Source organism: Lycium barbarum, chromosome 7 (genome assembly GCF_019175385.1).
Source record: "Lycium barbarum isolate Lr01 chromosome 7, ASM1917538v2, whole genome shotgun sequence".
In the NCBI taxonomy this organism is placed as follows: Eukaryota; Viridiplantae; Streptophyta; class Magnoliopsida; order Solanales; family Solanaceae; genus Lycium; species Lycium barbarum.
This window is the reverse complement of record NC_083343.1, coordinates 116,567,398-116,628,345: the sequence shown is the minus strand read 5'-3', so window position 1 is coordinate 116,628,345 and position 60,948 is coordinate 116,567,398. Positions and strand designations below refer to the sequence as shown.

The 60,948-nt window shown below is 35.8% G+C and overlaps 4 protein-coding genes across 5 annotated transcripts; 1 reads left to right on the top strand and 3 right to left on the bottom strand.

The window, feature by feature from the left end:
* The first annotated feature begins 3,371 nt into the window (after positions 1–3,371).
* Positions 3,372–4,281, top strand: LOC132603935 (21 kDa seed protein-like). Its single transcript, XM_060317238.1, has one exon. The coding sequence runs from the start codon at positions 3,445–3,447 to the stop codon at positions 4,090–4,092; it is 648 nt and encodes a 215-aa protein (XP_060173221.1). The 5' UTR covers positions 3,372–3,444; the 3' UTR covers positions 4,093–4,281.
* Positions 4,282–8,529: 4,248 nt separating this feature from the next.
* On the bottom strand, positions 8,530–8,919 carry LOC132601806 (uncharacterized). The gene has a single exon (XM_060314869.1). The coding sequence runs from the start codon at positions 8,917–8,919 to the stop codon at positions 8,530–8,532; it is 390 nt and encodes a 129-aa protein (XP_060170852.1).
* Positions 8,920–17,387: 8,468 nt separating this feature from the next.
* LOC132602474 (uncharacterized) lies at positions 17,388–30,281 on the bottom strand. 2 transcript variants are annotated; one of them, XM_060315314.1, is made up of 8 exons: positions 30,151–30,281; positions 29,967–30,067; positions 23,688–23,976; positions 21,689–21,933; positions 21,382–21,597; positions 20,986–21,290; positions 20,471–20,884; positions 17,388–17,664 (listed from the first exon to the last, which is right to left on the bottom strand). In XM_060315314.1, exons 6-8 carry the CDS (start codon positions 21,160–21,162, stop codon positions 17,647–17,649), a joined length of 609 nt encoding a protein of 202 aa, XP_060171297.1. In that variant the 5' UTR covers positions 21,163–21,290; positions 21,382–21,597; positions 21,689–21,933; positions 23,688–23,976; positions 29,967–30,067; positions 30,151–30,281; the 3' UTR covers positions 17,388–17,646. The 2 variants fall into 2 exon arrangements, with proteins under 2 accessions (XP_060171297.1, XP_060171298.1); XM_060315315.1 differs by having other exon boundaries at positions 17,388–17,661.
* Positions 24,354–27,944, bottom strand: LOC132601805 (uncharacterized). Its single transcript, XM_060314868.1, has 4 exons — positions 25,738–27,944; positions 25,391–25,654; positions 25,187–25,274; positions 24,354–25,097 (listed from the first exon to the last, which is right to left on the bottom strand). The coding sequence occupies exons 1-4, from the start codon at positions 27,942–27,944 to the stop codon at positions 24,354–24,356; spliced, it is 3,303 nt and encodes a 1,100-aa protein (XP_060170851.1).
* Positions 30,282–60,948: the final 30,667 nt, after the last annotated feature.

The window sequence follows — 60,948 nt, the reverse complement described above, 5'->3', positions numbered from 1 at the left end:
TCGGGGGAGAAGGGGGGTACACCAAATCGTCCACATGCAATTTGGCTTTTAACTTGTGCCTGGAGCGATTCGAGGTTCACTTTCATTGCCCTACTTTCCGCAACTCTTTCTGCCTCGGTCTGAGCTAATTTCTAATTAAGTTGTTCGATTTGTTGTGCCATAGTTGCGACATGAACACCATCAACTCCCTCAGCCTGTCGATAAGACCCTTCACTTCGCAATCGTGACTTAATGAGACTTAAGTTGTTCCTTAGGCCTTGACCATACACTCTACCCTTTTGTACTCCCCCAACTACTCTACACCAAAATCCTATCTCTAATACCGGTGGAGGACGGCTCGGCTAGCCTTCAGGCTAAGTTTGGCTGTACTGCTCCACTTGTTGCCTAAATTGATTATGTATATTTAAAAATGAAAGTTAGTATATAACGAATATATCATATTTAGACATATATAATTACTTAAATAGTAAAATTATCACTTACATAAGAATTCTCAGCCCTGTTCTCGGCCCATTTGATCAGATTCGATTTTGACTTCTTCTTTTCTATGTGGGTCCTTAGGAATAGCTCATCCTGAGTTGGCATTTGTCCAGTCGCCTTTTTCTACAAAAAAATAAATAAAATAAAGATAGAATTAATTACTCAATAATGACACAATCAAGATGGTGACCCTAGCTCTAACGACTTAAAGACTAAGACCATACTCCCGGTGATGACCTGATCTGTGCGGTGGTGACGTTCCCTTCATAGGTCACCCAGCACGAACCTAGGACCCTTGCGGGGGCAAGCTCGAAACTAGCTGGAAGGTTTGTGCCAGGTCATAGAAACCGCTGAAGAGTGAGGTGCTGTTATGAATGTATACTTCCATTTGATGTTTGGATCTCATTTAGCTGTTATAAATAAAAGAACGCAAAAACTTATTTTCTGTAAGTTTTATAACTAGTTGTACCGTACCGATAAAGAATTAAAATCTAAGGAACATATGCATTTAAAATTAATTAAAAATTTAAATATTTCAAGTTTGACGTAAGAATTCTACAATTATAGGTTGTTAAGTAAATTCTAGTCTCTTAGTGGTAATATAACACTTGAAGTAGATTTTTGTTCAAACTTTCAGCAAAAAGGAATTCAATAGTTTTTCCCTTGATGATTATCGTAAATATTTTCATATTTTATTTTTATACATAATATATTTCTTACAAAAATTATTGCACAATATTTGAGTATGACTGTTATAGAGATGTAATTAAAGAGTATACTACTATAATGAATGTCACTGTTGTTATAGGTATAATATTGTTATAAAGAAGTTAAATATAACATGAAAAATCAGTTCCGAAGAAAATCAGGTCGTTATACTGAAATGCTATTATAATGAATGACAATTATAGAGAGGTTTGATTGTACCATACAATTTAAAAGGAATCTTAGTAATAGTAGAGAGGAGTCTTAATAATTTTCAGATCCGCGTCATTTATCATCATTTTACGGTCCAAGTGAAGAAGTACTCATACTTGCGCGGAATTTTATATTATTGGATTTATATAGGTTTACTGTTTTATGTGAAAACCTGATGGTGCAAAATAATTGACTGTATCTGAGATTATTCATTGGAATTGGCATATAAATGTCATTGTTAATATAGAAATTGCATGGTTCAGTTTATTGTATTTTTCCTGGTAAAATCTCTTGTTTTTGTAATGTATCTATATTTCTCAACATCATCAAACCTGTTAACCACTAACTTGAGAGGAATTTAAACTTGAGAATGCCGCATATTCGTAGAAGAAAAAACGCATTAATATAATGTTCTAGTATCATCATTTACTCTATTTTATTTAAGGAGGCGCCGGCTTGATAGTTTAAAAAACAAAAAAAATTGCTTGATGTTGAGAAATTTTAGTCTTTTATTAATGACCGTGCATTTGGTTTGCCCAAATGTATCCGTGCTACCACCAAATATGTTACTCACCACCTTTATTGGATGCCAGCGGATTCGATGTTAATCTGATGGTTCATTGAGACCAAGAGATGATTTATGTTCAAGTGAAAATTACGTAATCAAACTCCTTCTCAACAATAGTCATTCTTCCCCCTTTCTCTTATGCAATGCCTATTTTACCCTTGACATTTTTACTCCTTCGTATATATATATATATATATATATATATATATATATATATATATATATATATATATATATATATATATATTATTTTTTTTCTTAAAAAAATTATTTTATGACATAGAAAGTAGGGGAAGGAGAAATGGGGGAGAGGATTACAATGTAGGGATTCGAACTCTCACCAAAAAGATGAAAGTTCAGGTAGCTAACCAATTGAGCTACTAGATCCCTACTAAAATTTAATATTTCAAACTACGTATGTATAGTTTTTTTTTTTTTTTTAATTGAAATTCATATTACAAGTAGAATAATCCTTTTATGAATTATCACAAAATCTAATGTTATTTTTTATGCTTGATGTTTTAATATTATATGGATTAAGTACATATTATGTATGTACATGCATGAGCCCGCACGCGCGCGCGCGCGCACACACACACACATATATATATATATATATATATATATATATATATATATATATATATATATATATATATATATAGATAGATATACTTAAGTTTCACTTCTCTGTTATTCTCTGTTGTCAATATGCAAATGAGTTTTCGTTGTCATTACTGGAATATTTAAATTTATAATTTAAAATTCATTTATAATATAAATAGATAATCTTTTAGGAATTGGTATAGAACATACCTCTATTTTTATTAATTATTTGTATTACCTGCATTGAAATATATTTATAAAGTTGTCATTACATGTTATTTATACTTGTATAAATAGATATCCGAATTTTGATTATGATTAATAAAAAAAAAATTATTATTCTTCTCATTTATTTCATTATAGAATGACATTAAATTATAGAGTTAACTAGTATTCCTCACTTTTTTTTTCTATCTCGAAAATAATATTTGATTTCTTAAAAGAAAATTTGTTACATAGACTAAAGAGATAAAAAAAAAATCATGATTTTAAAAAAGAAAAAGAAAGACAAGTTGATAATGTAAGGGTAGACTAGGAATTTAAGAAAGTCAATTAGGATAAAGGGAGAAGAATGACTATTATTCAAAATTGAGGGGGGAGTTTGATTTTTAAAGCAAAATTGGGGGCCATTTGTCTCTACGCATTTATTTCGTGCCACTATTTCGATTTAATAAATTTAGAACCGATAATCAAAGACGCTAACACATAAAATTAGGAAAAAGAAAATAATGTCATCAAAACGCGTTGTACACGTAGGAAGAGAAATCATTGGCAATCTTCTCTATAAATTCAAGGTTAGTAAGAAAGAATAAAGCATCCAAAACAATTTGAAGTTCGTATTTCAAACCCAATTAGAAACCAAAAAAACAACGATGAAGATCATGTTGCTCTTGTTTTCCCTAGCATTCCTTTTTAGCTTAACAACTTCCACAAATGATGCTCCTAACCAGCTATCGAGTGTTGTCCGCGATACAGATGGTCGTTCCCTCAAGAGCAATACTAGGTACTCCATTCATGCAGCTTGTTGGGGAGAAGGCGGCGGAGGTCTACTGCTTTTTAATCTTGGAGATCAAGAACAAGATCGTTGTCCCACATCGGTGGTGCAAACCCTTACTGACACCTACAATGGTCTTGGAGCTTACATCAAGCCTAAAGATAGCAAACAAGACAAGATTCAGGAATCCTCCCCGGTAAACATCAAGTTCAACCCTTTTGGTTCTTCATGTGCTGACTGGACTGTGTTGAAGGTCGACAGCTACCCTGAACCCGCGGATCACTACACCATAAGCACAGGTGCAAAGTTGGGAAGTCCCCTTGACGAGAACAGCTGGTTTCAGATTAAGTCTCTTGGTGGCTCGGCCTACAAGCTAGTCTTCTGTCCCCATGACGAGGAGAATTGCAAGGATGTTGGCCTCGTCGATCAACGTGGATATAGGCGTTTGGCTCTTACAGAGGATGCCTGGCCCTTTGTGTTCATAAAGGAGGCCAGTAAATATGGAAAGGCCCTTTCCGACGAATAACCACTTGGCATATGCTTTCTATAAAAACTAAATAGTGCAAAATATGTAATGCAAGGCCCGAGTCCCCTGCATGTCGTGTTTTTCGGGATGTAAGAATAAATAATGCAACTCAGGCCTAATAAGTACGTGCCCTATGTATGCTTATTAATTCCCTGGAATACTAATATTGCACTATTAATTTTATTATTATATCTTTGCTGTTTATTTTTTACGCTTCGATCTCCATAAACCCTACAAAATAAAAAGGAAAAACATTTATATAACTTTAACTTCAATATATGTACTGCGGTCGCACCTGATCTTAACGAAATTTTCAAGCTTTCCGAGATAGGAGTCGTAACAATGGTGCATGTAGTTGCCTCCTCGACTTAGACACACACATCAAGCTTTATAAGGCCTATTATTCCAACTTAGTTCTCCAACTTTAACCCATTTCAAACCAACCCACCAACACACTATTTCGATCGAGATGTCTTGAAGTTGGGCTATCAATAGTTCTTTAAAAGTCAATTGAACCAAACCGTATCAAATCGTTTTGAGTTTAACTAATATCCATCTACGGGCGTAATAATTTTTTTACACTAGGTAATTTGATCGGCAATAACCAGTTACCAATTTTTACCATTCTAATTTTCAGTTTTTCTATTATTTTCTTGTTTTTTATTTTTTAAACCGTACTCCTTCCGTAATCCTCTTTCTCTTCTATTCGTACTCTTCTGTATTTGCGTCTATCCTATCCCCTCTCTCCCAATTTTTCATCTATTACTTCATATCTAACCTGATAAAATATTCAAACTTAACCATTCCAATTAAAAGTATGTTCTTACAATAGCGACAAATTAGAATCTGTAGTTAAATGTTGTAAGTTTTAGCCACAAAGTTTTATATTTAATTGTGACTTTAGTTTTTGTCACTATAATATAAACAATGAGTGACAAATAATTTATTGTCTCTAATCAACATGCGACTTAGTGACAAAAAGTTTTGTCACAAAATATGCAATGTTTTAAATAGTGACGACTTCTAATTTGTTGTTGAATAAATTCCACTATTTGCGATGAAAAAAATTCATAGCTAAATAGAAATGATCTTTGGCTACGACTGTTTATGGCGTGACAAGTGACAAATACTTTTCCAAGTGCTCTTCATAGGAACCAGAAAGACGAAACCATAGAATAATGTGGTAACGACAGGGGCGGCTCAATAAAATTTGTGACCTAAAGACAAATCTTAATTAGAGACCTTAAACTTAATTTTTAACAAAATTCATATATACTTTTATTTGAATTTAGTCTTCTAATTTTTTAGATAGAAAGTCATTAATTATTTTAATCAAATAATTAATTAAAATCAATGACAGTATATTCAGTACACTTAATATATCTTTATTTGAGAAGTTTTTGATATTAGGTAAGACGTTATGCATTTTAATTTAAAATATTGGTTTCTATTAAGTTAACAATATACAAAATTGTACTATAAACAAATTGTGTAGATCAACAATTCGCTCATATTATACAAACAAATACTTTGATTCTATAATCTCAAAGGACTTACTCTCTGACTTATGAATAAATCAAATGTAACAAAGAAAAAATAATTGTTAAAAAAAAATTGAAACTAGAAATTGAACTCATTTTAAACAGGATAAATGAATTGATGTATGTGTAGGAGTGAAAAAAAAGAGAGAAGTAAATGCACTAATTAATAAAATATAAAAAATTATTTTAATTTTCTCACTTACTCAAAAAATTTATACCAAATGCAAAAAAAAAAAAAAAAAAAAAAAAAAAAAAAAAACTTAAAATTTAAAACCTTCTAATAATAATAAATAGATAAATATAAAATTTTGGGGGCTAAAGCTAAAGCTTTAGCGACTTTATGCTTTGGCTGACCCTGGGTAACGACATCTACATTCTATGATAAGGCAAGTGTTAATGCAAACATAAAGCATAATGTGAAGCGGGGTTGTGATTCCACGAAGAGAAATTATTTGAAGATAACATGGACTTGCAAGCCTATACTTGGTTAAGGTGTTTAATGTTTTATGTATCTTTAATTAAATATTTACCATGAATGTGAAAATCGAAATATATCAAAAAACGAAAGCACTGATGAAAGAAATTAACCAACTATGATTTCAAATAATTATGATAAAGGCACTATAGTAGTCAATAATTGTACACACCGAAGCGTGATTTTAATCTTTTCAGCGTCGGTGGATTCTCAAGATGTCACGCCCCAAACCCGACCCTGAATATAACAGGCATCCGATGCTGTGGATAACACCGGAAGTACCTTATGAATCAAAATGCATCATGTTCCTTTTTAATAATCCTTCGTCAATTACTTCAACAAGTTATCTATAGCATGTTAACTCATAATCCCCATTATAAATGACATCAGCAGAATTGTAATATAAATTCATCATCAAGAAACATAGCAATACTCAATGAGTCAACAATGACTTCAACGACTATCCACCATAATAACGTCTATCTATGAAGCTTCTAAGATAATGAAATAAATGTCTAACTCATCGTGATGCAACCCGGAAACTAAAATACGTAAGATAAAGATACAATGGTGCCCCACGAACAATCATGTGGGCCCACTGAATAGTCTCAAAAGCAGCAAGTTCTCATAAGTCGCACGTGTCTCGCGAACCTGCTCTTCTGTGTTACCTAACACACCATAAAAAACAATAATGGTATGCCTGAGTACCCAATGCCGAAGTACTGGATACTCAGGGAATGTCTAAGGGGAAATAGTTAATAAAACCAAAGTAAGGTAGTAAAAGCAATAAAACAATATCAAAAGAACAGTTTGAACTCCAAAGAATAAGTAAGCAATAAACTAGGGAAATCACCAATAAGAGTCAACATACAAGAAGATATCAAATTTCACAACACATTTGAAACTTCAGTCTTTTAGAGATAAGTTCAATCATCCCATAACGGGCAAAATGTGTTTATTGGAAGAGTTTAATTCATTTAAGGTTCGATGTGGGCTTGACCCTACACGCGCATGACCTTGTTCAATTGTCATCTTTTAGTTCGAAAACAAGTTCAACAAAGAACAATCACCAACCTAGGGTTTTAACTTACACAAACAATCAAGGAAGGATTCTCAAATACAAACATGCTTTCACAATATAAACGTACTTCAAAAGTAGACATACTTGAAAAGACGATTTTTTAAATATAGAAATACCTCAAATCCCACTCAAACTTAATTCCCAAGGTTTTACAATCACACTACAATGGTTTTAGATGAGAAAGATTAGAGCTTTAATCTAATTCTACCCATATACCCCCTTCATAAAAAAAAAAAAACTAGGGTTTTCATGTCTAGAACGTGTTCTTGAACACTTCATGAGTCATTCATGGATTCTAATCCCATAGGATAACTTACACTAGTCTAAACCATTTCAATAAAAAAGTCAAGTATTATACCTTTTTGAAGGAATCTCAAATGCCCCCAAGCATCCCTTCTTCTTCTCTTTCTTGGGTTTCAAGAATCTAGGGTTTTCTAAAGATGAATTAGTGCTAATTCTTGTTTCGTTGATATAGTTTAATCATAAGATGATTAGAAACTCACCTTGTAAGGTTTGGAGAAGTTATATGGTCTTTTATCGTCAAAAAGTCCACCAAGAGTGAAGTGGGTTTGGAAATTTCAAGAAAATCATGTTCTTATACAAAAACATTCTGGTTAAGTATGCGACAATGTGTATGCGGTCGCATCTCTAGTTTGCGGCCGCATGCAGGCCGCATTCTGAATGAAAATTCACTCTAGAAACTTTCAAAATTTGGCCAATATGCGACGGCGCATCCTGAATTTGCAGCATCGCATTCTGAGTTTGCGGTCGTATCTCAGCTGGAGTCCCAGACAGGCTTTAGTAAAACGGGTATAACTATTTGCTCACAACTGCATTTAAGCTCCACCTTATATCGTTGGAAAGGTATTTCAAAGATCTGAAACTTCTACCAAAGGAAGTATTCCTAAATGCTCAACGGAATTTCACAAAATTGGCCTACGAATCAGACCTACCAAAACTTAGATGAGTTTGAGAACTCTTACGAACTTTACTACTTGGTCTTGATTTTAAATCAACTATTTTCATCCAAACTTATCTTGATAGGACTTCATATGCCTAAAATGTCACATTACTTCTCATTTAATACATTCACACCTAACTAGGATTTACGGAGTGTTACATTATCCCCCCCTCAAGATCATTCGTCCCCGAATGAAAGTCATAGCTTAAGATATTCACTAAGCCTCAAGCTATATCAAACAAACTTAGTTAATACTCTAACAATAACCATATGGTCCTCACATGGAACTCCTTACAACTACTCCAAACAAGCCTATGCATGAAATATGGGATTTACACTTTTAGCCTCAACCATCACAAACATTTGACAATCAGAAGATTCAATACATACCTGGAATAGGAAACAAGTGAGGGTATCTCTTCTTCATGTCCTCATCCACTTCCCAAGTCGCTTCTTCGGTATTATGGTTTCGCCACAGGACTTTAACTGAAGCTATATCTTTTGTTCTCAACCTCCTAATTTGTCGATCCAAGATCTGTACCGGTTCTTCTTCATAAGACAACCCTTTATTGATTTCAATCTCTTCATGAGTCAAGACATGATAAGGATCAGGTTTATACAACCTCAACATCGAAATGTGAAACACAGGATGCACCATGGTCATCTCAGATGGTAACTTCAACTCATAAGCCACCTTCCCAATTCTCCTAACAATCTCATAAATTCCATCGAAACGAGGACTAAGCTTGCCTTTTCTACCAAATCGCATTAAGTCCCTTCATCAGCGACACTTTCAAGAATACCTTCTCACCAACAGAAAACTCTAGCTCACGACGCCTCATGTCCGTATAAGACTTCTGTAGACTCTAAGTTGTCTTGATTCAATGCACAATGAGGTTCACCTTCTCGATTGCTACGTGAACTGAGTCAAGACCCAACAACTCTAATTCGATGGGTTCAAACCACCTAATTGGAGATCTACAATGCCTCCTATATAGTGCTTCATACAGAGCTATCTGAATACTCGCTTGGTAACTATTATTGTAAGAAAACTCCACAAGAAGTAGATGTTCATCCTAATTACCTCCAAAATCAATTGCCCAAGCCCATAACATGTCTTTTAGAGTTTGTATAGTTCTCTTTGCATGTCCGTCTATCTAAGGATGAAAGGTAGTGCTCAAGTTCACTCGAGTTCCCAAAACCTTCTTGGAACGACTTCCAGAAATGTGCAGTGGATTGAGTATCTCTGTCAAATATTATAGATGTCGGAATCCCATGTAATCTAATGATCTCTTTCAAATACAACTTAGCGTAATGTGCCGCAATATCTGCTGTGTTCATAGGAAGGAAATGAGAAGATTTGGTGAGTCTATCCACGATCACCCAAATAGAATCGAACTTGGTCTTTGTGCGGGGTAAACCCACGACAAAATCCATATTAATTATCTCCCACTTCTATTGGGGAATCTCAATGTTTTGAGCCAATCCACCAGGCCTTTGGTGTTCGGCCTTCACCTGCTGACAGTTCAAACACTTAGTGACAAAGTTAGAGATATCTACCTTCATACTCTTCCACCAATAGTGATTTTTTTTTTTTATAAATCTTGGTGGATCCCGGATGCACAGAATAGTTGGAACGATGAGCTTCCACTATCAGTTCTTGTCGGAGGCCATCAAAATTAGGGATACATAAGTGTCCTTGCAATCACAGAACGTCGTTATCAGCACCAACGATGAATAAAGTGTACTCACCCTTTTCCACCCCGTCTGGTAGCTTCACCAAAAGTCCATCTTCATATTACTTGGACTTAATTCTCTCCACAATATCGGACCGCACTTGCATAATTCCCACTAACTCCCCATTTTCATTTTCATCAAGTCGAACCCCAAGACTAACAAGTCTTTGAATTTCCTTTCCCATCGGCATATCCTGAGCACACAAATATGCTAACATGCCTATAGATTTCGGCTCAAAGCATCAGTAACAACATTCACTTTACCAGGGTGATACAAGATGTTCAAGTCGTAATCTTCAAAAAATCTAACCATCTTCTTTATCTGAGATTCAATTCTCGCTGCTTGAAGATGTATTGCAAGCTCTTGTGATCAGTGAAGCACAGTGCTCACTACACAAGTAATGACGCCAAATCTTTACAGTAAAAATCATAGCAGCCAATTCTAAATCATGAGTTGGATAATTCTTTTCATGCTTCTTCAACTGTCGCGAAGCATAGGGGATCACCTTACCATTCTGCATCAACACAAAACCTAAACCAATCTTAGAATTATTACAATAAACTACATAGCCACCAGACCCTGAAGGTAAAGTCAAAACAGGAGTCGAAGTCAATCTCACCTTAAGCTCTTGAAAGCTCTTTTCACAGGCTTCAGACTACTGAAACTTAGCAGTCTTCAGAGTCAATTTCGTCAATAGTGAGGCTATCAATGAGAAACCTTCCACAAACTTCTGCTAGTAACTTGCCAAACCCAAAAAACTACGAATATTCATCGCACTCGTGGGTCTCGGCCAGTCTTTGATTGCCGAAATTTTATGAGGGTCAACCTTAATACCTTCGCTAGACACCACGTGGCCTAAGAAAGCCACAGAGTTAAGCCAAAACTCACACTTAGAAATTTTTGCATAAAGCTTATTCTCCTCAAACATGTTTAAGGTTATTCTCAAGTGATCTGCATGTTCCTCACAGCTCTTCGAATACACCAAAATATCATTAATAAATACAATAATGAAACGATCAAGAAAAGGTTTGAACACGCATTCATCAGATCCATAAATGCAGCAGGTGCATTAGTCAGACCAAAAGGCATCACCAAAAATTCAAAGTGTCCATAACGAGTACGAAAAGCTATTTTTGGAATATCCTGCTCTTTTATTTTCAGTTGATGATACCCAGGCCTCAAGTAAATCTTTGAAATGAATTTAACACCCTGAATTTGGTCGAACAGATCATCTATCCTAGGCAAAGGTTACTTATTCTTAATGGCCAGCTTATTAAGCTGACGATAATCAACACACATTCTAAGAGATCCATCTTTCTTTCAAACAAACAGGACCGGAGCACCCTAAGGTGAGGTACTTAGTCTAATCAAACCTTTATAGAACAAGTCCTTCAATTGATTTTTTAATTCTCGTAGCTCCACCGGAGCCATATGATATGGTGGAATAGAGATCGGTTGAGTATCGGGAATCACATCAATCCCAAAATCAATAACTCTATTCGGTGGGATACCCGGAAGATCTTCTGGAAACACTTCGGGATATTATTAACTATAGGGACAGATCTGAATTTGGATACTACGGCTTGAGTGTCGTTGACAATAACTAGATGATAAATACACCCTTTCGAGATCAGCTTATGAGCCTTAAGATAAGAAATAAACCAACCTCAAGGCTTAGCAATTTCACCTTTCCACACAATAACTGGTTCATTAGGAAATTCAAAACGAACTAACTTGTGCCGGCAATCCCCGCTTGCATAACACGCGGACAACCAATCCATACCAAAATCTACCATCTCTAGCCTAAATAAGTCAGTTATAGTCTCACGACCTTTAATTACAACTACACAGTTTCTATAAACTCTAGAAGTGATAACGGGAACACCAGCAGGGGTATCCACAGAGAAAGGTTCTAACAATAGTTTGGGCTCTACCCCAAAATCAAGAGAAAAACATGGTGTCACATAAGAGAGATTTGAGCTCGAATCAATTAATGAATACCCATCAAAAGAGCAAATAGTGAGAATACTTGTGACCACAACATCTAAGGCTTTAGCTACCTCTTTATGAGTCAAGCCATACAGTCGAGCTTGTCCCACATTAGCAGTGTTAGAAAAGGCTTTACCTTTTCCGTTACCACGAGCATTAGGAGCGTTATTAGCATTATCAACAGGTTGATTTTTAGCAGTAGCAGGAGCAAATGAATTATTTCTCTGGCTAAAAGAGTTCGCCATTTCACGAAGCCACTTCCTACAATCCTTCTTGATATGACCCTTTATTCCACAATTGTGACAAATACGATCCTTCCAACCGGATGAATGTTGGCTATTACACTGCTAGAATCTACTCTAATTATTTTTTCTCTAACCCTGTCTAGCAGACAGAACACTAGCACTGGAATAAGTACCAAACTGAGCAGGTGCAGATTCTTTGCCCTCTATTATACGAACCACTAAAACCACCATCAGATCGGGCCTTCTTATTTTGTTCCCTCTCTAACCTCTCTTTACCCTTCCAATTCTCTTGTTGTTTGGCGAACCCAACCAAGGATAAAAATGTACAAGTAGGAGACATAGCAGCACACGTAGACTTAATACGTTGCACCAAACCACGCACAAATCGGCTCAATTTGTGTTTTTCAGTTGGAATCACAAATATTGCATACCTTGCCAGACGAGTAAACTTCAAACTATAGTCACGAACAGACATAGTGCCCTACTCAAGCTTCTCAAATTTAGTAGCCATAGCAAACCACTTCTCGCTAGACAAGAATCTCTCCATAAATGCTTCCTCGAACTCAGCCCAAGTAGGAGCCGGAGCATTACTACACCGCTCTGCCTCCCATAATTCAAACCAAGCATGAGCAGCATCTTTTAGCTGGTAGGACGTGAATTCCACGGCTTTAGAACCATGGGCACTCATTGCTTACAGAGCCTTGAAAGTACCATCCATAAAGTATTGAGGATCATCATCTTCCCAGGAAACTAAAGCACTTGGGCAGATTCAGCCCCAAAAAATGCTTAAGTCTTCCTCCACCACCAAGTGTCGGATCCGCAGCCCTACGTTGTTGTTGGGCTGGGAGAAGGGTGGTAAGCATCTGGATAGCATTCTGCAACGATCCATTATCAGTTACGCCTATAGCCGAAGCAGGTGGTGCTGGCAGTAGTGCTTGGTTTCCATTGTTGTTCTCAACCTCAACATTGGCCTCAATAGTGGTGCGGTTAGTGACACTAGCGGCTCGCCCGCCAGATGTTGAATCAGAAGCACCATTTCTTCCTTGATTAGTAGCTCCAGCACGAGTTATAGCCATTTCTGCGAGGCACGAGTTAACGAACACGTCAGAATGATCCTAACGGAAGTTCAAGCTCTATAGCACAATCTGGAATAAAGAAGAATGAGAAACACTTGAAAATGCCCTGGAAGTCTTTCGATCATACAGGTGATTAGGCTCCACAAGGAAGACTCCACTAGACACAGCTCTGTTGACACTTAATTTTTGACCTCCCATAATTTATTTTTATTGCTCAAAGTACTTGAATATTAAATGGGATAATATATGTTTTAAAAATCAAGATGGTTTTACTAATTTCAACGGGGAAATAGGGTAAAATAACTATTTATTTAATTGTTCAAATTATCAGAAATTAATCAGCAAATATTTACGCCATTTTAATTCAAGGAAATTGATTGATTGAAATAAATAATCATTTTTTGCCCCCAAAATTTTAATTTCTGCATACTCTATTTTATATGGACAATTATAAAATTAATTATAATTTAGATAATTAATTATTGTTATATTTGTAAATTACTTAGTATATGTCCAATTATGACTGCAATTGAAATAATCAATTAGTTAGTCAAATAGGACCTTAATTGAAATAACAAAATTCATGTTTTAATTCAATTAAGGCCATACTTTTAAATCCAATACATTTTTGTGAAAATCAGTTATGTTTTTAAATTAATTGATTGTTTAATTTTAATTAAAATAAATCAACCCCTTTATTTCATTTTATATTTACCTACTCATCAGTTTGCATTTTTGTCCCTTATATATATATATATATATATATATATATATATATATATATATATTATGTGTGTGTGTGTGTGCAAGGTCAGGCCACCTTTTTTTTTATGGACCGAGTCTAGCCCAACAAGACCAGACCCCGCCCATCGATCAATTAAAGAGGGCAAAGCCCTTTCCTTTTTCATTTCTCAGCCAAACAGGCCCATCTCCTCCTCCCCCCCTCCCCTTTCTCTTCATAACCCTAGCGCCGCCATGGAGGCGGTGGACCTGCGACTGAGTCTCCTTTTCATTTGTGGCAAGATTTCAGACGTACTATGCTTTATCAAGTCTGGTATGGCCGTTTTGAGTAATGCATTTAATGTTTTGCATATTTGCAATCACATGTTGTCCAAACACGGTATATTTCACCTTTTTTGTTTTGTTTTTAGTCGATCCAACTGCACAAAATCTGTGAATCTTTAATTACTTTTGGTTGTTTGTGAATTTGAATCTTGGGTTGCTATTAGTTCATGAGGAACTGATAAGATCGATATTTTAGGGGTTAAATCTGACTTTTCATCTGTGTATTCACTTTCTTAGCCGTTGATTTGATTTATGATGGCTTGTTATTGTTAAAATCTGAAGAGTTCCACATCGTTTGGACTTAGGGTTTTATAATTTAGGGGTTCTATTTGTAGAACCCCAACTTTTCAAACGGGAGAGGACTTTTATTCATAGATAGAGATATATTCATGAAAAAAAAGGACTTGATTCTCTAGTTTTGGCAACTTTGCTTTGAAACTGTGATCTTGAGTCCTAAGTTAAAAATTTTGAGTCTCTTCTTTGTTTTGTGGCTGAGTTGTGAGGTGAAAAAAGAGTTAAAAACTTCCAATTTCAAATACTCGACTAGGGATGCACATCAAATAGGTAATCTATTTATTTATTTATTTATTTATTATATTTTTCAGTCATTTACATTTCAGTTGTTTGTATGAGTTGGCATTTGATGTTTGTGGTTGTTTAGAATGTCTTTAGTCTTGTAATGATAGTTTGTTGTAGTTTAATACTGTTTCACCTGGTTTTGTGGTTATTTTGCCTGTGTACACTTACTTGTTGACTATGTAGGCCTTAGGAGCTTCCTAATGAGTCATTTCATTAGATTATGAATCACTAATCACTAATTTATGAAGAAAATATGTTTTAGTCATTATCTTGAAGTCATCTTGTTAAACTATGGTCTTTCTTGGTCTGAGATGTGATCTGTGTTGTTCAAAACTGTTTCGTCATGAGTTTATTGAGTCTAAAGTTCTTAACTTGGTTTAGTTTATTTAGTTCTAAGTTAATCATGAATGACAAAGCTCAAAACCTGTTTAATTATGTCCTATTTACCTTTGTATCCTGTTGATGAACTGTCTAAACATATTAGACATATATATGCCCTTTGATTAAGAAGTGATGACTTGAGTTATAATCTGCTTGTCCCCTTTTTATGAAATAAGTTTGTTTGGATAAGATTCAACCTTGAAAATTGTAGCATTTAACTAAGTCTAAATCACCTACTATTAAATTAAGCAGCATGCCTTGATTAGTCTGTTAAACACCTTAGCTTGTGGATTCTGTTGGCTTTAAATGTAACTAAGTATGACATTGTTTATGGTGTTGAACCTGAATTACTTTTTAGTTCATAAGCTTGAGAAGTACATATCATTTGAGTCTAAAAAGGAGAAAGGTTTGGTACTGTCACATGATATTAAGTAAGGATGAGGTTTATTACCTAACTAAATAATTAAAAGGGGTAGTAGATAGGCTTGAATATATGATGGATTCAAAGTTATTGGTCATACCATGTTTAAAGTTCATCACCTTATTTGATTGTTATGAGTCTCATTTAATAGGTTTGGAGTATTTTATCATGTTTAAGAACTGGTCATGTCTGATGTTTGATTCACCTTAGCTCCTGAATAGTTGTTATGTCTTTTTTCTTGTCTGAATCCAGTTTTTGTGCTCTTTGTCTGATTCACTCAACATTTTAAAGATAAATGAATATGCAATGTTTTTCAGATTAAGTCCTATTTTTCAAAAAGGGGGTTTGAAGACTAATACAGAACTTTGTTTAAAAAACTAAAATCATGTTGTTCTTTTTTTTGGAACACTGCTTAAGATGAAGTATTTAATCTTAGCTTATCTAGCCATTTCTTCTTTCACTTTGCCTTGTGCTTGTTTGCATTCTTTTTTTACAAGTCTTAAAAAGGAAGAGGGGTTTTGGATTGAAGTTGATCTGTCTGGATTTTCAAAATATGCTTCAGATTCTGGTTTGTTTCTTTGTGTTAAGAATTTGTGTTTTGGCACAAGTGTGTGCTAGTCCTTTACAAAGGATAATTAGATGGATATCAGGGCAGTCCACTTAAGTACATTAAGGCTTATTAAGTAAATATAACAGTTCTACTTTCTCATGTTGACAAATGGAAGATTGATTTTAAAAGAACTTGGCCTTTATTGAAAATGAACAAATTCTGGGGATTACAACTTATTTGATGATCTGTGTGTGACACCTCATGGCCATTAATTGTTTCTCTTTGAAGATTAATCATTCATTACTTAAATTCACTTGTATGTTTTATGGTGTTTGTTTGGAGAATGCCTCTTTGAATTAGTTAAGTGCTGATACTATTGGACATATTGGTTCTGTATTCATAATTGTGGTTCATCTTCTGCTTTTGACTTGACCGAGTAATAGAAATACTTAAACCTTGCATAGGTCCTGTTTCAACTTAATAGGATATAATAATCACTACAAGAAATCTGCCTTATTGTGGCGACGCAAATCGCCACAAAATCCCCATAAGTCGCCACTAAAAACCTATAGCAGCGACTTTCCTCCGTTGGTAGTAGTTCCATAACTAAAGGTTTTTTGTGACGACAATAGGTAGTCGCCACAATAAGAAGATATTTGTAGCGACATATATTGCCACAAAAGGTAAGTAAGCATGCCACAAAAAATATTCTACAACACAGATATTGGCTTGGTCGCCACTGAATAAAAGCTTTAGTGGCGCCTCTGTCGCCACAATAACAAATGAACTATCGGCAAAAACTTTTATATCGCTACTAAAAAGTGATATTTGTAGCGACTTTGGTCGCCACAAAACTCAGTAGACTATCAATGGCAAGTTTGTCCTCGCTACTAAATATTACTACTAGTAGCGACGCTTGTCGTCACAAACTGAATGTACTATCAGTGGCAGATTTAATCTTGCTACTAAAAAGTTACTTTTAGGAGCGAGGACAGTCGCCACAAAAACTACTAACATTTGTGGCAACATTTATCTTGTTGCTGAAAAACAACTTTTAGCAACAATAAAAATAGCCAAAAACAATTAAATCATGAAGATTTACTATAGACAATTGAATTGTCTAAAATTAATATACTGCTACTAAAAGTATTCAATAACAAATAACAAACAACAAAAGCATTCCCAAGCCGAATATTATAAATACTTTCATTACTTAAAAGTCAACTGCATATATATTACGTACATATATATAGTACTTCGGTTCATTGTGTGCATATACATATGATTCAAAAGCAAAAACTTCCATTGTATGCATATTACATATGATCAAAAACTTCCGTTGTATGCATATTACATATGATCCAAAAGCAAAAACTTCCATTGTATGCATATTACATATGATCAAAAACTTCCATTGCACGCCTTGAAGGTCCTCTTTGGGCAGCCCCATTGCTTAAGAACCTTGTCCCTGCTATTAAAAAAAACACGGGATCACTTTGAAAGTTCTCATAATCCAACACTAATAATAAACTAGAGCACATAAGAATCTAAAATTCAATGACATAATAGTTCCAACACTTTATAAAGATAAAGGTTCATACTTCATCTACTTTACCAAAACTGTACCATGTTGTAACTCAGTTCCAAGGAAAGCAAATCCAAGAAATATGTATAAGATAATATGAGCCAAATTGAAAAAGTATTTAGGCCTAACTATAGTGTAACATAATCCCAACAGATACCATCGTGGCAATATATTTTTTATCATATCTTTAATATCCATGCAATACTCATCAAAATTTAAAATTTAGTATCAAATATCATGATTGAGTTACAAAATCTAAACCTGCACATATACATCAGTTCCTACTAGTGGTGTACATAGGACGGGTCTATCAGTTCCCAAAATTGCTATGAGATCAAGTTGGTATGCTTCTTCTTTCCATCAATTTCACCACTTAAATTTAAGGTAATTTCTAAAAAATATGGCAAGGGTAATTGCTAGAAAATAACCTCAACTAGTAGCAATCGCTAGAGAAATTCCACACTTAAATCTAGGGGTGGGCGTTCGGTTCTTCGGTTCGGTTTTCTCATACATCGGTTTGACTATTTCGGGTTCGGTGTTTTGAACGTGGACACCAAACACCGAACCAAACTAGTTCGGTTCGGTTCTTTCGGTTTCGGTTTTTTGAAGTTTGGTTCGGTTCGGTTTCGGTTTTTTCAATTCGGTGTTTTCAATTCAGGCTTTCAGCACCACAGTTTCAGCAGCTGCAGCGCAGTTGAAACTGTGGCAGCAACAGCACAGTTACTCAGCTGTCTGAGCAGTCAGCATTCATTTTTTAACAAAATGCAGTCATTTCAGTGCAAGAACAACACCAAACTTACTCAAGTTTCAGCCAACATAATACACCAGCAGAACGATCAGAAAGGCTCAGCAGCTATCAAAACAACAACCTTGTCTAGTGTAGTATTTGTTTAAACACAGAAGCCTTGATCAGGTATAGTAACCTGTTCATTTTTATGCAATGACTTAAGCCAACAGAGCCTAGCTGCAGCTCAATCACACACACGCGTGAGAGTCAGCATGGCATCTGTGTGTTCTTTGAACCAAAGCTGCAACTCAATCACACAAAGTGTGAGAGTCAGCTTCTATCATGGCATATAGGAATGCTCTTTAAAGAAGGCAGCAAACTGATGATCAGCAACACATTCAAAATGAACCAGATTATCCTAGGAAAACAGCAACCACAAACAACATCTATGTATAGCGTTGGGATGGGGTTACAAATGCCAGAATCAGTCATGCCTCAAGATGCAGTAGCATTAGCAGTTATGTATAGCAAAGAACACCTTTTCTCCTGGTGCAGCCAAGCATGAAGCCACAAATTGGCTCAAAATGCCACAAAGATGGCTCAGAACATAGCTAATATCTTCTTTCTTCATAAATTCAGTTATTAGCTGTTTCCAGTTAAATCCAACCCATTGCAAGAGCATTAGAGACAAATTAGAATATGGCAAAACTACAAACTACATTACCGAAGACTGCCAAGATGATGGGAAATATGGTTTGTTAGGTCGAAAAGACTGCCAGGATGATGGATAATGATTTATACAATCATTTACAAATATATTGTATGGAGAACCTCATGGTTGGACTATGAAGACTGTTTTTTCATGATCAGGGGCAAAATGGGAAATATGGTTTTTGGGTGGGAAACGCTTGACGTGAAGATACAGATTGATGGAACCATTCATTTACAACTGTTATGGGTGGATAATCGGATTTTAGGTATAGGGGAGATGATGTGTTGCAGAGGTGGAGTTGATTGCTGGTATAGTACTGATGGAAAACAGCACTGCCATGTGCAGCAGTTGGTAAGCAGCAGCTGAGTGACAAATTTTACACAATCTGGTGTACTTTGAAGAAATTTTCAAGTACACCAGGAGAGTAAACAGTCATGATGAGGTGCAAACAATGCTGTTTACAACAGTCAGGAAATATAGCTGGTAGCTGTACACAGATACTGATGATAGAAGCATCATAAATGCAGCACCTATTGTTGTTGGTGTGAACCAGGAGGGAGTACACGGATTGCAGTACAGCTGGTGTTTATGCAAGAAGAAATACAAAACCAACAATTTGTTTATGCAGTAACAGCTGGTGTTTATGCAAAAAAAAAAAAAACAGCTGGTGTTTATGCAAAAAAAAAAAAAAAAGACCACCTATGATAGAGGCAGGTTGTGTCAAAGGGTGTGCAGGCCTGGAGGTTGGACTGATAGAGGACTGGTTGTGTTGCAAGGATTTGTGTAACAGGTAGGGGAGTTAGAATAGGGCAGCAGCAGCAGGTTCTACTAATGCTGGCCTCTATCAGACAAGCATCAGAGGAGCAGCCTGGTGCCGACACTTTGTAGCCTTGGTTGTTGCTGTTGGTACACAAATTGTTTGCCACAAGGTGTGCATAAAGGCAGCATTTGTTGCTGCTGGTGTAAAAAAAAAAATTAACGGAACACAGGAAAAACTGCTCCCTCTTTTAATAAACCAACACATTAAACGATCGGAAAGGACAAGAAGAAGGAACGTTACTTCTAAAATCAGCAACTTGAAATTGTAACAGAACTTTAGTAGCAACGAAATACAAAATTCTGCTAGAAAATCAGATTTAGAGGAACTAGCCAACAACTTATATGGAGCAAGACACAAAATAATTTTCAAAAGTAAGAAAGAAGAATTGTCAAGGAAAGGAGAAAAATTGTTAAGAAGGAGCAAGAGCAAGTACCTGTAGAATTCTAGTCATGAAAGCAGCCATTTGGTCTTGGATCATCTTGTCAAATTCTCCTCTCATGTGTGCACGCTCCTCTTCCAATTTTTTTTGCAAATCTTCTTCCATCTCCCTTTTTAAGTGGATAGCCATCTGTTCATTTTCTTCTTGCAACTTTCGGTTCAGTTCTTCTTGGAACTTCCGGTCCATATCAGCTTGCATCTCTTGACGCATAATTTCCATCGCAGAAGACACGCTAGCTTCTATGTTTGCCTGCTGCATTTGAGTCTTTCTGGGAGGCTTCTTTCCATATCCAAAACCACAAACATAGCCTGATCTCTGACCAAGAATGGATGAATACATCTCTTCTCTAGTCATGGGATGCTCAACCTCTTCAGATTGTTGTTCAACAACAAGTTGCTGAAGCTGGACCTACATTCATGCATAATCATTTACACCAAGACATAATAAACATATGAAAGTAGCAAGTAATATGATGGAAAGATAATAAGGCAGTGATTTTAGGGAGTTACATGAATTTGTTGGGATTTTGAATCCAACCACACCCGTTCTCCGTTAACATTCTTATGTGTATGTTGGATCTCCCACACTTTATCTAGTGTGTCCTTTTCTCCAGAAACAGGATCTCTCCACAATATAGTTTTATAGGGAAAATTTATAAGCAGATAAATATATAAATAACAAAGCATTATATGTTATAATAGGGGAACAATAGTATTTTCACCGTAGATTCTTCTACTTCTGCAAAAGACCTTGTACCACAAGCATGCTTAGTTATTTGCTTTGCCCTATTTCTTTTGTTTCTCTCACTGACAACCTGCAATAAGTCAAGAGTTCAGGATAACTTTATTCAAAGAGTAAACACACTTTGTATTTCCTAACTTCCAAAATACTGGTTATTAAGTTACCTTGAATTCCTCACTTCCAAAATACTTTACTAGGTATTTCCAGTCCTCCAACTAAACATCCTCAGGTCGATGAGACAATCTGTCTTCATCAGTAGAATAACGGAGGTAATCAGTGTGCAATCGAGCTTTCCATGCTCTAAAAAGCCTTTGCATACTACTTATCACAAAGCCTTGCAACTTATGCTCTCGCAGCCCGCCACAAACTTCAAATTTGTTCTGAACATATTGTAACATTATATTTGATATAATAATCATATGAATAAATCATGAATCTAAAGGAAATATAATATTGACAGTAATTTGTTACCTTGACCTATAACCACATTGCTTCTCCGTATTTCAAAACAATCTTTTGCCATTTTCCCTCTTGGAACGAGATATAGGTCCTCATGATCAAACCAGAGTAATTAACAATATCTCTAGCCCCGGAACCCACAACTCTATCAATGTCATCTGGAATCATTATTGTGATTTTTCCTCCATACTTAGTTTTTATATCTACTGTTTTAGATTTATATTTTCCCCTTCCTCTCTTTTTATTGATGCGAGAAACTGCAAAGCAAAAACAAATATATCATCACTACTGATTTTAATATATATCAGCTACAAAGAGTCTTAACTAACAAAGAGAGTGAATTTATCCGGCAGCTCTGGCCGGAATTTCAATAGATATGGGGGAATATAAGATTTTCTACAATGCAGATTTTAAATCATATGACATTACAGGGAGACATTCAGGTTCTGAAGTATGGTTCGACTGGTTCAAGCGTAGCAGACATTTAATGAGAAAAGTTACTATTAGCATTAGTGTCATGAAATGGTTGGTGGTTTCCTTCAATACGACATTAGAAGAAAAGAGAAAGATAGTAAAGAGATGGCATACGAAGGAAGAACCTTGACAGTCGAAGTTAGACTTAGTACATATTTAGTTAATAACCGATTTTAACGAGACACTCGAAGAGGAAGGACTTCTACTGATCCCAGATCAAAACCAATCCCCGACCTTGAAATTCCTAATAGACCTGCAGGACAACGACCTGAAACTGCTCCTCAACCTGAACCAAATAATTTTCATAATCATGGAGGATTTGGTCATATGGGAGGATTGGGAGGATTTTTTTCCCACAGCAACTGCAAGATTCGGTTACTCAGCTTCCAGTTTCATGGATTTCCTGGTCCGACAGCGTATCCTACCACATCAAATTACCCTTTTGGATATACTCCTGCATATCACGGGCCACATGTTCGTAATGCTCAAGACACAGCCCAAGTACAAGAAGATAGCAATCTCAAGTTTATGTTCTTACTTGTTGGTTTTCTTGTGCTCATTTATTTGTTGGGGTAAAGAATGGATTCAGTCTTGGCCTGATGCTAATGTGGCTGTCAGATTTTGTGCATGTGTATATGTCAACTCTGCACTCACTTTGAAGTTTCTTCTAACTTTGGTGATCTGTAGATGCTGGTACTTTGTTAATTTAATGTAACCAATTTATTTTTTTGTGAAATATGTACATTTTGAATACTTAATTTGGTTCTAGCTCGTTTCTGCATTCCCTTTGGGTAAGAAAACCAAATAACACATGCTCTTGATGGTTTGTAATGCTTTTCAGTTATGTGCTTTTGGATCCAAGAAATGAGGACAGAAAAATAAAGGTTCACGACAAGATGTTCCGAATTCAGACGAAAGGTAAAAGGTTGACAGTTAAGAATCCAAAGAATGCTCTGCTGGTCTCAGAGAAACCTTATAAAAAACACAAACCACGAAAATTTACCAAGTCATTCTCAAAATAAACGGTTTCTTTAATCTTAGCGAGATTTTTCTCTCCAAGCAAACCAAGTTCTTAGGCAAAGATTGTAACATTATCAATTTAAGAAACAAATCAAACAAAAATGAACAACCCCACCTTAGAGCGACCAAATTTACGTCTACATTCATATCCAAGAATCACCCTGAAAAAATAATCCCATAGAGCAACAAAACAATTCAAGATCAGAAAATTTAAGGGATAATTCTGAGAAGAAATAAGCATTTGAAAAGGATCAGGAAAATAAGTCTACCCCATAATAATTGTTATGTGATGATGAATGTCTTTGTTCATGGGAAAATATAAAACCCTGAGAGAAACCACGCATGTATGTATGTGTCTTAAACCTCCAGTTCTTTATACAGTTACTGGCTCTAACGGTTAAAGCCCGTAGATGCACTTGCCATTAATCAAAGGTCATTCTCCAAGCCCCCTCTACCCTAAAGGAGGATTTACAATAGGTCATTCTCCTTTTACGAAGGACTATAACAGAGAACTAACCTGCACCATTTTTAGCCTCTGGAGAGGGGCATGCATTTTCTTCTAGATTCCTTGATGATTGTGTCTCTGGAGATGTTCTTTGGAGAGGGTTACATGATATTTGTCCGGACTGTAGAGTTCCTTGACTTGGGTTACTTGATTGTCCTATCTCCAAAGGTACCTCGTTAATCTCTATTGATTGTATTTGTGGTTGAGGCGTCGTTCCAGAATTTCCACGTCCTCGAAAATTGCCACGTCCACAGCCTGTCCCGCCTCTCCCGCTTTTACCTCGTCTAGTTCCTCTCATTTCCTGCAACATCAGATTAAAAAAGGATAAGTATCACAATCAGAAATTAAAGATGATAAAATATATATTTATATGTTGGAGAAAATATCAATTCATTAAGCAAAATATTAAATCAATCATTTATAAAAATGTGGGACATTTTGCTCACAACTGTACCTTCATTGATGAAAATGTTAACAGTAAACCACTAGTTTTACTTAAACACTGATTCTATCTATAAAGAGAACTAATAAGAACAAAAATACAAAGAACTTCTATAAAAGTAAAGCTACAAACATCTTGGTTTTTAGTTTCATGTCAGCCTAATAAGAACAAAAATACAGAGAACTTCTCAAAACAAGATGTAGTCATCTATATCATCAGTTTTTGCTTCTTTATCTTCAAGAGGATGTATCACTGTCCTCTCCATCATTATCATCAAGTAACTCTTCTTCGTCTTCTTCATTCTCGGATACATCTATATCATTGTCATTAATGAAATCATCTTCCTCATTTCCTTGGTCATTGGTACGCAAAACAGTTTGTGGTTCAATATCATCCCTATGTAAAGACACCTCAATCTCAGTTTCTTGGTCATTGGTACGCAAAATATTACATTCAACATCCTCTTGTTGATAAACTTCTTCGTTAAGTAAGGCTTCATCTTCAACTTCAGGAATATTGAAAAGGTCGCGAGGATTTGTCTTTACAACAACAAGCAAATCTTTATTGACCATGTCATTCAAGTAAAAGACTTGCTCGGACTGAGACGCCAACACAAATGGCTCATTTGTATTCAAGGCACAATGAGTATTCACACTTGTAAAACCATATTTGTCAATCTTATATCCTCTTCCTAGGCGAGCCACATCACACCAATGACACTTGAATAGGTAAACTTTCCTGTTCCCCACATAAGACAACTCATAAATGTCCTCTAATACACCATAATACTCCTTATTAGGGTCTGAATCATCTCCTCTAACAAGAACTCCACTGTTTTGTGTTTTTCTCACAAGCTCTTTTGTTTGAAATCTAAATCCATTCACCATAAATGTTGAATATCGATGAACCAATGGGTCAGGACTGACAGCTAAGCTTATGAGATCATCATTTGCGCATCCTTGTGCAGATAACACAAATATCTACAGAAACAAACAACACTATTATGACCAATATAACACCTTGGGATAATTACACTAATGGTAAAAGTGTCATCTAAGTAAACACCTACACATGCACGAAACCAATCAAGAAACTTATTGTTATGCATCCTATGAGCTCTCATTGATCCTTGACTTTCAATCTCTCTCGTGTATTCCCTACATTTTGTGTTAATGAAGATTAATTGAATTGTCTCAATGTGAAATTATCTTGGAATAAATAAGAGACTTACTCCAAGAATTGCGACACCTCTTCACAATTTTGAAGCACATACATGCATGCTTGGTTGAACTCATCATGAGGTAGCTTCTTGCTATATGTAGCAGCACCTTTTGGTTGCCCACTGTTTTTAAAGAAGGACATCTCACCTTTTGACCTAGATCCATCGTCATTTCTAGTTGGTTTATTGAACTTGGTTGAGATATTCTTTAAATATCGTGAGCAAAATGTGAGGCTTTCCTCTGCCAAATAACCTTCTGCAATTGAACCTTCTGGACGACCTAGGTTGCGTACATATGACTTAAGTGTTCGCAAATACCTATATATAGATTTCTGATTAATATAATTATAGAATATGATATTCTAAATATGTGGCATTTATATTATAGAAAGACACGTTACCTCTCAATAGGGTACATATCCCGATATTGAACTGGTCCACCAAGCTTTGCCTCTATTGCCAAGTGAATTGTCAAATGAATCATGACATCAAAGAACACCGGAAGAAAAACCATTTGAAGTTTGCACAATATGATAGGAATTTCAGCCTCTAGGATATCAAGATCTTCAATTGTCAAGCACTTAGAGTATAGATTCTTGAAAAATTTGGCTAAGGCTATAATTGGTTCACAGACTTCCTTAGGCAACAAACCATGTATAGCTACTGGAAAAATGCCTTGTAATAATACATGATGATTGTGACACTTCAATCCATGTATCTTTTTCTCAAGTATGTTAACACACCTTGAAATGTTTGATGAAAAGGCATCTGGAACCTTCAAATTAGCTAAGAAATCACATACCTTCAACTTCTCTTGTATGGACAATGCATAGCATGCCGCCGGTAACAAAATATTGTCCCCATCCTCAATTGGATGCAATCCTTGCCTGATTCCAAGGTCCACCAAATCATATCTACTTTTCAACGTGTCCTTTGTCTTTCCAACCATATTCATCACAGTTGATAAAATATTATCGGACACATTTCTTTCTATATGCATCACATCAAGGTTATGTCGCAACATAAGATTCTTCCAATAAGGCAATTGAAAAAAGATACTTTTCTTCCTCCAATTATAGGCATTGTTAGAAACATTACGCTTTCGCTTTTGCACTTTACCATAAGTCACATTGCCCAAATCTTGTAATTGCATAAGTGCTCCATCACCTGTTAAAGGGCTAGGTGCAGCCCCCATTTCCACTTTCCCATCAAATAACACCCTGTTTCTACGCCATGGATGGTTTATGGGAAGGAAGCGACGATGACCCATATAACATAACTTATTATGTAAGGAAACTGATTGTGTGTCTTTATGGAAACAAGGGCATGCAAGCTTGCCTTTGGTTGACCATCCTGAAAGGTTCCCATATGCAGGAAAGTCATTAATCGTCCACAGGAGAGCCACACGCATAAGAAAATTAGATTTTGAGTGTGCATCATAAGTCTCCACCCCGTCCCATAGTTCTTTCAACTCTTCAATCATTGGTTGTAAGTATACATCAATATCATTGCCTGGACACTTAGGGCCTGGAATAAGAAGTGTCATCATGAAATATGGATTTTTCATGCAATCCCATGGTGGAAAATTATATGTAACTAGTACGACAGGCCAAATACTATGATTGGAACTCATATTCCCATAAGGTTGGAACCCATCACTTGCTAAACCTAATCTAACATTTCTTAACTCAGTTGAAAAAGTAGGATGGCGCTCATTGAAAGATTTCCATTCTATTGAGTCGGATGGATGCCGCAAGACACCATCATCAATATTTTCTTCCTTGTGCCACCTCATCTTCTTTGCCGTCTCTTTTTCCATGTATAATCGCTGAAGCCTTGGTTTGATTGGAAAATGTCGCAATACTTTATGAGCTACTTTCTTGCCTTTGTGTCCTTCTGACTTCCATCTAGACTTACCACACTTCGGACATGATTGGGCATTGACATAATCGTGCCAATATAAAATACAATCATTCTGACATGCATCTATTTTGGTGTACCCCAAGCCTAGGTCACAAAGAACTTTCTTCGCTTCATAAAAAGATTTGGGTACAAATGACCCCTCAGGAAGAACTTCTTTAAAGAAGCTCAACAACTCATCCATTGATTTGTTGCTCCAATGGTTAAGACACTTCAAGTGAAGTAATTTAACAACAAAAGACAACTTTGAGACTTTTGTGCAACCAGGATAAAGTTCTGTTTGAGCATTTTCTAACAATTTGTAGAACTTTGTTGCATGCATATTTGGCTCTTCATTGCCCTCAGAAGAATTAGTATTATCCTCCACATTCATATATCCGCAAGCATCGTGAATCATTTCAGTAATATTATCCTCTTCAATGCTATCATCTTCGACTTCATCATCAACTCTAACTAACACTTCTCCATGCAAGTCCCACACTTTATAAGAATCCCAGAAGCCCTTGTTCAACAAGTCTCCTCTTACATTAATCCTTAGCTTGAACACGGTGTTCATACACCCTTTACAAGGACATCGAATAATAGTGCTCACCCCGGGTTGACTGAATGCCCAATTAAGAAAGCTTTCTACTCCACCTCTATACCTTTGGTCAACTCTATTCCTAATATTCAACCAACTTTTATCCATTTCCTATTTTTCAACAAAAAAAGGAATAAATTAATTAATTAATTAGATTTTTCATAATGATAAACAGTGGAAAAGTCTAAGAAGAGGCCTATGCAAAGGCGTCAGCATGAATAAGTCAATATAAACTTCATATTTAAAAAACTAATATATTCATAACTAAAACATACTCTACTTTATATGAGAGGTGCATTCCAATTATCAGAAGAATAATTGTGATTAATATAATTTACGAGGAATATGATCAATAAATCATGCAGTAGACAATATACAACAACCACTAGTATAACTCCAAGTGCAGCCAATGTTTTCTTTAAAGGAAAACAACATGTACCAAACATGGTGGCCATTTAAACCACAGGTATGGCAAGCCTATCGAATGTAGTATCTATTATTTTTACAGAACAAAACCAGCAGGCAGCTAATTGCCCCTCAAAGTGTAGCATTTGTTTTTATCAAAGTAGCAATAGTTCATAGCAAACAACAAAGAGCCACAGTTCATAGTAGACTAGCTGAACCTTTCAAAAAGGCACAAGTTATTATGCTCAAATGGTAATTAAAATGCAGCAAGAATCTCCAGGTTCAGCAGTTCACAACAGTAGCAGCAAGGCAAAAGCTATGCAAGTGACAATCTTATCCCAAACGAGTGTCAACAATAGAGGACTTGCCCAGCTTGCTTGTAACAAAAAACATGGCAGCAGTTAGAATCTCAGAGTGCAACACCTATTTAATAACAGTTTCAAGATCCTAGGTGCAACCATCTAATTGCAGTAGTTTAGAGCAACATGACAGCAGGCAGGGTGATGGAAAAAGTTTTTGAGTAAGAAAGACAATGCAGAACTACTTTGATCAGGACTTGGATATCATCACATGTAAAAACACAAAGAGGCAGTTTCTTAGAGAAAAAACAAACTTTCAAACGAGATACATGTTTTATCTTTTCAAGCCTCATGCCAACAGTATCTACCAGTATTCAAAGTGAAATTATGCAAACACAGTTGGTCTTCTACAACTAGGAGGGTTTTTAAATTTTTTCACTAAATGCAAAAGGAAAATGCTTATACCAAATCTTATTACCTCCAAGGAAATGACCAAATTAGATTCGCTTAGATCTCACTAAAAAGTGTTCTTTAGGACATGCTTCATCAATACTAAATTCTATCTCTAAAAACCAAAACCGTTGTTTCGAGCTTGTTTAATGTACAAGAAGAATCGGAAATCAATACTTAGTTTTTGAACAAAATCACGGCATTACTTCAGCGTATACAACATTTAATAAACTGTCAACCGCAAACTCATCTGATGCACCACAAATCGAGTTATAACGTCCATATTATCTAATAAGCTGTGAGAATGAGATTATTTGATCTTTCAGATCATGTAAAAGTATCAGTACATTGTTTAAACATCAGGGAGTCTCTTGACAAGGCAGTATCACATGAATACAGCCTTTTCGAAACTCAATACGATTTAATCAATAAATAGTTTGATGCATATGCAACTTCGGGATATTTGAAAATATAAATAAGGACATTAACTGCTTTATCAACATTTAAAAATGAAGGGGAAATGCAGCGATTCGTGTTTGCCTTCATATTTACTAACTTACACATACACACACAAAAAATCCAAAGAGTAGAGTATATTGGGCTGAAGTAAATAAAGCAGCAAAGGAAACTACCTTTACCAATCTCTCTTTTAAGAAAAAAAAGTACATGTTCTGCATATTAAATACTTCAATAAATTTCTTATAACTCAATACTTGAAAACCAATAGAATACATCTTCAAAGCTAAAAACCCAGATAAATTTAATCTAAAAGAAGCTCTTTTCTCTGCATAAATCACTACATTCAAAATACCCAATGTAATATGAACATCCAATCACAATAATAACATCAAAAGGCCTAGAATTTCAAAAAGAAACTTCCAGCTTACCCATTGAAAGAGATAACTCAAAAATGACTATCAAGATCGAGAATCGACAAAATATGAAAAATAAAAATAGGGATAAACATGAATGGTACCTTCAAAACTTTGAACAACTTCAAAACTCCAAACAACTTCAAACACTTGCAGCTTCAAACTTCTAACTTTTAACTTTCTTCTGATTTAGATAACTCGATTCCTATAGATTTTCGAATGGGTTAAAGAAATGGAGGTGAAATTTGCCAAAAATATGTACCATAGAAAAGGAATTTGAGCACGTACCTGATGGAGTCACAATTTTTACTTAGGGCTTTTGGGTCTCTAAAATATGGTCACATTTTGTGGTATTAGCATACAGATTTAAGAGATTTGAGCGAATTGAGTAGTGAAAATTTGAAGAATTTTCAACTGAGAAGGAGAAAACCTTTGTACAGATATGGAGGAATAAACAAGAAAGACGACTATAAGCTGTTGCTTTCTACTTTTCACTTTCTTTCTATTTTAAAATTAAATTAGACTATTTGCAGCGACCAGGTCGCCACAAAAGATATTCAGGGGTGACTATTTACAAGTTGCCACTAAAAAAATGAAGGCAAAATTTTGATATTAGCGGGAATGGAAAATTACAGAATTAGGGACAACTATTAATGGCGACCTATTATAGCTCGCCACTAAATATTTAGCTTCTGCAGCGACATTATTTGTCGCCACTGAATATGTAACTATTGTGGCAGCTAATACTGTCGCCACTAGATGTCGCCACAATAAATCTTGTTTCTTGTAGTGAATGTATCTAAATCTGTTAAAATTCCTGCCTAGACATATGAATTAGGTGGATGTTTTTTTTTGATGCCCTTTACACACTTCATTTCCCAAAGTACTGTGAGCCTAACACATAAGTGGAGAGGAAAAACAACACTTGGGGATGAAGCTCAAACCCTCCCTAGTGTCTACCATGCATGGGGTTCTTGGAAACCCCTTGGATCTTGTGTGGCATTAGGAACAAAGGGGGCAAGAGCTTTCCCTTTTTGAGCTGTTTTTTATCTCTCCATAAGTGTGTAAAATCATGGTATGTAGGCTAGTGATGGTAAAGGATCATTAGTTTAGTTTTTTCCATTTAGTTTTTGCTTAAGAGATTTACCTCATAAACTTGCCTATTTGCTCTTTGGTTCTGGGCTTTAATTTTGTTACTGATTGGCTCACATGTGTTTAAAAGGAGTCTTTAATAATTTTTCCCCTCATCTCTTCCTAGTACATTATTTTTCTTCCTTGAATATTGGGTAGTATGCCAAAGTATACAGAGAACATACACTCTATATCCTCATAGACATAAGGCTGAATGTATCCATGTATACTTGAAGCATATCATTTGTATAAAAATTCTATGATTGGCTGTTGCAAGCTTATTTGATTTTGGGCCTATTCTCTCTCTATTTGCTGTTAGGCTTTCCTCTTAGATGTTGAGTATGATCAGTGCTTGGCCTAATGTGTTTTGACTTTGCTAAGTTGAGCCTGGATTAGTTTTCTTCTCAAATTATTTCTATCTTCCTAGTTATATATACCTGCCTAACTTTCAATGTATTTGAACATGAATTGTCTACACTCTAATTCTAAAATACTTAGACACTTACTAATCTTTATCCCTTTGTGCTATGAGATTCAACCTGGGCCATTTAGGCCACCTTTCTGTTAAACCTAGTGGCCCAGAGGCCCAACCACTCTTTTTGATCGAGTCCGCTGAAGAATTGGAAATGGAAGCTATAATTATTTGAAGGCCCAACTATCGGTGAAAATAGTTTACTGATGGGCTTGGTAGGCCCAGCAGCCTGAATTTCTTCCTTTATTTGTCATATGTGTTCATGAATGTGTATTTGTAAAACTCTTGCAAAAAATATTGGAACCCTGTGCATGTACAGAACCTAGGAAATCAACATTTAGTGCCTTAAGTCGTCAAACCTTTTTTTCTTTTTTAAAAAAAACTGGGATAACGAGCAATTGTTTTTCACATGGTAAATCAAACTTAGATAAAAAAATTCCAAATTATTTCAAGTAACACTGTTTTGGCGAAGAGTGTAACAACTGGGATTTTTTCTAAGATCAAAAGAAAAGAGTAATGGCCAAATGTCTTTTTTCTTCAAAAAAAAAAGGGGTAAAATAGTGAAGCTTTTGGTACTTCATTTGTGACTCTAAAGGCAGCTGTTTGACGTTTTTCTAGAACTAAAACTATGATGAAATTAGTTCTCAGCAAAGCTCAGGAAATTGCTTTTGGTTTGGACGTTTGGAAAAGAATTGGTACGTTTCAAAAAAAAACAATTGGAAATGGGCCGTAACCAAAAAAATTCTGATAAGGAAGATAAGGGTTGATTTGGGCTTGGAAGCCCAAAAACAAAGAGATTAAAAACAAAAGGATATACACTTGGACCAAACGGAGGTATGATGGATTGTTGGACTGTGGAAATGGTTAGACTTTATGGGCTTTAATAAAAATGATTTGGACCTAAAAAGACTTTTTTTTTTATTCTTATATATATACCTATGTATAAATATAGGCTAATACTCCATATTTTCTTAAAAAAATAAAAAACCCGTAATAACTAAACTCATCTTATTAGGATTAGAATGGTAGCGACTCTACTCGGGAGAAATCTCGGGTGTGTCCTCGTCCGGCAATAAAGTGAGTTGAACATTTACGTGGATTTTCAAAACCCAAAACCCCTTTTATAAGGGGAATTTTTGCCAAATATTTTCTTGAAATTATGATATGAAATGAAATGACATTTTGCGGAAAATTAAACACTTTTGAACAAATAAATACACTAATCACACATTGAAGCTCATAGGTCAACCGTATTCTACGGATCTTTAATATTAGGGCGTGTAAAACCTTCCCTAGGGGATCAACAGAACCGTTACCTCGAACTTTGGTCCAAAAGTTTTTTACTTATTTTTGCAAAATATTTTAAACCCGATTTTCCTAGTTTTCCATAATAAATTAGGTGGTGACTCTAAAAAAATACTAAATCCAATTAGATCACCAACAACCTCGTAGTAACTTTTATGCCTTACCTGCGTAGAAGCGAACCATAACAATCTCCACATACATAGACAAATCCTAGGACACATTTAAACCTAGGCTATGATATCAACCTTGTCACGCCCCAAACCCGACCATGGACATAACAGGCATCTGATGCTATGGATAACACCGGAAGCACCTTATGAATCAAAACGCATCATGTTCCTTTTTAATAATCCTTCGTCAATTACTTCAACAAGTTATCTATAGCTAGTTAGCTCATAATCACCATTATAAAATGACATCAACGGAAGTCTAATATAAAAGCATCATCAAGAAATGTAGCAATACTCAATGAGTCAACAATTACTTCAACAACTACCCACCTTAATAACGTCTATCTATGGAGCTTCTAAGATAATGAAATAAATGTCGAACTCAGAGGGACACAACTCGGAAAATAAAAAAAGTAAAATAAAGATAGAATGGTGCCCCACGAACAATCATGTGGGCTCACCGAATAGTCTCAAAAGCAGCAAGTTCTCCTAAGTCGCACGTGTCTCGCGAGCCTGCTCTTCTGTGTTACATAACACACCATAAAAAACAATAATGATATGCTTGAGTACTGGGTACTCAGTAAGTTGCTAAGGGGCAATAGTTAATAAAACCAACGTAGTAGTAAAATCAATAAAAAGATATCAAAAGAACAGTTCGAACTCCAGAGAATAAGTAAGCCAATAAACTAGGGAAATCACCAATAAGAGTCAACATACATGAAGATATCAAGTTCCACTTATGTTACCGTTCACATCATTATGTGTTTCATTTACGAACTCAAGGTTTCCACAAGCCACTCCTAGGCAACAAAGATATGAAACAAGCCACTTACAGGCAAATCAATCAATCGATACTCTGGGTTAGAAAACCACGGAGGCTAATCATCTTCTGGACTAGCATAGCAATAGATGCACCGGTCTACACCCCTCGGAGGTCAATCATCCTCTGTACTGATACAGTAATAATCGTATCGATACGTTAGGATCCATAATGCTAATCATCCTCGGGACTAGCACAGCCTGCACATACTGGCTCAAACACAAACAATTACAATAATGACATATAATCGAATCATAAATCATGACTTATAGCCGAATTCACTTCTCAGACCATCTTCTCACAATAGAGGTATTTAATGTCACATTCTGTTTAGAAATCATGTTCCAATCATCTATTCAATTTCACAACACATTTGAAATTTCAGTCTTTTAGAAATAAGTTCAATCATCCCGTAACAGGCAAAACATGTTTATTGGAAGAGTTTAATTCATTTAAGGTTCGATGCGGGCTTGACCCTACACGCGCATGAACTTGTTCAATTGTTATCTTTTAGTTCAAAAACAAGTTCAACAAAGAACAACCACCAAACTAGGGTTTAACTTGTACAAATAATCAAGGAAGGATTCTCAAATACAAACATGCTTTCACAATATAAACGTACTTCACAGGTAGACATATTTGAAAAGACGAGTTTTGAAATATAGACATACCTCAATCCTGCTCAAACGTAATTTCCAAGGTTCTAAAATCACACTACAATGGTTTTAGATGAGAAAGATTAGATCTTTAATCTAATTCTACCCATACACCCCTTTATAGAAAAACTGGAGTTTTCATGTCTAGAACGTGTTCTTGAACACTTCATGAATCATTCAAGGATTCTAATCCCATAGGATAACTTACACTAGTCTAAAACCTTTCAATAATATCATAAAAGTCAAGAATCATACCTTTATGAAGGAACCTCAAAGGCCCCCAAACGTCCCTTCTTCTTCTCTTTCTTGGGTTTCAAGAATCTAGGGTTTTTGGAAGATGAACTAGTGTTAATTCTTGTAACATTGATATAGTTTAATCATAAGATGATTACGAATTCACCTTGTAAGGTTTGGAGAATTTTTAGGGTCTTTTATCCTCAAAAAGTTGGTCAAGAATGAAGTGGGTTTGGAAATTTCATGAAAATCACGTTTTTATACAAGATTTTCCCGGTTGAGTATGCTACGATGAGTATGCGATCGCATCTCGAGTTTGTGGATGCATACGGGCCGCATTCTGAATGAAAATTCACTAGAGAAACTTTCAAAATTTGGCCAAAATGCGACTCGCATCCTGAGTTTGCAGCGTCGCATTCTGAGTTTGCGGTCGTATCTCAGCCGGCATCCCAGACAGGCTTCAGTAAAATAGGCATAACATTTTTCTCACAAGTTCGTTCAAGCTCCACTTTATATTGTTGGAAAGTTATTTCAATGATCTACAACTTATATTAGAGGAAGTTTTCCCAAATCCTCAACAAATTTTCATGCAATTGGCCTACAAGGATGACCTACCGAAACTTAGATGAGTTTGAGAACTCTTACAAACTTCACTACTTGGTCTTGATCTTAAATTAACTATGTCTATCCAAACTCATCTTGATAGGACTTCATATGCCTAAAATGTCATATTACTTCTCATTTAGTACATTCACACCTGACTCGGATTTACGGAGTGTTACACAAGATCCACTACAAATTTTAATACCCTCAAAGTCCTTTCGAACTTCAAACTGAGGATATAGCGAAGCATTACCTCACATAGGCAGAGTAGATGAAAAAGATGTTCAAATTATTCTAGACTAAAATATAATAGAACATTGAACTATAAGAAAAAGTCCAGACCCTGAGGAAGGCCTCATTTGCTTGCACTTAATGGAGGTCTGAATCTAAATGGTTCTGACCTTAGGCCATTAAGTGCATCTGTTTACATTAAGATCTAACCATTTATTTGGTCTGAATAGGTCTTAATGATTAAGATCTTGAACAGAGTCTTATTATCATTAAAAGGTATTTCTGTATGTATAATTTTTACCACCCACTCCACTCTCCCAATCCCACCCACCTCCTCCAACCATACCCCTACCCACCGCCACCCCACCCCTACTCACCACTTCAGCACTCGACCACCACTCTACACCCCTCCAACCCCAACCCCACCACCCACCCCGCCCCACCTACCACCCACCCACCCCACGCCACCACTACTAACAACATCTGTCATCACAACCATCACTATTAACCACCATTGCCTTGTAGCGACCTGTTTGGTCGTTATTGCTTTTTCGATGCTTTTGACCCTTTCCCAAGATTTTTTAGCTCATATTTGATTCTAGGGGACTCTTGACACGTTTCTCGAGGTATTTGGATATGATTTGGGTGACTTTGTGGGAAATTTGAGCTTAAACCGAAAAGAGTTGACTCAAAGTTGACTTTTGGGTAAACAGACCTTTTTCGATAATCCGTCGATTTGAGAGGTCTGGATGGTATTTTAGAACTTGTGTGTATATTTAGTTCGGTTCCCAATATACTCGAGTGCATTTTGGGACATGAGTTGGGAAGTTGGTTATGAGGTAAAGGGATTGACTTAGTCAACGAGACATTTGTTGAGAATTATGACGCCATGAGTGCGTTCCTAGCGTATGTCTATGTATGTCTACATATATGGTTTGTGAGCAGATGGTCTAGGGTAATAGTCAGAATTTCGGGTTGAGTGATGAAACTTGGGAAATTCTGGTGTCTGGTGTCCGACTTTAGCGGCACCAGGACCGTAGTAGCGGTGGCCCTGCCACTGTAGCGTCCTTGTATATCTTGGGCAGGAACACAGAAGTGGTCTAATGACCGCATAAGCGGGTGACGGGCAGTTAGATTCATTAAATGTGTGTTAAAAGCCTTAAGTCCTTCATTCAATACCACTCCAAAAATAGAACTATTGAGAGCAGTTCAAGGCATTTCTTGGGGGAAAATCATTATGGTAAGTCCTTACATCTTCATTGCTATTCCATATTCCATTAATCACCTTAGGAATCCATTAAACATGCTAATTTCCTGAAGAAATGGTTAATTGAAAGAGGATTTTGTGGGTTCTTCATTCTAGGCTACTAAATCTTGATCTATTGATTGGGTTAGCTTCATTAAGCATGAAATTGATGATTAGAAACTATTATTGCATGAGTCCTTCCTTACTAGTGTGTAATTTATGAAATTGGAAGTTAGGGTTTGTACCCAAATTTGGGGTTTTGCCTAGACTCCGAATTTAAGTGATTTATGAGTTCTTCTAGATTCTAATTGATGGGAATTGATCACCTAGAATATTATTTTCATGTTGAGATCTATAGATTCCTAATTTCATATTTTTAGTTCATAAACCCCATTCCATATGTTGAGATTTGGGTTTTGAAATAGAAGTAAGGGTTTAATGATATTTCTTCTTGATTCTAATTTCATGATTCGGATATGATTAGACTTCCATTATCTCGAGCCTCAAAGGAAGGGCATGACTAAGGTTTGACTATTGGATACTTTGATGTTCGGCTTTTCAGGTAGGTTACGGTTTACCTTATGGTGAGACTTCGATTAGCGAAACGTATGTTTAGATGATATTGTCGGAGAATGCATGTAAACCTTCGGGTATGAAGTTGGGTCGATATTGTCTTGGGTTGAGCCTTGTTGTTTGATTTGGGGGCTAGCCACCCCATTGCGTTATTGACTTGTCTTGTTCTATTTACTTATTGGCTCGTTGCCACATTGAGACATCGAATATTGGTAATTAGTAATAAAACATGGCTATGATATTGCGGTATTTTACTTGATGTATATTGAGATGAGAATTGTGATTACATTGTGGCTTATTGTGTAGCCTTATTATTGATATTACTTGTGTGCTATGTGCGGTACTGTTTGGGATTGAATTTGTTGTTGATATTACACTGCATTGTATTCATACTCATTTCCATGTTACATTGATATTGCATTGTTATGGTACTGATAATGATAAGTGAGAGAGTGTAGCCTCCGAGGTCTTTGCCGGAGAGCGTAAAAGAGAGATGAGAGTCCATGATCTTAGGTCATTTACTGAAGCGAAATGAGTGTACGTTTCCCGAGGTCTCTTATCGGGAACGAATGAGTGCTCGATGCTCGAGGTGAGTGTTCATCACCGAGGTCATTTTCGGGATGAGTGGTACATGGACTTCGTGGGTCCCTATGGGTCATGATCGCCGAGACGTGAAGGTATTTCGTCCAGGACATGTTGTACAAAGACTGCATATGCATTGCATTCATCACTCATACATTATTGCATTGCAGTGTACCCCTTGGTTTTCTGTGATATGATGGTAATAGTCTGGTTCGAAATGGTTATAATGAGACTTGGCACAGTTGAGTTTAGCTGCTATTACATAGGTGATGACTTGTTGTGATATAAATGGGATATACTGGTTCGGAATGGTTCGACTAATAGTTGGTGCAGTTGGGTTTGGATGTTGTAACATAGGTGATGAGTGGTACTGTGGATATGGATTCTTGTGTACTTGTACCTTGTTGTTTTACGTGTTTATCTTGCTTTATTGTCTTTATATATGTTAGGTAGTCTTAGTCGGCCTTTGATACCTACCAGTACTTGTTGTTTGTACTGACCTGCACTTGCTGTATTTTTTTTATATGAATGCAGAGTACCATGCTGGATCTTCTTCTACCACTAATGGCTGATATTCGGGGATTGCTGATTCGAGTCTCTTTAGGGTGAGCATGAGGACGTTCGCCGCGCAAAGACTCTTCCTATTATTATGTCTTACTTCCATTCCGAGACATGATTTTAAGACTATTTATGTGTTATTACTCAGACTTATAGTATTTAGTTTAGATGCTCTTGTATGACTAGACCAGATACTGGGGTGGATTTCATTTACTTCCGCACTTATTTATATTATATCAGTGAGACTTACGTTATTTGACTTTCTTCCGCTATTTTCTATTATTTGTGAATGTTGGGTTAAGGGTTCGCCCACCGAGGTGGGAAAGGTAGGTGCCCACACGACTTAGTGAAATTGGATCGTGACACGCCCTCACCCATCCTCCCTCCCAACCCCCACCCTACCACCCATCCCTCTACAATTGTCAACCCTCCCCCCCCACCCACCATCCACCTCACCCACTCTCCGCACCTCCAACCCTACCATACCACTACTAACCACCTCTGCCATCACAACCACCACCCCCAGGCACAAAACCCCCCACCACCACTGTCAACCACTACCACCTTCACCCTCCCAACCCCCACTACAAAGCATCTCTACCATCACTAATATCAACCACCTCACCATCACAATTATCACCACCACCATCACTACAAAACATCTCCACCCTCCTTAGCAAACATAAATGTTTCATTTCTTATCAAATAATAATTTTATTAATTATATATATATATATATAGACACACACACACACTTACAAATGTTTAAAAAAATACATTATGCACATTTAGATGTTGAAAAACAAACAGTCTTAATCACTCAGTGTTCAGATCTGGAGACAACATCTTAATCATTCAGATAGGCATTCAGATTCGGATGTTTTAATCTTAATGAAAACAAATGAGGCCCAGATCCAATCGTACATCCACAAGTGACGACAAACAAAGAGCATGACTATGTCGACAATGCCACTAATCAGCATTTACACCCCTATATTATGGAAATCCTACACTTACACCCTCTGTAAGGTATATCCAAAACTAAATATATTGAAATATAATTATTAAAAGATAAATTAGAATCATAAATAGAAATCTTTTTAATGTAATTTTAAGATAATTTTGAAGTGAAAGAACAAATATACAAACTAAAATAAAAATAATATAATAAAATATTATAATTAATAAAGATACAAATAACTTCCATGTTAAAGTGATTAATTTATGTCCATTTCTTATTTATAATGATACATGTTTCAAAAAATTCTTTGTTTTAATCAAATGCGTGAATAAAGATATCCAACAAAACTTTTTTTTTATCTTTTTTATGAAATTTCATAAATTTAAAGGCATAAAACTTCTTATGTTATAATTTTAATTTGCTTTTGAATATTATATTTACTTTATGGATATTCTTCATAGGAAGTGTAACTGTAGGATTTCTATAGTATTGGGCCTATAAGTGTTTAATTTTTAAATGTGTATCCAGCGGACTGTTTTGTAAACATGGCCTAAGTATCTATAGCCAAAAGCTGTCAACAAGGACCACCCCCCAAAAGCGTTCCCATAAATGATTTTGACAACACTTTCCAAGTGTGGCCTAAATTTAGTGTGGCCTTAGGCCATTTGTTGTTTTCGAAATATTAGAGAGTCAACTAGTGATCATATGCATACCATCCAATGACCCGTTAGAAATATATCATTATTAACACCTATAATATTACATTTAATTAAATGGGGCACAACCTTGATTTCTCTTTCCACTTGTTAAATCTTAAGTCAAAATAGCAATTAGAAATATTAGACTCTTTTACAACTTACCGGAATAGGACTACGACTGAAGCCAAGTATCACACTACTAGAAGTAACCTTTCACACCTTATTCCCTGTGGGATCTGATCCCAACCTAGTTGGGTTACTATATTTGACAATGATCACTTTACACCATTTATTTGGGTGTAATTTGAGCATATTACCAAAGTCTAAATTTCACTATTTTTTTTTCTTGGAGTGGCATCCACCTTGAAAGTGTATGGAGTTTCCCTTAATGTGAGAGCTTCAACTGGTTCAGAGCTCCCAAATTGAAGCGTGATCATTCCATGTTCAATCTCTGGAGATGCAATGTAAGGCCTACGTCTTCAAGTTTCTCACATTGGGACCTTCAGGTGGCCAGGAGAAGCACTAACATGGTTTGTTTCAGCCATGTCTTTGGCATCAATGATCATTTTTTCATGTCTAACTAATCCCATTATCTTCTCTTTCAAGTTGAAGCATTATTCAGTTGGAGGAATGATGATTGATGGAATTGCCAATACTTGTGATCATTGACTTTATTGGCTTCTTTAGGTCGTTTTGATGCAGAAAGTCCAATAACCATCTTGATTAGCAACTCATAAAGAACTGAAGGGACATCAGGAAAATGGTAAGATTTTTCTTCTAACTCCTTCAAGGCTGAATGATGCTTTTCTTTTGGGGGATGTTGACTTGTAACTTTTTCCTTCATTTTTTGTTTAGTGGCTACTTTTACTAATATTTCTCCTACCACTATGGTTTCTTTAGTTTAGTGCTTCGATGATCGCTTGAATTCTTTTTCTTCATTCCTTGGATTAAAAACAAGTGAAGCCTTTCCATAGGCCATAATACTCAATTCCATGTCATGTGCTTGTGTTGCCAATTCCTCAAAAGTTTGTGGATTAAGACTTTGGAGAATGTATGCAAGACCACAATGCATTCCTTGGATGTACATCTCAATAACAAATGTTTCTGAGAGGAGATCTTTGCAATCCAAACTCAATGCTCGCCAACGCTTGATGTAGTCAATCATTGGTTCATCCTTTCGTTGCTTAGTGGCTGTCAACTCTATTATGCTAATAGTTTGACGTGTACTATAAAAACAATTGAGGAATTCCTTTTCAAGTTGCTTCCAACTATCAATTGATTCTCGCTCGACATCGATGCACCAATCAAAGGCGTTTTCCTTCAGCAAGCGAACAAACTGTTTGACACGATGATCTCCGTATGTACCAGCATTGCTACCAGTCTCCACAAATGTGTTGTGTGCTGTGTTACCATTGCCTTCGAATTGTTGCAACTTTGGTGGTTGATATCAAATCAGCATAGGTAGACAATCGATTCTTTTGGTGTAAGGTTTAGACTAGTACAATGAGCTTTGTGATGGTCTCCCACATTGAACCCTGATGGTGTTTGTTATCATGTCTTTTAGTTGTTGGATAGACAACGTCACAAATGAAGCAACTTGATTTGTACTTTGAGTGTTGGACAAATTTGTGGCAGATTTAACATCTTTTTCTCATGGTGTTGGGTTGTGACTTGAATCACCAAGGCTGCAAGATTCCAATTTGTTCATCAGATGGGCTATTTGAATATCTTTGTCCTTCACGGATTTCTTCAGCGCCTTAATAGTTTTCTAAGGCCATCACAGCATTAGATCTCACAATTTGTAGATCTGATTTGTGAGATAAAGAAAAGCGTTGGTCCCACTGGGCATGCCAAAAATTTGTTCGCGATAAATTTTGCTAGCAGAAAATAAATAGCTGCAATCACAAAACAAATATGAGAGAATTCTTTTTTTATTGATAATTTGTGAGTACAACAGATGAGGGTACATCAGATGAGAGAAAGCATTAGTATCCTTTTATTCTAATCTCTGTGTTGTTCGCCTTGATTTGAGGGTCAATGTAATGTTTTTCTTGAATGAAGGATGGACTTCTTTATAGATTTAATTAGAGAAATTCACTGCTAAAGTACAAAAAAACCACGATTCAACACTTTTGAATTTCCTCCGAACTTCCTCCATACACACCGAAACTCATTCAGCACCTCCCGGACATAAACAAAATATACATTTCAGTGATAAAATACGCTACGAACCTGCTCACGCACTCAAAATACTGAACTTGGGTCACCTTGACCCGATGTTAACCTTGGTCAATTCTAATTCATTTACTTATCTAGTTTCTCAACCAAAGATCCAAATTAGACTCGAGCCCCTCGGGATCCAAACCAACTACTCGACTGAGTAATAAATCATGTTTTGGACCTCATGGAATCGACAAAACGCCGATTCGAATTCATTAACCTCCGATGTTGACTTTGATCAAACCTTTCCATTTCTTTAATTTAATAACTTCCAATTTAGATTTTCTTCTCCAATACTCACTAGATTGTCTCGTGAACTGTGCTACCCATCCTCTCAAGTTACAAATACTATTTTAAAGCTATAGGAAATGGTCCCACTACTAAAAAATTGCCAAATCGGAAAACCGACTCACTGCGTCGGATTTTTGTATTTCTATTTTTTTTTAATTAGAAAACCGACGGATGACGTTGGTTTTTTTGGCAGAATTTTGAAAATATATTTTCGCTAAAAAACAAAATAGACGACCCAGGTCGGTTTTATTAAAAAAAAAAAAATATGAAACTGACGGACAGCGTCGTTTTTATTTTTAAAAATATTTTAAATAATTTGCAATTCATTTTGTTTTTTAAAAAATTAATAATTTTTTTTAAGAAACCGACGGACAGAGTCGGTTTTTATTTTTTTTATATTTTGTCAAATATTGATCAACATTTTAAAAATATCGACGGACAGGGACAGTTTTGTCCGCCTGTTTTTTTTTTTTTTTTTTTTTTTTTTTTTTTTTTTTTTACAAAATGGCCAGACGGGTTTATTTCTCATTTCTCCTCCTCTTCCTAAACAAAACTCCCCATCCCCCTAAAACACTACCCGCCCAGCCCCGCCACATGCGCAGCCCACCCCCACCTACCCCAGATCCGTTTTTAACTTAATAAATTGAGGTTAGTTTCTTTTAAATTAGGGCTTTTAAAATTCTTTCAATTTTAGTTTTATTTGTAGATTTTAGGCCTAAAGTTAGTCTATTTAGCTTTGTTAAATATCATTTGCAATGTTATTAATGTTGAATTTTTGAAAGAAATGTAAACTTTATTAGACTAGTTTACCTTCTTTTTTTTTTTTTTTGCTTGAGATTGTGCTATATTTTATGTTCATTCAATGTATTTGTGTTAGCTTAGTTATCATTGTTTGTAATATTATTGATGTTGAATATGTGCAAAAATGTATACTTTAATTATTTGACTAGTTTTTTTTTTTTGTTGGATTGTGATTTTTGTTAGAATCCATACGTTATTAAAATTTTTATAATTGGTTGAGATTGTGCTTTTCAAAGTTAGAATTATTAAGTTATAGTATTTCTATAACCTCAAAACTAAAATGTAAATTTTATTTCACTAGATTTACTTTTTAATTTTTAGAATTGGTTGGGATTGTGCTTTTCAAGGTTAGAATTATTAAGTTATGTTAGAATTATTAAGTTATAATATTTCTATAACCTCAAAACTAAAATGTAGACTTTATTTGACTAGATTTACTTTTCAATTTTTAGAATTAAAGTTAGAATCCATAAGTTATTAAAGTTAGAATTGTTATTGAGAATTCAAAGTTAGAAGTGGTTGGGATTGTGCTTTTCAAGATTAGAATTGTTAAGTTCTAATATTTTTATAACTTCTAAACTAAAATGTAGACTTTATTTGATTAGATTTACTTTTCAATTTTTGGAATTAAAGTTAAAATCCATAAGTTATTAAAGTTAGAATTGGTTGGGATTGTTCTTTTAAAAGTTATATTAAAGTTAGAATCCATAAGTTATTAAAGTTAGAATTGTTATTAAGAATTCAAAGTTAGAATTGGTTGGGATTGTGTTTTCTTAAGTTATATTTTAAGTTAGAATTATTTTAAGTTAGAATGCTTAAGTTATAATATATTTCTATTACCTCAATAATTTGGGGGTATATTTTTGTAGATGGATCATATGTGGATGTATAATATGAATAATAGTAATCGTGTGGGTGTACAATGATGAATTTGTTGAAGGTGTTGATGGGTTTATCACACATGCAATGTCACTTCATCCTTTTCAAAATGAAGGGGTAATTAGGTATCCTTGTTCTCATTGCCGGTGTATGAAGTATTTAAAACCGAAAGCAGTTAGGGTTCATTTATATAGTCGTGGGTTTAAGCAGAAATATTATGTTTGGACTGATCATGGAGAGACTGATGGGGTCAATGGTATATTTTATAATATGGTTGTTGGTGAAAGTAGTGTGTCGCAAGAATATAGTCATGTCCAATATGATAGAGTTAATGATGCTTTTGGCGTACAGTCTGGGTTTGAACCTGAGCAAAATTTTGAGGAACCTCCTAATGAAGAAGCAATGCGCTTCGATCAAGAATTAGAAGAGGCTAGTCATCCACTTTGGGTAGGGAGTCAGCATTCTAAGTTGTCTGTTGAAGTTAGAATGATTAACATCAAATCAGATTGGACTGTTGCTGAAGCTACTATGGACTTAATGATTAAGCTTGTAGGGGAACTAGTTAGTCCGGAATTCGACATACCTAAGAGTTACTATGAAGCAAAGAGATTGGTTTCCAAATTAGGATTGTCGTATGATACAATTCATTGTTGTCCAAACGGTTGTATGTTGTTCTATAAACAAGATGCTGATTTAAAAAAATGTAAATTATGTGGACATGCACGTTATAAGCGGACACCTAGTGGGAAGATGGTTCCAATTAAGGCGATGCATTATTTACCTATTATACCGCCTGTGTGAGCTCGCTCACATTGCCGGTCCCAAGCCCGGATAAAGGAGGAGGGTTGCCGAGGGTCAATCGGAAACAGCCTCCCTACCCAGGTAGGGGTAAGGCTGCGTACATCTTACCCTCCCCAGACCCCACTATTGTGGGATTACACTGGGTAGTGACCAAGACCTAGGCTAAAGAGGTTGCTTGCATCGCCGAGTTCTGCTCCTCACATGAGATGGCATAGCGAAAATAGAAGGACACCTGGTGTTATGTGTCATCCATCGAATGGAGAAGCATGGAAATATTTTGACCGAACTTATCCTGATTTTGCTAGTGAACCAAGAAACATTCATTTGGGTTTGTGTGTAGATGGTTTCACACCATACTCTGTTTCGGCTGCACCTTATTCTTGTTGGCCTGTATTTCTTACTCCATATAATCTACCGCCTGAGATGTGTATGATAAGTCCCTACATATTCCTAAATCGTGTTATCCCTGGTCCTCGTAATCCAAAAGTTTTGATTGATGTCTATCTACAACCTTTGATTGATGAATTAAAACAATTATGGTGTGAAGGTATAGTGACATGTGATGTATCAACTAACATCAATTTCAATATCCGTGCTTCTTTAATGTGGACTATTAACGATTTTTCTGTGTATGGAATGTTGTCTGGTCGGATGATTGCTGGAAAGCTTGCTTGTCCTCATTGCATGTAAAATAGTAAAGCTTTCACTTTAAAACATGGCCACAAAAATTCATGGTTTGATTGTCATCGTCAGTTCTTGCCTATGGATCACCAATTCAGGAAAATGAAACAAGCATTTAGAAAGAATAAAACTGAAAATGATCCCCTACCTCGAACATTGTCAGGAGAAGAAATTTGGGGGAGGGTTTGTCACTTGCCTAAGGTCATAGAAGTTTCCCCTTATAGACTACCTGGTTATGGTGCTGAACATAATTGGACTAAACAGAGCATATTCTGGGAGTTACCGTATTGGAAGGATAATCTTCTACGACATAATCTTGATGTGATGCATATTGAAAAAAATTACTTTGATCCAAGCCAAAGAGGTACAAGGGTGAATCGTCAACATAACGTAATTAAAGTCAAACACACAAGACAATACAATCGCTATGATCCCTTTATAATTGCACTAAATGCTAAGCAAGTGTATTATGCTCCATATCCTTTGCGTAGGGATAAAGATGATTAGTGGGTGGTTATAAAGACATATCCTGTGGGGAGGATTGAGGTCGATAATGCATTAGATATGGCGTATCAAAATGATGTACCATTTGTTTATCAAACGGTGGACGCAGTGTCACGACCCGACTAGGGCCGCGACGGGTACCTGGGGCTAACCACCGAGCACCCTTCGTTCCACTACTTATCGTGCTCACACAATATCTTTTTATCAAAACATGCTCGATATATGCGAAAGACATCTTTCATTCGGAAATATAAGTAGGTTATAGACACAAGCCTTTTGGTCATTGAAATAATATATGCATACATACATACATACATATATATATATATAACAACCTCGTGAGACCATACAACCCACACTGCGTATCTACGAGCCTCTACTAGAGAACTAGACATATGGACGGGACAAGACCCCGTCGTGCCCAAAATATACATGTACAAAAGGAATAACTATAAGCACCTCTAGAACAATGGAGTGCTCTCGAATCCGCTAACAGCTCCTACAAGTTTGGATCAAGATCACCTCCCTGTCTACCTGTGGGCATGAACACAACGTTCAAAGAAAACGGACGTCAGTACGAACATTGTACTGAGTATGAGAGGCATAAACAATAACAATACATCAATGAAATAAGGGGACATCAATGAAGAGCAATCTGTAAATGACTATGAAGCATAAGGAATAATGCATGCCGACTTACTGTCATAATCATCATCATCTCATGTATGCATAAATATATATATATATATATATATATATATATATATATATATGTATATGCTGCCCGACCATATAGGTACGGTGTAATAATCAATAACATCAGCCCGCGTCCAGGCCTCCCACGTCCGGGGTACCATCTCATGCCGCCCACTAGTGGTGTCTGCCCTCTGGCCATGGTGTATAGCTGCCCACCTTAGCGGTGACTGCCCGGCCAAATAGGCGTGATGTAATCTCATCGTCATAATGCCATAATATGCCCAATATAATGCATGCATAAATACTTAAGGTTAACTATGCTTTATCAGAGTGACGTAAGGTCGTGTTTCCTCGATTTCCTTATGGAGCACACATTAACATTTTGCCTCACCTTGAAGGGAATAGTGTATGAGGTGAGTGTAACCAATAAATGACTCCATGAACGGTTTGGGAACATCATATCATGAACATAAAAAATTGATATACTCTAACTCATTACCTTGTGTAGCAATTTAGGTCACAGGTTCGTAACTTTTCCGGAATTTAAGAGATTTAGGAAGAGAAGGGAAATCATGCTACAAGATTCATGCCATGGAAAGAAAGAACTAGCCTCACATACCTTTGTCATTTAACTATCTTATCGCTTGATCGTCCTCCTTCGATGCTCGCGTTTCAACCTTCGAGAGGAATCGCATTAACATTAGTTACTCGGCTATAAGAATATTTCACTATTTCTAGGGAAAATTGGGCAGCACTTCCTTTGTTTATACTACTTTTCCCACATTATATATCAACTCCCAACGTCAATAACAACATCCACAATATAGCAACAACAATCATCATTTCTCTACATTTACCACAATTCACCATTTCTCTTAGATTTCTCCACAATTATGATTATAACTCATTATCGCGTTTTCTCCTATATAATAATTATTCCATGGTGTACATGTCATTTATAACATAATTACAATCACAACATACCAACATTCATGATCCACCCCAACCACTATTCAAAAATGACACTATTCACACATTCATGACCCAATTTCTATATCCTTCCACTACCTAAGTGTTACAACTTTCAACCACTCAAACCATTGAAGATGGGTCATAAAAATTACCTTGGATGATGGATGTTCAACCCTCAAGTGAAGCTCCTCCTCTTTCACCAAAACCCTAACTCACCTCTGTTGAGTTTTCTTGGCTTAGATGAACTTTTAATGGGTTTCATAAACTTGATTTCATGGATTGGGTGTGGTTGATCAAGGATTTCCTTTGATTTCTTGTGGATGAATGGTGGAGAAGGTTCTAGAGAGTTCTTGGAGAGAAGAGGGTGGAAGATGAAATGAAAAATGGAGGAGGGGTCTTATATTAATTCATGAAATCAGTCCCGTCCGAGATGTACGGTGCGATCGACGGAGCGTCGATCCAGGCGTCGAAGTCATCAAATTTCTAGTGAGAAATATGTCATTTCTTCTCATTCGAAGGTGAGAAGGACGGTCCGTCGAACTGATCGACGGAACGTTGACCTGTTCGTCGAGTGGTCTTCGCTCCAGCTCAGTCTTACGGCGCCATCGACGGGGCGTCGACTTGTTCGACGGTACAAATGACGACCGTCGAACCCCTTTTTTGCAGGACTGCGGTGAAGTTTTATTTAACGGACTTTTCTCCCTTGCCTTTAACTTCTCTGAAAATTTACGTTAGTCCTTTCATCGCTGAGCAACCCAAAGTTCCGAGGTGTAACACGCAGAGTTAGGAAATAGTCTGGAACATCCTCAACACATATTAGAAGAAGTTGATGAAGATGATGTAACTATCATAGAACATGTGGAGGAAGAATCGACCGACGGACCTAAAACAAGCATGGGGAAGAATCATCTGATGAAAATGAAACAAGCGAGGATGAGTGGGAGGATGACTAGTTGCATGTTAGTTTATTCTATACTTGATAATAACACAATTCTATACTTGTTAAATTTTTATTCTAACATTATTAACTTTCTGTATGCAGATGTCATCAGGTGGCAGTGATCAAGGTAAAGGTAGAGGTAGAGGTAAAGGTAGAGATGGAGGTGGAGGTGGAGGTGGAGGTACTAGTAAGAAAAAAGATAAGAGATCTATAGATCCTACAGTTACTAGTAGCCAGTCCATTCCCTCTACTCCACATATGCAGTCTACTCCACTCCTTTTTTATGCATGGCTCTTCTATGCAGACCCAGTCTGGTCAGTGGGTCTTTCAGCTGGCACCACCTCAGCCTGCATCATTTACCCATCGTACTTTTATACCTACACCTATGTATTGCCTACCACGTGGCAGATCTCCTAGCACGTTGCCCACTTTGTCTCCTTCTCCTTCTCCAAGTGGTACACCTCCCAGTGTATCTAATTTGCGCCTTAGAGATAGCAGCTCTGAGCCTGAGTTACTACCATCCAGCCAGTCTCAGACCCATCTTCATCCTCCTGCACCTGCACCGGTTCCTGTACAGGCACCAGTATATCATGGTTTACAGCCGGGAGATAAAAATTCGATCGGTCAGGTTTTCATCGTGCCTGAGGGAGCTGGGTAAGATTGTCTTTTATTAAGTTTTCCTAAAGTTTTTTTCATCTTAACCTTATATGCGTTGAATTTTTTAACTGCAGGTACTATCCAGATCACGAAACTACAAAATCCTAGCTGGATGTTGTTCGAAGGCTTTATAGCGATCAGTTTTATACTTCATGGGGTGAAATCCCATATGATACTCGATAGGCTATGTTTAGAGAGTTTAATGTATGCATCTTATTATATATTTCGTAACTTGAATTTACTTTTATATAAATCATCTAACATTAGCCATTTGATTTGCAGATGTATTGTACATGGGATCCAATGAATAATGATAGGGTTGCTACGAACTTTGAGCGGAAGAGGAGTGCAAGGTTGTCTGATTGGTTTTCGAAGGATAGAAGGTATATGAGGAAGCCCCAATGGCTAAACGCCGGACAGTAGGAGAAACTTAAGGCATATTGGCGAAATCCTGAGTTTATCGCCAAGTCTGAGCAAGCAAAGGCTGCGCGTACGTCCCAGAAAGGTGGCTCTTTGAACACTGCGGATGCAAGAAGTGAGGGGCACGTGGCTAGGACAATGGTAAGTAGTTTTATACTTTTAAAGTTACCTACGATCAATATATCATTATTGAGTTATTAATTTTATCTTTTACTTTTTTTTTGGCAGAAAAAGGCAACGGGACAGATGCCGACTCAGGAACAGTTATTCCTAAAGACCCACATAAAAAAGAAGAAGCAGGAGTCGAATCCGATCGTATGGGTTGAGGATAGGGCTCGTGATTCCTATGTAAGTGATAATTTTATTATTTAAGTAATTATATATAAGTTTAATTATGATATATTCTTTATATACTAAGTGTCATTTTTTTAATATACAGACGCAATTTATGGATGATATGAACCAGTACAACCAAACTCAGCCTGAGCAGCCGAGCCGTCCTCCACCGGAATTAGAGATAGATTTTTGGTGTAGAGCAGTTGGGGGAGTACAAAAGGGTAGAGCCTGCGGTCTAGGCCCAAGGAACAACTTAAGTCGTCTTCGGTCAGGATTGCGAGGTGAAGGGTCTTCTTGACAAGCCAAGGGAGTTGATGGTGTTTAGGTCGCAGCTATGGCGCAACAAATCACTTAACTTAATAGGAGATTAGCTGAGACTGAAGCAAAAAGAGTTGAGGAAAGTAACTCCATGAAAGAGAACCTTGAATCGCTCATGGCACAAGTCAAAAGCCACATTGTATGTGGACAATTTGGTGTGCCCCCCCCCCCCCCCCCCCCCCTGATCCAGAAGATGATGATGACGGTGATTACGTAGCCTAGACACCGGATGATCAGTTGTAGTAGTTTGGATTTAATAATGGACTTATGTTTTATGGACTTATGTTAAAACTAGTGAATGCTACTTTTGGTTGGATATTTAAATATTTTTGAATTTTGAAGGTTTATTTAGATCGTATTTGATGTGTTTTATTATTACTTAGGATGATTTTATGTGTTGTAGCTCTTTTAGAATTGATTTGGAGCATCTTAATGCTAGTTTTGAGCAACTTTTGGTATTGGTTTTTGTGCAGGTGTGGCTGCAGAAAATGCAACAATTGCATGTAGGAAATTTTCGAGAAAATCGACGGAAAACCGACTCAGTCCATCAGTTTTCTGGAAATTAATTCTTAAAATTTTCAAGAAAACCGACGCACTGTGTCGGTTTTTTATTTAAAATAAATAAATAAATGAAAATCATAAAATTTATATTATTTTTATTTAAGATAAAAAAATCAAAAAATAAAAAAACCAACGCAGTCCGTCAGTTTTTTAATTATTGGATAAAAACCGACGGACCACGTAAGCGACGCAGTCCGTCGCAAAAAACCGACGCGGTCCATCGGTTTTCAAAAAGCGACGCTATGTAAACCGACGGACGGTGAAGGATCGGTTACCCATCAGTTTCATTGGAAAACCGACGCGGTCCGTCGGTTTTTGGCAGTTTTTTAGTAGTGTCTATTAGGAAAAATGAGTCCAAAAGCTCAAAACAACCTAGCGGGTCGTTCAATTTCTAATACGTTAAGGGTATTTTTATTCAACAGATAGAAGGAGGTGCAAATTTGATCCAATAGATGGAAGGGGAACATCTTTTATCTATTTTTATTTTTAGTACGTTAGGGACATTTTTGACCCTATTCCATATATACTTCTTAGAGAAATTAGCTTGTCTACCTCTCATTTTAAGATAAGATCAAATACTCATACCGTCTCAATTTATGTGATACTTTTCGCTTCTCGAGATTCAAACCGTGCTTATTTTAATCAACATCTTAAAGTGTATTTATTCATTTGCATCATATAATATGTTTCGTATAATTTTTCAATATCTAAATTTTTTATTTTAAATTATTAGTTAATCTAGTTCAATTTAGCTTCAAAGATTAGTGAAATTGACTCTAGATAAACGAAAATTATAACATAAATTGAGACGGGGAGTAATTAAATATGACAGATCTAAGAGTAAAAACATGCATGGTTGGTTGAAAAAAAGTTGGTTTCAAGCACCCACTTAGTAAATTGAAGGACATAATACTTCGGAGTTTTTATTTTTTTGTTTTATTGTGGTAAATAGTTAGGAGCTGTCAATATCTAGTACGTACGTATAAAATACATTTTTTATGTGCGCTATATACCGACAACTCATGAACAAAAACATTTCATTAGGGCCATAACCTCAATATGATAATTTTGAATTTTCCTTTGTGCTTCTTCAATTGCTTTCTTAGATTCCATGGCATTGATGTAAACTGATATAGATCCATTAATATAAGCATTTCTTTTACTTATGTTTGTTGCGAAATCTATCTCTTCCTCTCCTTCCCCTCCATTATTATTATTATTATTATTTGTAAACATCCGATCAATTCATAGTCCTCGTTCTTGGCCTGAGAGCCATTTATTAAAAGAGCCAAAAAGTAACTAGTTAATAAATGTATAATAAAGTATTGTTTTGTACAATGGAGTCCCAATAATTAGGTGTGATAATGATTATCCACATATTCTGTATAGTTCTATTATGAATTCAAAGAAAAAAATAGTCTCTATAATTGCACAACTATCCAAAGACGACAAAAAAAAGTTGGGAGCTTTCAATGTCACATACGACGTCAAATTGCCTCGTAAAAGCATACTCTCTCTGTCTCAATATATATATGATATAATTTGACTAGATAATTTTTTTTTAAAAGACTTTTAAAACTTGTGATCTAAAATAAGTTATAAATATTTGTGTGACTATAAATTATTTCATTAAAGGTAAAGAAATTTTTTTAAGTTAAATTACTTCTAAATATAAAAATATGTCATTTATTTTGAGCAGACTAAAGAAAAGTTTATTATATAAATTGGGATAGAGAGAATATTAAATTACTAGTTCACGTGAAACGAAAGTTAAGAAAATGGGAACATCGTACTATTAAATGTATAATCACAGTCTATTCAATTGCTCAATTATTCAAAGACGACAAAGAAAATTAGGAGCAACTGATGTTACGGGTTAAAAGACGACATCAAAATTTGCATTGCTAAAAATTATATATATAAATTTCTTACTTCATGTGAATATAAAAAAAATATAATGGTAAGAAAATGGAAATAGAGTCCTATATTTTGAGTTGAGTCAGTACACAAACACTCTTTAATTCACGGAGATTTCCACAAATAAGAAAACTTGAAACCACTGATATTTTGTTCCCTTTTAAGAATTGTTTTGCAGAAACAACTTTGGCGCTACAGAATTACTTCCTCCGTTCACTTTTACTTATCCACTATAAATTTTGCACACTTCTTAAAAAATAATAAATGAAGTATATAATTTACTATGATACCCATATTAATTGGTGCACACAACTTTTGGACTTGGAAAATAATTTGAAATGAGTAATTAATATTATGAGCAAAACAGAAATAAATAAATTGTCTTATCTTGATATGCTAAAAGTGACAAGTAAAAATAAAAATGTATTTTTAGAATACTGGACAAGTAAAAGTGAACGGTGGAAGTATAAGAATGAATTATAGATGACCTTTTGTCTTTTCAATTATTTACAAGTATTCAGGACAAGAACAAAATTTGATATTATTGAATTGGTCCCAAACTTAGTTGGACGGACAAATTTACATGTACCCAAGAATGAATTATATAGATGACCTTTTGTCTTTTCAATTATTTACAAGCATTTAGGACAAGAACAAAATTTGATATTATTGAATTGGTCCCAAACTTAGTTGGACGGACAAATTTACATGTATCCTTCAATTATTCGCAAATACAATATTTAATTGAGCTAACAGCTGGGGAGGGAATGTATATAGTTCTAGGGATAATTTCAGTGACCTTTCCTCAGGTTTGATTTCTCTTCGCTTACCGTTCATGTGATTTACAATACTTCCTTTTTTTTTTTTGTAACAATTGATTTAAGTTATTAATTATTAATGTAAAAATTTATGAACTGACTAATTTACCTTTCTTTTCAGTATATCCTATTATTTAGTTTATTTTGTAAAAAGTTTTTTTAAACAAATTCCGTTTCATCTTCCATTAAAATAATTTTCCATCTCCCAAAACCCATTCTGCCAAACTCGTTATGATAATGAGCCAACTATAAGGATAAAATATATACAACGCACCAAACATGCTAAGAGTTCCCAGAACCAGTAGAATCATGAAATTCGAAGCATTCTTTTTATGAATTTAGTAAAAGAATTATTTTTATTCATTATTTGTCAAGATCTCTGCGATACTGAAAACTAATTTGTTTGACTAATTTTATTGAAAATGAAGAGTTTTATGTCAAATGTTGGAAAGTTGTATAACTCAAAACTCTTTTCTTATCGGCTAGAATACAAACAAATTAACACACACTTTGTCCTAATTTTAATCATCTTCTTTTCCCGTTCAATAATTAAAGTCATATTAAAATAACATTCTTATTTTTTTAAATATTTTGTCCTAGTTGCGGACACTATTATAAGCGATTTTACCACGAATAGTATAAATAATAAGACCATTTTATACAAAATAAGTTTTAATGGAAAATGGAAAAAGAATGATTCTAAAGGGATTTTAAAAAATTTTAAAAATGAATAGTAAATAAGAAAGGCAAATTAGCCGGATCATAATTTTTTATATTAATAATTAATAAGTATATGAATTGTTACAAAAAATACAAAATAAGGGAGGTAGGCGTAATATCGCAAACCACAAGGCCACAAGGGAGATGAGTGAAACGAAGTCAAACCTGAGGAGAGGTCTCTAAAATTATACTCTAAATTTTTCCCGAAAACTCACATTAGCAATATAACTTTTTGGGCATTTAAATACCCCCTATTCTTGTTAGTAGGGAAATTAATTGCCCCTTAAAACTAAATAGTCAATCTCGATATTGATAGTGTAATACACTCACCGCCATGTCAACGCCACATCAGAATTCTAATAATTTTAATTCCACGTCTGCCCCGAATTTCAAAGCACAAAGCTTTAATTCAATTGTTGTTGATAGAGCTAACTGGTGAAGGTCTCATTCGTCATTGTATTCTACTGGTCACAACTCTGGCTACTGGCAGTTTATTCCTAGGAAAAATTCCCAGATTAGGGAATCGGAGATGGCGTAGCAAACTTAACGCAAAGAGAAAAGAAAGAGAAGTTTTAAAATGGAAAGGGAATATTACGAAAATTAGTAAATAATACTCCCTATGTTTCAATTTATGTGAATATATTTCCTTTTTAGTCCGTGCCAAAATGAATGACCTCTTTTCTAATTTGGAAACAAATTCACTTTATGAAATGATTTACAGCCACCGAAATATTCAAGACTTATTTTGAACCACAAGTTTCAAAAGTTTTCACTTTTTCTTAAATATCATGCCCAGTTAAATGGGTTCACATAAATTAAAACGGAGGGAATAATTAGTTTTATGTCATCCAATTACAAAATGACATGTGTATAATTTTGTCAGTTTTTAAATTTTTTTTTTCTCTTCTCACTCGCCTTTAGGAAGGTGAATGCATTTTTTTCTGTCATGTCATCTCTTAAGGGATATTTACTACACTATCGACAATAATAAGGGGGACTTAAACGCCCGTAAAGTTACAATGCTAAAATGAGTTTTGTAGACGAATCTAGGGGTGATTTTATGTATTTTCTCACTCGCATTTAGGAAGGTGAGTGAACTTTCTTTGCCATGTCACCTTTTAATGGGATATTAATACACTATCGACAAGAATAGGAGGGGACTTAAACGCCCGTAAAGTTACAGGTTGTAGGATAGCAATGTACCCATTTTTTATTTTCCTTAAATACCCTTATTTGTCGATTACCAACACATTTTGTAGAATGACGAAAAAGCTCATCTTTTAATGTGTTGGTAATTGACAAATAAGGGTATTTAAGGAGAAAGAGATTGGGAAGGCGCTCAATAATGTGTTGGTAATTGACAAATAAGGGTAGTTAAGGAAAACTATGATTAATTAACATATATTTTTGAATAAGGGTAGTTAATGAATTTATTACAAATTTGAATCTTTTTTTTGAAAAAAAAAAAAGAATTGTGATATTTTTATATTTTTGTTTTGTAATTGATTCATGAACATGCTTAATTTTAAAATAACAAAGTGCAATGCTCATGATTATAGTTTATGTCACTTTTATAAAAAATAATGACATTTTCTTTCCAAGTGGGAGTTCTAAATTGGTAGGCAACTTGCTCATTTAGAACTATTGTTATGGTTCGCTTTTACGCGGGTTAAAGAATAAAGGCTACTACGAGGTTGTTGGTGCTCTAATTGGATTTAGTATTTTTTAGAGTCGCCACCTAATTTATTTAAAGAAAAACTAGGAAAACTGGGTAAAAGATTTTTCAAGCAAGAGAGAAATCTTTTTGGTACCAAAGTTCGAGGTAAGGGTTCTGGTGATCCCCTAGGGAAGATTTTACGCACCCAGGTATTAAAGATCCATAGAATACGATTGACCTACGAGCTTCAATGTGTGATTAATGTATTATTTGCTTAAAAATGTTTAATTTTCCTCAAAAATGTCATTCATTTCTATATCATAAACTCAAGAAAAATTTAGCAAAAAGTCCCCTTAAAAAGGGAGTTTTTAGGTTTAAAAATTCGCATAAGTGTTCAACTCACTTTATTGCTGGACTAGAACACACCCGAGATTTCTCCCGAGTAGAGTCACTACTATTCTAGTTCTAATAAAATGAGTTTAGTTCTCACGGGTTTTATATACATATATGCAGAAAAATATGGAGTATATCTCCGATTTTTGTACGTGTATGTATATATATAAGAAAGCACAAGTGTTGATTTAAGTTCAATTTTATCATTGAAGCTCATATAATCAGTCCATATACTAAGTCCAAATTCGTCTCAATCTCAAACTAGTCCAATAAATTTCTTAGCTTTCAGTCCATAATATTATCGGGCTTTTTGGCCCAGATCAGCTCAAAAATTGCTTGAGTCCACGTTAAAAACAATTCATTTCTATTTTAAAACAATCACAATTTTTTAACTTCAAGTTTCTAGAATTTCGTTCCCAATGATTGAAGTGCTCTAACCAAATAAATTCTTTCATACAATCTTTAAATCACTTCTTCATTTCTTGCCTTAAATTTAAACTCTTAGCAAAGAGCAGTTTTCGGTTCCATCAGTGGGCTTGAGGCCCAAACAATTTAAGTATCCTCCATTTTTATCATCCAAATTCCTCAAAGAGGCGGAAGGCCCAAATCATTTTACTACTTAACCTTTTTCTGAAACCATTTAATTTATCCGAAAACATTGAGCCAATTTTAAACCTTAGTAAAATCAAATCAAGTACCATTTTTCACGCAAAATTAAAATTAACCGAGTTTTGAAAGTGTTTTGAGCGAATTCCTAAAATACAAAGTGTTTCCTAAGTTCTACGCATACATAAAGGGTTTCAATATTTTTCATGTCTTTACAAGTACATATATACATATAAAAATTGAAAAAAAAAACAAAGGAGTAAAGTTAGGCTGGTGGGCCTACCTAAACCCACCAGTTAGCTATTTTTACCCATAGTTGGGCGTTCATGCAAATATTAGCTTCTCTTTTTATATATTTCTTTCGAACTAGATGAAGAAGAGATGTTGGGCCTTAGCCCAACGGGTTTATGCGAGAATACAACGGCCCAAAAGGCCCGAGATGAAGTCCCATGCATACAAAGGGGAAGACAAAAAAAATGGATTAGAGAGTATCTATGGGTTGGAAAATTAATTATCAAGAACTTAACGAGGAACACAATTATATCATGTAGACACTTCGCAAAATAGACGAGCAAGAATTGAGGGCCCAAATTCAGAATCACATACAAGCGAGGGCCCAATCAAGACAAACAGATAACGGAATAGGCCCAAAGTTTTACCACAATACATATGCAACAAAGCACATATCAGTCTTAAACGATATACAAAAAATATATATTCTTATATATATTAGAGTGTATACAAGCTATATACACCTTGTATATCTCATGTACTTTATCATGCAAACAACCCCAGTTAAGGCAAAGAACTAAAGTAATCATGATGTAATGACCCATTTCATCATTAATGTGAAATCCGAGGAAACCCGCCTCTCTGACTCCTTAAGAATGTCTTCGTTCAGTTATATTTCTGAAAATCGCTATTTTAATCGAACATGTGGTGCGTATCGCATGAGACTTGAAATGTGGGCCACCAGGCCCAGTTGGGCCGCCACAGTGGCTGGACAGATGCTACAGCAGTGGCGCTGCAGTGGTGGTATCATCGCCAATGCGGCAAGTGTTTTTGCCCAGTTGCGGCGACAACTCAGCCTCCTTAACAGTACCGCCGAAGCGGTTCCCATACCGTTGGAGCAATGACGTATAGTGGAAATCCCTATTGAAGTGTCATTTTGGGATTTGACCTCATTTTCCAAAACCCTAAAGAGTCCATCCGCCCTCTAGTCCTTTTAGGAGCCTAAAATCAGATTTTGTTGCGAATGTAAATCCTCCTATCCTCTTCTAATTCCTTCCTGCACATAGTAATTTGTTCCTAAAAGTCTTCACCTAGAGAGCTAAAAAAATAGGTATCACTAAACCCTAGATAGGAAGGATGATTGGTTAGCTTGTTCTTCATATGTAGTTCCTTGATTTAAATCTCTCATGTTCTTCACCCTAGATTGGTTAATAACCTAGATTCCTATCTTCTTCCTAATGGTAAATGAGTTTTCCATGAATCTTGGAAATGGATTTTCTCAAGGAAAGAGTTAAAAATGGCAACTTGGTCTAGCAATAACTCTTCATGGTTAGGAAAAGTGTTCTTTTGGTAATAAAAGCCTACAAATCTGAGGGTGATCCAAATTCCTAAATTTTCCTTATCAATCCGAAATCCCTTACAAGTGTGTTAATGGTGATTCATATCCTTGGATCTCATGAGCATTTCAAGTTCCTTCGTTCGGGTTACGACGTGATGAAACGAATTGAAGGTCTACGGATGTTTGTGGCACCCGCTCAGCCCTGAGGTCGGTTACGGATTTTCTTCTTGGTAGACTCCGGTTAGATTTACATATTCATGTATTAGAAAAAACGGAGAATGCATGTATAGGTATTGGAGATTTGGGATGGATTCTTATGATGGTACTGCTATGTGGCGTTTGTGTTCGAGCTTTGGCTTGTAGATTCCCTAGGATTCTTGTATTGGTTTCCTTTGAATATCGGTGGATTTTTTGTGACTTGGAAGTAGTTATTGGTAATTACGTTTCTATGTTCCTTGATGGGAAATTTCCGTAGGAATGCGCCTAATTGGTTCTATGTTAATAATAGTGAATTTCCTTTCGTCTTGAAACAGATAAATGTACCAACGTTCATGAAATTGATTCTAGACTGGGTATTAGTGAAGTTTTGTGAGTAGAAGGTGAATTATCATGTGTTAATCTTGATAGATAGTAAAAAAGCGAGGTTATATTATTATGTGGCTTGATTGTTCTATTGTTGTTGGTTTGATGCCACGCGTTGGTGGTGGATATTGGGGATTGTTGTTCCATCGTGATTGTAATGTTATAGTATCTCACTGGTTGTTGTTGATATGAGGATAGAGTTCCATATGACTTGTGTAGTCTTTCATGATATTGTTGGCGTACCCATGTTGGTAATTATGATATTAAACCGATTATTGATGTTGATACATACATTGCACGCATTCTCATCCTTTATGATATACTGTTGATACACTGTTGGTACTTGATGAAACACTGTGATGAGCTGGGCTCGGTATTTTTAAATGAGAGTGATGTGAGAGTTCGATATCCGATGTTAGTCCTAAAATCGTGAATTGAGTGAGTGTATGGACTCCGCGGGTCCCCCAGGGTGGTGCCGGTGAGAACCCGCCGTGGGAAAAGATCCGAAGTCTCGTCTATCTGTTGGGCAAAGATCTGGGACGAGTGGCACTTAGACTTCGCGAGTCATCTTGGGTTGTGCTATCGAGACGTGGAGGTATTCCGTCCGAAGTGCATGTGTACACAGCATTGCATTACTGCATTTGCATTCATACATTATTGCATTGCATTGCATCATAGCTTATATTGAGATGATTTGGTGTTTTACTTGTGATGTTAGTTTCGGATTGGATGTATTATGACTGGGCACATTTGGGTTTAGATACTCTATTTAGGAGATGACGCGTACTTAGTTCCAACTCTGGTTGCCTTATACTTGTTAATTTATCTCGTTGATATTTTGTAGGCTTAGTTATCTGTTTAGGCTTACTAAAAGGATGCAGAATAAAGAATATCTTAATGACGAGTTGACTCCTGTACTAATAAGGAATGACATTATGATATATGACCAATATGAAACTATTGTGGAATTGATTGGTGTCTATTAGAGAAGAGTTAAATGTTTTTAAGAGTCTTGATGTTATACGAGTGGTAGATAGATGTATGATATTGGTCTAGTTGCTTATCATGCCTATTTGTGAATTCTTTTACTGATATGTGCTTCTAACCATTGTCGGCCTATGATGCTTACTCAGTACATGTTGATTGCACTGATACTACTCTTGCTACATCCCTTTTGGGGTGTAGAGTGTTTCAGGTGACTGATTGCGATACGTTGGGAGATGCACGGTACCTATCTTGAAGATCTCCTCCCACTTCATTCTGGGATGGAGGATTAGTCTTAGAGTTGTATTTCATTCTAAAATTGGGTCGTGACAAGTTAGTATCAGAGCCTAGGTTGCTGGTCTCACAAGTACAAGAGCAATGTCTAGTAGAGTCTCGTGGAATGGTACGTAAACCTCCGTGCCCATCCACAGGAGGCTATAGGGCATTTAGGAAATTTCCCTTATTTCGTTCAATTCGTGCAACTTCTGTCAAATTGGTATCTCGGTGGATTCAATTGGTACC

What these genes read in the sequence shown, in the direction of transcription:
- LOC132603935 (XM_060317238.1), top strand. Translation starts at nt 3,445, where the DNA reads ATGAAGATCATGTTGCTCTTGTTTTCCCTAGCATTCCTTTTTAGCTTA.
- LOC132601806 (XM_060314869.1), bottom strand. Translation starts at nt 8,919, where the DNA reads ATGCGATTTGGTAGAAAAGGCAAGCTTAGTCCTCGTTTCGATGGAATT.
- LOC132602474 (XM_060315314.1), bottom strand. Translation starts at nt 21,162, where the DNA reads ATGCTTTGTTATTTATATATTTATCTGCTTATAAATTTTCCCTATAAA. An exon ending in CAAAATCCCAACAAATTCAT is followed by an intron (nt 20,885 to 20,985) that starts GTAACTCCCTAA and finishes GCATGAATGTAG; the next exon opens with GTCCAGCTTCAGCAACTTGT.
- LOC132601805 (XM_060314868.1), bottom strand. Translation starts at nt 27,944, where the DNA reads ATGGATAAAAGTTGGTTGAATATTAGGAATAGAGTTGACCAAAGGTAT. An exon ending in GATATGTACCCTATTGAGAG is followed by an intron (nt 25,655 to 25,737) that starts GTAACGTGTCTT and finishes ATCTATATATAG; the next exon opens with GTATTTGCGAACACTTAAGT. An exon ending in TTGATTGGTTTCGTGCATGT is followed by an intron (nt 25,098 to 25,186) that starts GTAGGTGTTTAC and finishes TTGTTTCTGTAG; the next exon opens with ATATTTGTGTTATCTGCACA.